The sequence below is a fragment of the Schistocerca piceifrons genome, chromosome 1 (assembly GCF_021461385.2).
Source record: "Schistocerca piceifrons isolate TAMUIC-IGC-003096 chromosome 1, iqSchPice1.1, whole genome shotgun sequence".
In the NCBI taxonomy this organism is placed as follows: domain Eukaryota; kingdom Metazoa; phylum Arthropoda; class Insecta; order Orthoptera; family Acrididae; genus Schistocerca; species Schistocerca piceifrons.
In genome coordinates, this window is record NC_060138.1 from 589,809,709 (window position 1) to 589,881,797 (window position 72,089).

At 42.5% G+C, this 72,089-nt stretch overlaps 1 protein-coding gene across 1 annotated transcript; it reads left to right on the plus strand.

Annotated features, from left to right (window-relative positions):
• The first annotated feature begins 37,290 nt into the window (after positions 1–37,290).
• On the plus strand, positions 37,291–44,135 carry LOC124804873 (acanthoscurrin-2-like). The gene is made up of 2 exons (XM_047265240.1): positions 37,291–37,395; positions 43,437–44,135. The coding sequence occupies exons 1-2, from the start codon at positions 37,384–37,386 to the stop codon at positions 43,866–43,868; spliced, it is 444 nt and encodes a 147-aa protein (XP_047121196.1). The 5' UTR covers positions 37,291–37,383; the 3' UTR covers positions 43,869–44,135.
• The last annotated feature ends 27,954 nt before the right edge of the window (positions 44,136–72,089 follow it).

Here is a 72,089-nt window from a genome sequence, read left to right on the forward strand (position 1 = left end):
ATCGACGTTAATGATAATGGGCCTGTAATTTAGTGGATTACTCCTACCACCTTCCTTGAATATTGGTGTGACTTGTGCAACTTTCTAGTCTTTGGGTACGGATCTTTCGTCGAGCGAACGGTTGAATATGATTTTTAAGTGTGGAGCTATTGCATCCACATACTCTGAAAGGAACTTAACTGTTATACAGTCTGGCCAGGAAGACGGTTTTATTAAGTGATTTAAATTGCTTCACTACTCCGAGGATACCTACCTCTACGTTACTCATGTTGGCAGCTGTTCTTGATTCGTATTCTGGAATATTTACTTCGTCTTCTTTGGTGAAGGAATTTCGGAAGGCTGTGTTCAGTAACTCTGCTTTGGCAGCACGTCGTCGGTAGTATTTCCTTTGCTATCGTGCAGGGACTGTATTGATAGTGTCTTGCCGCTATCATACTTCACATGCGGTCAGAATCTCTTTGTATACTTTATAAATATTAAGCACATTTAGTGTAGCATTGACTGAATAAAAAAAGAACAATTTATTGTACAGATAGATTCCTTCTATCTCATTGCAAATACCTCCATATTATTCTGGACTTCGTTTGACATTACACCTGCCGGCTTGCTAACATTTTCCGGCTTCAAAGACACTTTATCTGGCGATACTTAAACCTATAATCCGGTCTTTATAGTCTTGTGGACGAGTGGAACATGCATAACAGGCTTGTGCCAGGAAGGTTGACGTCAACTCTACTTAAAAGGCGGAGTAAGAAAATATATGACAAACGCTGGTATCTAACACCAGACAGTTCGACCTTTATGGAACTTAATATTCAGGTTAAGTGCAATTAGCGATTTCCCAAGAGAATCTATCAGCCTGACTTAACAAACGATCTCTGAACAATGCGCAGCTCTGATGTACGTGATATTCGTTTATAATAATGCCTACAAGCTAGAGCTCTTGATGAACGTAGCAAACAAGTGAGATGCTAACCTTGTTTAATTAGTTACCTGTTCACCGACGGACAAAGCGTTTTGTAATGCGAGACGACCTTCAACTGATGTTTTATCACGACTTCTTCGGAGCTATCCCGAACTTCGCCTACTTGAGTTACGATGTTACGTGCACGGCATTTTTAGCTGTCTAAACTACAGCAGATGACTAAGCTAACATCACAAGTGCAAATGTTCTTTATACGAAGCGTTTTTCGTCTGCCTTTGTACCGAAGGGGTTATTTAAATATCGTACACGTATTCAGGCAGAATATTTTTCGTGCTGATTTAGATTTGTAGTTGTTCTCGTAGACTAAATCATTTCAAGCAAATTTATTATGGTACCACTACTTACTTACCGATGGTTGTGGCGAATTGATTACATTTCGTCCCATTTTAACTGAGTGTATTTTATGTGTCAGTTTATTAGCAAGCCTGCCCTCAGTTTTAAGTAACGATACGATGAATGAAGCACGGGAACTGTTAGGCAGGGAATTATAGTTTGCAGAGGACGCATCCAGTTATTACGCAAGCGATACTTCAACAACCGCTTTCGGACCTGCTATTTCGAATCTTTTCTGGCCTGGTAGTCGTATTTTAATAGCAGGCCTTAAGACATCGATCGTACTAACAGTTTTGAGTTATATACAGTTGACAATGATTTTCTATGCTAATGCGATAAAGAGTGAAAGAGTGATCTTCTATTGCATTTTATATATTTGAGCCGCATTCATCTCACCGAGTATTTATGAGGGAACTGACAATCCCAATGTTGAATTCCCAAAATAAGCAAACAATAGCAAAATCCTTCAACGAGACGTTCACTTGTAACAGAAAGACCATAATTTCATGCATTGGTAGTTATAAACAGATTTTTTTTTTTTTTTTTTTATTTATTTATTTTTTTTTTTTACGAAGGTGTGCCATGGAATCAAAGTACGAATAATGCTGGAAGACGCAAGAATTTTAAGGATGGTCTGCAAATCACATTGAAGTGCTTGCCACAAGGTTCGAACCGCCTTCACAATTCTCTATTATTCCATTCTTGTATAGCGCGTGGAAAGAATGAACACCTATATCTTTCCGTACGAGCTCTGATTCCCTTACTTTATCGTGGTGATCGTTTCTCCCTATGTAGATCGGTGTCAACAAAATATTTTCGCATTCAGATGAGAAAGTTGGTGATTGGAATTTCGTGAGAAGATTCCGTCGCAACGGAAAACGCCTTTTCTTTAATGATGTCCAGCCCAAATCCTGTATCATTTCAGTGACACTCTCTCCCATATTTCACGATGATACAAAACATGCTGCCCTTCTTTAAACTTTTTCGGTGTACTCCGTCAGTCGTATCTCGTAAGGATCCCACACCGCGCAGCAGTATTCTGAAAGAGGACGGAAAAGCGTAGTGTAGGCAGTCTCCTTAGTAGATCTGTTACATTTTCTAAGTGTTCTGCCAATAAAACGCAGTCTTCGGTTAGCCTTCCCCACAACATTTTCTATGTGTTTCTTCCAATTTAAGTTGTTCGTAATTGTAATTCCTAGGTATTTAGTTGAATTTTGACTGATTTATCGTGTAACCGAAGTTTAACGGATTCCTTTTAGCACTCATATGAATGACCTCACACTTTTCGTTATTTAGGGTCAACTGCCACTTTTCGCACCATTCAGATATCTTTTCTAAATCGTTTTGCAGTTTGTTTTGATCTTCTGATGACTTTATTAGTCATCAGCGTCATCTGCAAACAACCGTAGACGGCTGCTCAGATTGTCTCCCAAATCGTTTATATAGATAAGGAACAGTAAAGGGCCTATGACACTATCTTGGGGAACACCAGAAATCACTTCTGTTTTAGTCGATGACTTTCCGTCAATTACAACGAACTGTGACCTCTCTGACTGGAAGTCGCAAATCCAGTCACATAACTGAGACGATATTCCATAAGCACACAATTCCACTATAAGCCGGTTGTGTGGCACAGCGTCAAAAGCCTTCCGGAAATCTAGAAATACGGAATGGAACTGAAATCCCTTGTCAATAGCACTCAACATTTCATGCGAATAAATAGCTAGTTTTCTGTGAAAAGAGCTTTGCATACGTGAGCGTCCGAAACGCACATGACCCATGATGAGAGTACACTCTAAATTTGAGAACAAAACTGTAATAAATAATCTGTATGATGAGAGATACATTCACGTCCTGAGAGAAAAAGCTGTATATATTTGACAACTATTCCCAAATTTTATTAGGTTGGTGCATTAGCTCGTAGCGTTTTTCTTTTACATGTTGGTGTTCCGGTTGCTGTGGGTTTATTTAACGATTATCATTTTTATTTATAGTTCATTGTTGCTATTTAAGTTCACATAACATCATTTTCTCATTTAGAGGTAGTGAGTGGAGCTGCGGACGCAAGAAAATGGAGTGCCAAGTAGAGAAATCGGAAAATTTCTGACATATTCTTATGTTTGAGTTCAGTAGAGGGGTAACAGCAGCGGAGACAGCCAGAAACATTTGCGCCGTGTGTGGGATAATGCCAGTGGACAGAGCACGGCAAGAAATGGGTTTCTTATTTTAAGGAGGGTGGGACGTGAAACGGGCCGACTTGGAGCAGGAGAGGCGCCACAGTACATTTTAATTTGCACTGTCTATACTTTTACAAATAAATTCATAAAACTTTGTCAGCATGACCAGGAAGGATTCATGATTTACACTCATAGCAGAGGAAGTTCAAAAACATAACAAAACAAATTTTTTTACATGCGAAATTTCGTCATTTTTTCACTTGGTATTGGCGGCATTTGTTGCTGTAGGTACACTTTTCTTCGTAAGTAAGAGAGATTCTTCGATGAATTTTGCACAGCATACAGACCATACTTACAGGTGTATGAAACTCTAGAATTTCCAAAATCTGTTAAAAACTGTGGTAAAAATTGAGACAATTAACTATAAAATTCGAGTTTTCTCTAAGCACGAAGTTTAAAACGTAACAGCCCATTCATTTTCCATAGATTAAATAAATTCTAGAGTTTCATACACCTGTAAGTATGGTTTGTATGCTGTGCAAAATTCATCGAAGAATCTCTCTTACTTATGAAAAAAAAAGTGTACCTATAGCAACAAATGCAGCCAACAGTAAGTGAAAAAAATCATGAAATTCCACATTTAAAAAATATTATTTTTTCGTGTTTTTGAACTTCCGCTGCTATGAGTGTGAATCCTGAATCCTTTCTGGTCATGCTGACAAAGTTTTATGAATTTATTTGTAGAAGTATAGACAGTGCAAATTAAAATGTCCTGTGGTGCCTCTCCTTCTCTAAGTCGGCCCGTTTGACGTCCTACCCCCCTTAAGGACGATCGTTGTGACATTAGTGATTCTCCACATTCAGGAAGGCCTTCGGGGTTTGATGAAGATCGTCTAAACGCATTAATCCACAACTATCCACGTCAGTGGACTCGAGAAATGGTAACTGTGATGAACTCTGATCGTTCCACCATCGTACGACATTTGCATTCAATGGGAAAACTTCTAAAATCGGTTGTATGGATACCACATCTCGAAGCCAATATCACAACAATTAGCCGGTAGGCATACGTGTATCTGTGCTTGCTCGTCATGAATCGGCTCACGAATAACATGGCCAATCCTATCCTGTTTCGTTACTGTGATGATAAATGATGTCTTTATGCTAAAATAAGGAAAATAAAAGAATGGTTGAACCCAAACAAAGCAGCAACTCTTCGTACAGGGACCTGCGCACATCCTCAAAATATTATGTTGCGCATTTAGTGGAACAGTGACGGTGTGGTGGACTACGAATTCCTTCCCCGAACTATAACCATCATTGCTGACATTTATTGTCAACAGATGATACGTCTTGCAGATGCAGTCCAAGAACAACGACCAGGAAGACTGCGTGAGTGATGTTGCTCCACGATAACGCCCATTCCCATTCTGTTAGACTGACAAAAAGCACTATACAGGAGTTAGGATGGGAAGCCATACCGCATCCACCATATTCACCTGTTCTTGCGCCCTCAGATTTTCACCTTTTCCGCTCTCTAACGAATAACCCTCAAGGAACTTCCTTTCTGGATGAAAAATTGCTCCGATGATGGCTCGACGAGTTCTTTATCTCAAAACGAAGTGATTTCTAGAGTCGTGGAATCGAAAAGTTACCCCAGCGTTGTCGAACTGTTGCAAATGGTGAAGGAGAATATATCACTGATGACTAAAGTGTTATAATACACACCTGGATTTTTAATCATACGTCACTTTCTTAAGGAAACTTTGAGATATTACGAGAAGATTAAATGTAGGAAAACCATACAAAATACGGAGTAGCGTACCACGCAGTTTGCATGAAGAGAAGAAGAGGAAGAAGAAGGAAAAGAGATATTGCCTAGACCGATTGTTGGAAGCCACAGGAGGAAAAACCGAAGATGGCCTGGCTGCGATTAGAACTAGACCCCTCCCGAGAACAAGTCCCGTGTTCTAACACAACGTCATCTCTCTCCTGCCGTGTTCAACCATTAGTGTGTCTACCCTGTTGTGCGTAATCAGCGGCCTTATGATACTTCACTGCTAACGTACTGCTGCTAACACTTGCCACCTTCTATTATAAAGTCTTCTCATTATACCTACCGTCTTACAGTTATTTAAAGCTACAACTGGATATGCGCGTCAGCATACTTTGGAGGGACCTCTTTCTGTGTGCTGTGGGTTATTTACTCAAGTGAAGACTATATATAAATTTATTTAAGCTGTCAGAGCGATAAATTTGACACAAAGTATTAATAACTTAAGATCTTTCTTCAGCTTTAGCGATCAGTTCGATGAACCTCGATACTTATTTTGACAACAGCCGAGCGGGATTTTTTTAAGTTATCGTTATATATTCTGATCCGAAAAAGTGTTCTCTATCTGATGCATTGTTTCCCAAGCAATCTCTATATACAGGGTGTTTCCGTAAGATCGTGCAAAAATGTAATAGCACATAGAAAATGGCCCACTGAACAATTTGAGTTAGGGAACCTGACGTTGGAGAAGCCAGCTTAAGGAGATGTGGAAATAAACTTGTCTAACGCTTTGTCTAGCATTACTGTTTTGCAGCGTATTTGTCGGCCGGAGTGGCCGTGCGGCTCTAGGCGCTACAATCTGGAGCCGAGCGACCGCTACGGTCGCAGGTTCGAATCCTGCCTCGGGCATGGATGTGTGTGATGTCCTTAGGTTAGTTAAGTTTAATTAGTTCTAAGTTCTAGGCGACTGCTGACCTCAGAAGTTAAGTCGCATAGTGCTCAGAGCCATTTGCAGCGTATTTACAACTAACACTAGTGAAAATCTATACGTACAGTGCTGTTTATTCACATCTACATTCTTTATTTTCTGCAAGGAAACGAGGAGGACAAGCCTGATTACCAGGAAGTCATGACGCAGGTTATGTTTACCTTGCTTGGCAATAAGTTGACTCTGTATATCGTAGTTACACTCTCTCATGACAGAACGTGTTATGAATCAACGACAGACGTATTCATTACTCAGTGCTATTCAGAGACGTAGAGTACAATGCGATGGAGCACTACCGACGCAGTATTTCTTGTTCGCTGGATTGGAAGCGGGGGTCCTATTTCATTGCCTGCGATATCACCTGACCTGAATCCCCTTGGTTCAAATGGTTCAAATGGCTCTGAGCACTATGGGACTTAACATATATGGTCATCAGTCCCCTAGAACTTATAACTACTTAAACCTAACTAACCTAAGGACATCGCACAACACCCAGTCATCACGAGGCAGAGAAAATCCGTGTCCCCGCCGGGAATCGAACCCGGGAACCCGGGCGCGGGAAGTGAGAACGCTACCGCACGACCACGAGCTGCGGACGAATCCCCTTGATTGTTTCCTATGAAGATATCTAAAGTTACTTGTGTGTGAGACGTCAGTGGATTCGGAGATGGAGTTAGTTTCCACATTTGTAGCTGCCTTTGATGGGATTCGAAACACACCACGGATATTTATCAGGGTGCGTCCAAATCTCGTTCGCCGATGTCACGCTTGCACTGATGTTGCTGGCCGTCAGTTTCAGCATATTTTGTAAGATACAGTATAAGTGGTACGTTCTTTGTGTCAGTGATGGTATTTGCTGTAAACTGTAACAGATGTAAATAAAAAAGTACACAGTAATGTGATTATATTCCTATTATCTCCTTAAGCTGGCTTCTGCTATCCCAGGCTCCCTACTTCAAATTGTTCAGTGGATCATCCTCTACGTCCTGTTAAATTCTTGCACGCTCTTAAGGAAACATGCTATATAAAAGGCAATGTCCTGACTGAGTCACTGACTGACTCATCAACGCACAGCCCAAACCACTAAGGATACAAACTTGAAATTTGGCAAAGGTGTGGATCTTAAACTGCAGATGTCGCTTAAGAAGGGATTTTTCGAAATTCCAACCCTAAGTGGGTCAAATATAAGATGGAGGTTTTTTTAATGTCACTATTATGGCAATTTTGAAGCTAAAACTAAGGAAATTGGTATTTGATTTCTCGGTCACAAATAAAGAAATATATGTTTCAGCATTTTTGGAAATTTGAACTTATGGGGGTGAAATGGTGGGTGAAAGTTTTTTTTTGAAATATATCATTATTAAAGAACTATTAAAGTATTTTTAAAGCTACATTTATGAAGATTTGTATTTGACTTCTCAGTTACAAATAAAAAATACGTGTTCCAGTGTTTTTGGAACTGAATCCCTAAGGGGGTGAAATAGGGGATGAGACTCTTTGTGAAATTATTTTATTATGAAGGCATTTTAAAGCAAAATCTATGAAAATTTAAATTTTGCTTCTCATTTAGAAATAAAAAAAATGTGTTTCACTATTTTTAGAAATTCAACCCCCTTGGGGGTGAAATGGTGGATGAATATTTTTATGGAAATATTTCACTGTGCAAGCATTTTTGAAGCTAAGTCTATGAAAACTATTGTTCGGGTTCTCTGTTAGAAATAAAACATACGCGTGTCACTGTTTTCGTAATTTTAACCCCTAAGGGGGTGAAATAGGAGGTGAAACGTTTTATGAGAGTATTTAATTGTGAAAGCATTTTTAAGGCTAAATCTTTGAAAACTGATGTTTGACTTCTCAGCTAGAGACCAAAAAGTACGTGTTTCACTGTTTTTGGAAATTCAACCCCTAAATGAGTGAAGTAGGGTCAGACTGTTTCACAGATTCATCATCCCCCAGCTCAAGCCGCTAAGGACAGAAACTTCGCGTTCGGGAAATATGTGAATCTTACACATAGTTTAAGAAGGGATTGTCCGAAATTCCACTCCTAAGGGGGGTGAAACAGGGAATGAAAGGCTTTTTGACAGTGTGTCTCTATTAAGGGAATTTTGAAGCCAGGACTACGAAATCTGGTATTTGGTTTCTCACTCATAGTAAAAACGAGGTGTTTCAGCATTTTTGGAAATTCAGCCACTTGGGGGAGGGGGGGGGGGGAGAGAGGGAGGAGGTGGAGGGAATAGTGTGTAATAGTCTCTTTGAAAAGAAGTAATTACGAAAGAACTACTAAAAGATTTTTAAGGCTATACCTACGACAATAGGCATTTGGCTTCTCGGTTAGAACCAAAAAAGTACGTATTTCAGTGTTTCTGGAAATGTAACTACTACGGGGGTCAATATGGGATGAACATTTTGAAGAAAATATTTCGTTAGATTAAAAAAGTTTTAAAGTTACATTTATGACAAATGGTATTTCACTTCTCGGTTAGATATAAAGAAATATTTGTTAGAAGTTGAAAGTTGCTATGGAAATGCCTCCACAAGTACACAAAATGTATAAGTAACAAAAACTAGATAACACATCGCAGTATGTCATTCTCAATGGAGAGAAGTCTTCCGAAGTAAGAATGATTTCAGGGGTGCCGCAGGGGAGTGTCGTATGAGCGTTGCTATTCACAATATACATAAATGACCTTGTGGATGACATCGGAAGTTCACTGAGGCTTTTTGCAGATGATGCTGTGGTGTATCGAGAGGTTGTAACAATGGAAAATTGTACTGAAATGCAGGATGATCTGCAGCGAATTGACGCATGGTGCAGGGAATGGCAATTGAATCTCAATGTAGACAAGTGTAATGTGCTGCGAATACATAGAAAGAAAGATCCTTTATCATTTAGCTACAATACATCAGGTCAGCAACTGGAAGCAGTTAATGCCATAAATTATCTGAGAGTAGGCATTAGGAGTGATTAAAATGGAATGACCATATAAAATTAATCGTCGGTAAAGCAGACGCCAGACTTAGATTCATTGGAAGAATCCTAAGGAAATGCAGTCCGAAAACAAACGAAGTAGGTTACAGTACACTTGTTCGCCCACTGCTTGAATACTGTTCACCAGTGTGGGATCCGTACCCGATAGCGTTGATAGAAGAGATAGAGAAGATCCAACGGAGAGCAGCGCGCTTCGTTACAGGATCATTTAGTAATCGCGAAAGCGTTACGGAGATGGTAGATAGACTCCAGCGGAAGACTCTGCAAGAGAGACGCTCAGTAACTCGGTACGGGCTTTTGTTGAAGTTTCGAGAACATACTTTCACCGAGGAGTCAAGCAATATATTGTTCCTTCCTACGTATATCTCGCGAAGAGACCATGAGGATAAAATCAGAGAGATTAGAGCCCACACAGAGGCATACCGACAATCTTTCTTCCCACGAACAATACGAGACTGGAACAGAAGGGAGAACCGATAGAGGTACTCAAGGTACCCTCCGCCACACACCGTCAGGTGGCTTGCATAGTATGGATGTAGATGTCGATGTAGAACTTTGGACTCCAGCTACCAGAATCGCTGTTCGGTATGAAGTACATTCGGAAAAGACCATGCTTATATGACCTTAATTAGGGTGAAAAGCTTAGAAAGTGTTGTAGTTTGTGAACAACATAAAAATTCGATGAAATAAAAACAAAAAAATCTCTGAAGGCCAACAGTCTATGCGAGTGAAGCAGCGCACGCTAAGCTAGTCTTATATAAGTCAGAACATGTTTGGATGTGGCTAAGCTGTTTCTCGGCTAGATCATTTCTACCTGGAGTGCTAGACCAGGACGTATGCAGAAAACGTTCCGTAGATACTGGAACGAAGAAGGGGCGTACTTGCAGAACTACAGCTGCTAAGAAGCGCTCTGAACCGTGCCCGTATAGGAAAACGTGCTCCTTCATCCGGAATATGGCCCGTTGACACGCGGGTTCGCGGCCCTTCGTAGTACACACAGTTTACACCTGTCAGGAAGTTCCAGTCTACATCTCTATGAAGGATTTTGGCTTTTTTTACATATCATAACGTTGATAATAATAATATTGTTGAATATTTTCAGGTACTTACGCCCATCTGCTTAACACCTGAATTGTTCAGAACAGAGGAAGATAAAGTTTAAATTCCCGGATATTTAGAGGTCATTGGAACACACACACTGCAATAGGACGACAAGGAAGGAGGACTATACTGTAGACCGTTTTATGTTTTTTTCTTTTTTTTAATGACTCATCCTAGCACTCGCTTCTAGTGATTTACAGAACACGGGAAAAAAACTCTGATTGTGAAAGGAACCCACAACCCCATTACTCTCAAATACAGGACCAGTGTTTTAGCCGCGCCACGCTGCCACCTCGTTCATACGTTTACGACTGCACGTCTCAGTGAGCAAATGTCTGTCGGAAAGCAGTGCGTACGTTTATATACAACTAAAACAAATTCAACAGGTCTCACGATTCATTCCTGGACGGATTACACATCAACAGTCTATCGAAGCGGTACACTTGTCTGGTAGTTAGTAGTTATCCTTCCATTTGAAAGCGAAAATCTTGTCACTGACGTTCCAAATAAAACTTTTCTGCCAATGGATGACAGTATCACAGCGTATGCCGTGATGCACCTGCATATAACGTTGATGTATCAATTAATATAATCAGCTTGTCATCAGCAATTACACCGCACTTTGATTTTTATATAATGGTTCCACAGCATCTTGCACGTCTTTGGCAAGGAGCCACTGTGAGTAACGCAAGTGAAGAGTGCTTAAAGAGCTGCGTGATGGAGTCTTTTGCGGTGTGCAGAGATTGTCATCGCATGAAGTTGCCTCCACTTACATAAATCTTTTGCTGTTATGAGAGTTATGAAGGATGCTTGCGGCTAACATTTTAGCCGCTCGATTGAGCCACAGTTGTGTCGCTTTACGTACTGCTTGATAAAAAATCTCAACATGTTGAAAATGTGAAAAAAATCAGTTCATTTGATTTATTCGTAAATAATTCTAAATATTGTTGAAACTACGGAAGCATTTTCCGTTTACAGCAGCTAGTTTATTCGCCAATTTCTCCATGATTGGTGTCGAAATATACGTAGTGAACATTAACAAAACCGACAAACTGCAGGGACGGATTCGTGACTGGAATGTGGAGGAAAATATTGTAAGTAGGCTGTTTAGGTTTTTATGTTGGTAACGCCACGTAGCGCTCTGTATGAAAATCACTGACTGTGCTGTGTGCAGTCTGTGGCTGGTTAGCATTGTTGGAATATTCGCTATTGTAGTGTTGGGCAGTTGGATGTGAACAGCGCGTAGCGTTGCGCAGTTGGAGGTGAGCCGCCAGCAGTGGTGGACGTGGGGAGAGAGATGGCAGAATTTTAAGAGCGGACGATCTGGACGTGTGTCCGCCAGAAAGAGTAAATTTGTAATACTGGATATCATGAACTGATATATACAGGGTGAGTCACCTAACGTTACCGCTTGATATATTTCGTAAACCACATCAAATACTGACGAACCGATGCCACAGACCGAACGTGAGGAGAGGTGCTAGTGTAATTGTTTAATACAAACCATACAAAACTGCACGGAAGTATGTTTTTTAACACAAACCTACGTTTTTTTAAATGGAACCACGTTAGTTTTGTTAGCACATCTGAACATATAAGCAAATACGTAACCAGTGCCGTTTGTTGCATTGTAAAATGTTAATTACATCCGGAGATATTGTAACCTAAAGTTGACGCTTGAAACCTCCGATGCCGGCCGAAGTGGCCGTGCGGTTAAAGGCGCTGCAGTCTGGAACCGCAAGACCGCTACGGTCGCAGGTTCGAATCCTGCCGCGGGCATGGATGTTTGTGATGTCCTTCGGTTAGTTAGGTTTAACTAGTTCTAAGTTCTAGGGGACTACTGACCTCAGCAGTTGAGTCCCATAGTGCTCAGAGCCATTTTTTTTGAAACCTCCGACGTTCAGTTGCGTGTTGTAACAAACACGGGCGGTCGGCGAGCAGCATCTGCAGGGACATGTTTACGATGACGACCGTGTTTACGAGTGTGGCTGTAGTGCACTGTTGTGGTTTGGTTTAGCTGTCGCAGTGTCCGCATGTAGCGCTTGCTGCTATTGTTATTCTGCATTCGTCTCCGCACGCAGACCAACTGTAGTACACCGTGTTACCAGACGTCTGTGGTAGTGTAGTGTTGTAGGAACTGTGACCATGGTGTATTCGAACTCTGAAAAGGCGGAAATGATACTCATCTATGGCGAGTGTCGACGAAATGCAGCTGAAGCCTGCAGGGTGTATGCAGAACGGTACCCGGACAGAGAGCATCCAACGTGCCGCACATTGCAAAACATCTACCGCCAACTGTATGAAACAGGTATGGTCGTAGCACGCAAACGGGTGCGTAACAGGCCCGTCACAGGAGAAGCGGGTGCAGTTGGTGTGTTAGCTGCTGTTGCCATGAACCCACACATGAGTACACGGGACATTGCGAGAGCCGGTGGACTGAGTCAAAGTAGTGTCATGCGCATACTGCATCGTTACCGCTTTCACCCGTTTCATGTGTCTCTACATCAGCAATTACATGGTGATGACTTTAATCATCGAGTGCAATTCTGTCAATGGGCATTAACAGAGAATGCGTTGCAGTTCTACCTGTTTACCGATGAAGCGGGTTTCACAAACCACGGGGCAGTGAATCTACGGAACATGCATTACTGGTCCGTGGACAATCCTCGCTGGCTCAGACAGGTAGGGCGACAGCGACCATGGACTGTAAATGTGTGGTGCGGAATCATTGGCGACCACCTCATTGGTCCTCATTTCATTGCAGGTGCCCAAACAGCTGCAACATACATCGCGTTTCTACAGAATGATCTGCCAACGTTGCTAGAAAATGTCCCACTGAAACGTGTCGACGTATATGGTATCAGCATGATGGTGCATCTGCACATTCCGCAGTTAACACTAGGCTGACCCTTGACAGGATGTTCGACGGGTGTTTCATAGGACGTGGAGGACGCATAAATTGGCCAGCCCGTTCTCCTGATCTTACACCTCTGGACTTCTTTCTGTGGGATACGTTAAAGGGGAATGTGTACCGTGATGTGCCTACAACCCCAGAGGATATGAAACAACGTATTGTGGCAGCCTGCGGCGGCATTACACCAGATGTACTGCGGCGTGTACGACATTCATTACGCCAGAGATTGCAATTGTGTGCAGCAAATGATGGCCACCACATTGAACAACTATTTGCCTGACATGTCGGGACACACTCTATTCCACTCCGTAATTGAAAACGGAAACCACGTGTGTACGTGTACCTCACCCCTCATGGTAATGTACATGTGCGTCAGTGAAAAAGACCAATAAAAAGGTGTTAGCATGTGGACGTAATGTGCTGTTCCAGTCTCTTCTGTACCTAAGGTCCATCACCGTTCCCTTTGGATCCCCACGTAATTCGGTGCTCTCCGATACACAAGATCGAACAGCGGAGGAGTGGTACTCAAGCGTCAACTTTAGGTTACAATATCTCCGGACATAATTAACATTTTACATTGCAACAAACGGCACTGATTACGTATTTCTTTATATGTTCAGATGTGCTAACAAAACTAACGGGATTCCATTTAAAAACTTAGGTTTGTGTTAAAAAACATACTTCTGTGCATTTTTTTATGGTTTGTATTAACCAATTACACTAGCCCCTCTCCTCACGTTCGGTCTGTGGAATCGATTCGTCAGTATTTGATGTGGTTTACGAAATACATCCAGCGCCTATCAGTAGTTAGTGCCTTCAGTAGTTAGAATCTTTTATTCAGCTGGCAGTAGTGGCGCTCGCTGTATTGCATTAGTTCGAGTAACGAAGATTTTCTTGAGGTAAGTGATTCATGAAAGGTATAGGTTATTGTTAGTCAGGGCCATTCTTTTGTAGGGATTTTTGAAAGTCAGATTGCGTTGCGCTAAAAATATTGTGTGTCAGTTTAGTGTTGATCAGAATAAATAAAGAGAGTAATGTCTGAGTACGTTGAGTTTTGCTCAGCTGCTTGAAAATCAAATAACGTAAGGGGTTTATCAGCACAGTAATTCATTAATTTTTCAAAGGGGATGTTTCAATATGTCTTATGTACAAGCGTCCCGAAATGCGTCATTGCCACGGTACACGGCACAACGAATGACTGTTCCTCTGACCACATGCTGTGTGTTTCTAGTGTGCTTCAGGCTGTGTGATTGACTCAGCGTACTGTAAGCAGCATAATGGTCCGGTATTCTAGTCGGGAACAAGCCGAGATGGTGCTACGGGTACGGCCAAACAGATGGAAACGGTCGAGAGTTAGCACGGCTATCCTAAAACAAGTTCCCTCACATGCACCAACCACATCACACAACATTTCATGGCCGTTTTGGGCGTTTGTGTGACCATGGGTCCTTTCAGAAAGACGAACGTCCAGGGAAGCGGCGGACTGTGCGTGCACCAAATTAGGAGGACCGGGTTCTACAAAGATACTGAAACGAACCCTATACAAGCTCCAGGCAAGTGGCCCGCCAACATGGTGAAAGCCAAAATACGATTACTTGTATCCGGCAATCCTGATTTAGGTTTTCCGTGATTTCCCTAAATCGTTTAAGGCAAATGCCGGGATGGTTCCTTTGAAAGGGCACGGCCGATTTCCTTCCCAATCCTTCCCCAATCCGAGCTTGCGCTCCGTCTCTAATGGCCTCGTTGTCGACGGGACGTTAAACACTAACCACCACCACCACCACTTGTATCCGGCATGACAACCGCTACTATCTCATGGGGCCACTTTGAATGAAATGTCCTTGTATTCAACAAGCAGCTGTTGTAAATACTGGCATTCCTTCGTATTAAATGTCACCGGACAGAGCATTATTCACCCTCTAGCAAGAGCACAATAGTCGCTCTGGACAGCTACAGATGGTGAATGATTTTGGTACCAGGTGGTCATGTGACCCCTCCGCCCCAATACTGATTTAAGTCAGGATGGTGGCGTGTATTTGGTTGTAGGTTGTATGGAATCAGCGCATTAATACATGCCGACGTAAAGACATTACAGAATCACAGAAAGGACATGCCCAGAACCTGAACATAATGTAAATGCCTCATTTGTTGGTGTCTCCACACAAACTGTTCAACGCACCTACAAGGAATAGTTTAGCACTTGTAGCCATGTTACGTGGCTTAAGAATAGGACTCGTAGAACGATCCCAACCGACGGGGACCGGAGATCACACAATGTGGCGATCCGATGGCAGGATGTGGGTATTGCGAATGCCCGGTGAACGTCATCCTCCAGCGTGTATAGTAGCATCAGTAAAATTCGGAGACGGTGGTGTTACGGTGTGGTCGTGTTTTTCATGGAGGAGGCTTGCACCTCTTGTTGTTTTTTCGTGGCACTATCACAGCACAGGCCTACATTGATGTTTTAAGCACCTTCTTACTTCCCACTGTTGAAGAACAATTAGGGGATGGCGATTGCATCTTTCAACACGATCGAGCATCTGTTCATAATGCTCGACCTGTGGCGGAGTGGTTACACGACAATAACATCCCTGTAATGGCCTGGCCTGCACAGAGTCCTGACCTGAATCCTGCTGAACACCTTTGGGATGTTTTGGAGCGCCGACTTCGTGCCTGGCCTCGCCGACCGTCATCGATACCTCTCAGTGGAGCACTCCGTGAAGAATGGGCTGCCATTGTAGGTACCTTGTAGGTACGTTGAACAGTTTGTGTGGAGACACCAACAAATGAGGCTATTACATTATGTTCAGGTTCTGGGCATGTCCTTTCTGTGATTCTGTAATGTCTTTACGTCGGCATGTATTAATGCGCTGATTCCATACAATCTACAACCAAATACACGCCACCATTTTTTGCACCATGATTTAGGTCCGGAAACTAACAATACATGACTTAGATTGTAGAAAGGTGGCACACACGCAATCCCAGATGCGGCTCCGAGGGAAGATTTCTATGTCTCGGATTCATTTCAGTAATAAGCTGCTAAACAAGGTGGAAACTTGAATACAAGTACTGGTATACATGATCGACGTCAGATTTCACTATTTAAGTTTGTTTTTGAACGAATAAACTTGTTTGTTTGTACAGTAATTCACTTTAGAGCATTACCGATTTCAAAATTATAAATTTGCATCTTCAGAGCTCCTTCTCGGATGATTCGTCACTCCGCACAACGTTTTTCCACCGCCACCGTTCAATCTACAATGTTTACGCTCCTTACACAAAGCGAGGCGTCGTTTGGCATTTAGCGGCGTGATGTGTGGCTTATGAGCAGCCGCTCGACCATGAAATCCAAGTTTTCTCACCTCCCGCCTCACTGTCATAGTACTTGCAGTGGATCCTGATGCAGTTTGGAATTCCTGTGTGATGGTGTGGGTAGATTACACATTACGACCCTCTTCAACTGTCGGCGGTCTCTGTCAGTCAACAGACGAGGTCGGTCTGTACGCTTTTGTGCTGTACGTGTCTCTTCACGTTTCCACTTCACTATCGCATCGGAAACAGTGGACCTAGGGATGTTTAAGAGTGTGGAAATCTCGCGCACAGACGTATGACACACGTGACACCTGACCACGTTCAAAGTCCGTGAGTTCCGCGGAGCGCCCCATTCTGCTCTCTCACGATGTCTTATAACTACTGAGGTCGCTGATATGGAGTACCTGGCAGTAGGTGGCAGCTCAATTCTCCTAATATGAAAAACGTATGTTCTTGGTGGTGTCCGGATATTCCTGATCACATAATATATATATATATATATATATATGGAGAGAGAGAGAGACAGAGAGAGAGAGAGATATGTGGACAGTAACTAACTAGAGGCGTGTAGTCAGGTCAGACGAGTAGTTATTTTGGCTTGTTCCAAATGGTTCAAGATGTCAAGTGCACCACCAGCCCAACGAACGGGTTAACCCGCAGTGTGTGGAGACTGCACTTTAACCAGACCTATTTATTTGATGTTTTGAGTAGTGTTTTTTTTTTTGCACCATGATTTAGGTCCGGAAACTAACAATACATGACTTAGATTGTAGAAAGGTGGCACACACGCAATCCCAGATGCGGCTCCGAGGGAAGATTTCTATGTCTCGGATTCATTTCAGTAATAAGCTGCTAAACAAGGTGGAAACTTGAATACAAGTACTGGTATACATGATCGACGTCAGATTTCACTATTTAAGTTTGTTTTTGAACGAATAAACTTGTTTGTCTGTACAGTAATTCACTTTGGAGCATTACCGATTTCAAAATTATAAATTTGCATCTTCAGAGCTCCTTCTCGGATCGTATCGATTATAATCTCATACACATCACTATAGAATCAGAAATAATGCCACGTATGCTAGTCTATAAAAGATTGAAGGAGTCATACAGTCTAATGCCGGACGAACACTATACGTCCACTGTAGATCGAAGAAAGACGAAAGGTATGAGAAGTAGCAAAAATAAGAACAGCGAGAAACTTAACATCAAAAATGGCGAACAATATGCAGACGAAGTTAAGGAATTCTGCTACCTAGGCAGCAAAATAAATCGAGATGAACGGAACAAGGACAACATAAAAAGCCGACTAGCTCTGGCAAAAAGGGCATTCCTGATCAAGAGAAGTCTACTAGTATCAAAAATAGACCTTAATTTGAGGAAAAAATTTCCGAGAATGTACATCTGGAGCACAGGATTGTTTTGTAGTGAGACATGGACTGCGAGAAAACCGGAACGTAAGAGAATAGAAGCATCTGAGATGTGGTGCTACAGACGAATGCTGAAAATTGGGGGGACTGATAAGGTTAGGAGTGAGGACGTTCTCCGCAATATCGGCTAGGGAAGGATCATATCGAAAACACTGACAAGATGAAGGAACAAAATGATAGAACATGTGTTAAAACATCAGGGAATATCTTCCATGGCACTAGAGAGAGCTGTAGAAGGTAAAAACTGTAGAGGAAGATAGAGATTGGAATACATCCAGCAAGTAATTGAGGACCCAGATTCCAGTTGCTGCTGTTAGGTGAAAAGGTTGCAACTGGAGGTCGTGATGGGCCGAAAAAAAAGTCAGACGAACGACGACCATAAAAAGAAGAAAAGAAAAAAAAGATTTCCTAGTGTTTCACTTGAAACATTACGAGCTGCACCTAAAGACGGACAATTAAAACTGCACGCATTTGTTGCTATTGAGGTCCCATTTGTTTTTCTGCTAGTTGCTTCTACATCTTTCATTTATTTGCGTTCATGACTTTATATGTGCCACTTCATCGGCAAATTTGAGCTTATAATGGGTGTGGAAGTTTAGTGACCCAACAAGTAGAATCAAAAATGTTCAAATGTGTGTGAAATCTTATGGGACTTAACTGCTAAGGTCATCAGTCCCTAAGCTTACGCACTACGTAATCTAAATTATCCTAAGGACAAACACACACACCCATGCCCGAAGGAGGACTCAAACCTCCGCCGGGACCAGCTGCACAGTCCATGACTGCAGCGCCCTAGACCGCTTATGGGACTTAACTGCTAAGGTCATCAGTCCCTAAGCTTACGCACTACGTAATCTAAATTATCCTAAGGACAAACACACACACCCATGCCCGAAGGAGGACTCAAACCTCCGCCGGGACCAGCTGCACAGTCCATGACTGCAGCGCCCTAGACCGCTCGGCTAATCCCGCGCGGCAACAAGTAGCATCTTAAGATGGAATTTGTAATTCCGCAATCGATAATATTCTAAATGAATTAATATGCAGCTGTCAGACAATTTTATTCCTGTAAATAGTTTGCGGCAGTGGACCTCACCTGCCCTTGAGTCTTATGATGCAGAATCCGAAGAAAGTCAGCAAGTGAGATGTTAGAACGAGGAAGAACGATCGACAATGAAGTACGAAGTTTTCCATAGTGTGACATTCTGGGTCATGGGGAGCATACAGTTGGAACGCATGAGTTGGAACGTGTGGAATTAGTGAAAAGAAGTTAGCCATACGCAGCGAAGCGTGGGTACTGGAGCACTCAGCGTGACCACAGTGCGAGATGACTGCCCTCTTGGTCAACTGTCCATGCCCAGCTTCGTCCACAATTTGCTCGATGCTGGAGCACTGTAACAAATGTGGATCTGGCTGCGCTGACTGTTCAATGCCACCTTTTTCGAACTGATCTACTAGCACTCTTTGCATTGCATCAGCTTCCACTTTCCAGAAACTACAGACAGGCAGCGTTTCTATCGTGCTATGTTGCACAATGTACTGTTTTTGGCCGAGCCTGTATTCAAGTTGTCCTACAGCGATTGTCACACACTCGTACAAATTAGACGCTGCCAGCGCTCTTGTAATCCTGTAGCCTCCAGTGTTGAGTGACATAGCAGACAAGTATCTGTTATGGTGATCTGGGCTAAGATTGGATAGTCCCTATAATCTCCGCTTCCACATATTGAGTTTAACAAGAATATTCGGAAGGTCTGAAGTCCGAGGAACAGTTCCTCCTTGATGCAGCTCCAAAGGGCGTATTTCAGCGGAACAAATAAAGTGGAGGACGAGCAAGACAAGAAAGATAGGCCTGCATGTTCACCTGACATGTTGCGTATCCACGTACTTGGAATAAACTTGGTCGACGATTTGTTGCTCAGTATTCTCCCGCAACCAACAAATGTGCTCGGACAAAATCTACATAGAGAGAGGTTTACCATGAACATATCAGTACATTCATTGCGGCAAGTTTAAAGGCTATGAGTATAGTGCGTGGGGCTTAATATTATACTAAGCCGTTAAAACAAGACTGCCCCCAAGGTAACTGTATCTTCACGCACCAACTTTGTGGTTTACTGTGTTCATCGTATGTAAGCTGAACTCAACAGTCAACACTGCACTACTCACTCAATCACGTCTGTCGTTACGTCACTGGATTCTCGTTCTTGCGGAACGTAAACCGCGCCAATGGAGAGAACAGTCGCGCACTTTTATAAAGTTACGTTTACGTGGCCGCTTGACGACTTGTGTATTACCTCGCTGGCTCATTTAACCGTCCAAATAGCTACAAGGCCTTGGTTTAAGCTGCAGCTGGGCTACCCTCTCCACAAGTCGCTGGAATCCTCGCCAGGCGAGGACTGACTGCATCTGAAGCGTGAATGTAACGTAACAGCTGAGCAATAAAAGGCCGAATTCCATGTATACCGATTAACTGCTGACATATAACAAAACTTCGGATAGCATGTAATACACTTCGTAAAGAATGTGAATTAAGCGTAAGCATTTCTCCACGCTTTCAACGGTTTTTCGGGCCCGCAAAACACTTAGCTACTTCACATAATTTTACAACACTTACGAGCAAGACCATTTGAGTAAGTCTATCGGGTCAGAGAAAGTGACGGTGCAATGACGTTGAAAACAAGACGTATCTTTGTTAAATATTTAACACACTAATTAGCATGAGCGTTGAAGACTTTCAATGATTTAGCGTGCCTCGTTGTATCATTTGTGCTAAAGTAACAATTGCAAAATGCCTTAGCAAGAGTGGCTACAGGACAAATGTAAGGATTTAGAAGCGTATTTCACTAGGGGGGTGACAGATACCGCCTACAGGAAAATTAAAGAGGCTTCTGGGAAAAAGAGAAGCAGTTGTATGAATATCAAGAGCTGAAGTGAAAACCAGTCCTCAGCAGAGAAGGGAAAGCTGAGAGATGGATGCGGTATGTATGGATTGTCTACAAGGGAGAAAAATATGAAGGCAATATTATAGATCTGGAAGAGTACCTGGATGAAGATGAGAGGGGAGATATGATATTATCAGAAGAATTTGATAGAAAAGTAAAACACCTAAGTTGAAACAAGACCCTGCGAGTAGAACACATTCCGTCAGAAGTACTGATAGCCTTTGGAAAGCCAGCCGTCGCGAAACAACTCCAACTGATGTGCGATAAGTATGAGACAAGCGAAAGACCCCAGACTTCAAGAAGAATGTAGCAGTTCCAATGCCTAAGAAAGCAGTCGCTGGCAGGTGTGAAAATTACCGAACTATCAGTTTAAAAAGTCATGGTTGCAAAATACTGACATGATTTCTTTACAGAAGAACGAAGAAACTGGTAGAAGCAGACCTCGGGGAACATCGGTTTGAATTCCGAAGAAATGTAGAAACATGCGAGGCAATACTAACCCTACGGCTTATCTTATAAGATAGGTTAAGGAAAGGCAAACCTACATTTATAACATTTGTAGGCTTAGAGAAAAATTTTGACAATGTTGACTGGAACACTCTTTTTAAAATTCTAAAGATAGCAGGGGAAAAATAGAGGGAGCGAAAGGTTATATACAAGTACAGAAGTCCGACGGCAGTTATAACAGTCGAAGGGCATAAAAGGCAGGCAATGGTTGAAAAGGGAGTGAGACAGGCATGTAGCTTATCCCCGATGTTATTTAACATGTACATTGAAATAGAGCAAAGGAAACCAAACTGGAGCAGAAATTAAGTTTAGGGAGAAGAAATAAAAACTCTGAGGTTTGCCGATGACATTGTAATTCTATCAAAGAAGGCAAAGGACTTGGAAGAGCAGTTGAAGGGAATGGACAGGGCCTTGAAAGGAGGATATGAGATGAACATCAGCAGAAGCAAAATAAGGGTAGTGGAATTTAGTCGAATTAAATCAGTTGATGCTAAGGGAATCAGATTAGGAAACGATACACTTAAAGTAGTAGACTAATTCTGCTATTTGGGCAGCAAAATAACTGATGATGACCGATGTAGAGGGGATATAGAATGTACACTAGCAATGCCAAGAAAAGCATTTCTGAAGAAGATAAATTTGTTATCATTGAATATAGATTTAAGTCTTAAGAAGTCTTTTCTGAAGGTATTGGCATGGAGTGTAGCCATGTATGGAAGTGATACATGCACAATATACAGTTAAGATAAAAAGAGAATAGAAACTTTTGAAATATGGTGTTACAGAAGAATGCTGAAGATTACATGGATCGATCACGTAACTAAAGATGAAGTACTGAATATAATTTGGGAGACAAGAAATTTGTGGCACAATTTGACCAAAGGAGGGCATCGGTTGACAGGATAGATTCTAAGACATCAAGGGATCACCAGTTTAGTATTGGAGGGAAGTGTGGGGCGTAAAAGTCATAGAGGGAGAGCAAGAGATGAATACAGTAAGCAGATTCAGAAAGATGTAGGTTGCAGTAGTTAATCGGAGATGGAGAGGCTCGCACAGGACACATTAGCATGGAGATCTGCATCAAACCAGTCTTTGGACTGAAAACTACAACAACAACAGGTAGGCTATAGTTCCATCGGTTTTACATACAGTGGATGTTTGATTCAGCCAACGACAAATCGTTGAGTCTGGGTAAGTTCGTATGATGAACAAACCATAAGAGAGTTCATTTGACGCACATGTAGCGAGGTTGATATTGTATTTTTACAAACAATATAATTTTCGATATTACTTCTGTTTTATGTCGCTGTCCTTAGGTATTTTTTCAACACTATCAAGTCTCCCGACGTAACACTAATACCTTCAACAACTATCGTAGCCTTCCTCTGTGTATGCGTGCTGTATTTCATTTATATTCTTTTCATATTCGACCAATCATTAGTTCAATTTCTCGGCAATCTGATCCATCAAAGTCGATTTCGTGTTACGTACCATATAACTATGTATCCGCCCTATCCTTAATTTAGTAATGTTTTTCGATTTCCACCTTACTCGCTAATTCTTGTTCGGCTGTACGGTTTTTTCTTTTCTTTCCTTCACTTGGACTTGGATGTTACTGCCGTTTATCCGTTGTACCGTTATCGGTAAAGTTTTATGAATAATCAACAATTTATACACAGTTTAAAGACATAGTTTTAGAAAATGTTGTTAATCGAGTATTTGGAAGCAGTCACCCATTTGCATCCGAAATCTTCAACAACTCAAATAAGATTTTAGTTCACGAACCGACTAATCGGAAAGATGTTGGATGCTAGGGAAACAAAATGCACAAAATGAAATATCTGTGTAAAGATAACGGAGCGTTTTGTCCACCTCGAAGATGATTATGTTGATGATAATGATGATGATGATGATGATGATGATGATGATGAATAGTTTGGCCTTTATTATTGCATCCCAGCGTTGAAACTGTTGTATATATAATTCACAGTAATCACTTCTTCACTTGCCTTCATCCATTTGCTCAACACTTACTTTACTTGGAGCACAGAAAGGCCAGTGTTTGACATCCCTCCGATTTTGAGGTCATATGAACTGGAGCACAGTTCGTGTAGGACGTGGGTGGGAGGTAAATCAGTCGTGACTTTGATGAAGAAAATATTCCAACAATTGTTTGAAGTGACACAGAGAAACAACGGGAAACTTAAATCACAATAGTCACATGTGATTGAAACCCCAGTATACCAGAAAACAAATTTTTGTACCACACGTTGCCCCTCACTTACTTCATTGGGAGTGGAAAGAGTTAACTTCGATCACTGACAACACATCACTAACGATGTTATATCTCATTTGATAAAGTATATAAAATACACGAAATAATTGTCTCAGGATAGAAAGAGATCAAGCTAGTCCAATAAGACGGTCAACTTAAATAAAATATTTCTTGCTGTGAGGCTCTAGAAATATCATCAGATGGTTTCCAACGTGTGCCTGTTTATCATTTTAATAGAATGACAATGACTCCATGTGGAAGCCTCCAGGAGGTTGCTAGTTTTCTTAGCGAAATGAAATGCTTAGTTGTGGAGCAATGATGTCTATTATGTCGCACAAAAGTGACAACTCTCTCAAATTCTACTGGAGCTTATGGATCATTTAGATCTGATTAGTAATGATTTTTAAAATATGATAAATATTCGCATGCAAAGCCATCAGATTGCTCTAGCATATTCGGATATTCCGATACTACTGGTGTAAGTCTCGACTCAGCTGTTTAGATTTGACAGCTTCATTTACAAATAAATATTGTTGTGGGAAAATAATAACCTTTCATTACTAGTTTAATGCGAATTAAAATGTATGTATCATCTATGCAGTATACATGAATTACAAGAGCAGCAGCAAAACTTACAAACCACGCTTTTGTATAATGAAAAAATCAAATAACGGCATCGTTAACCATATTACATACGTACCCCACTACCTTAGAAAAGTGGTACGAGTGCTGATTGAACTCGAGTTGGTTCATGCATACATGAGAAGGAAGAGTTTGTAATGATGCGCTGTAACAAAATAAATAACATAAAACTTACCTTGAGGCCTACATTTGGTTTGCAGTGCGAAATTTTGGCCTTACTTCTGTAATGCCACTTCCTCGGACGAGAAATGAAAATCAAAAATTAGCTCCAAAATTCCCAAAGATTTCCCCAAAACAAGTTCCAAATTCCATGAAAAATAAACAAGCAAACAAATTTCCAGTTAACACTATTATTTGGATATTAACCAGTAATTGTATCAGGAATCTAATACTTAGTAATTTATTAACATACGAAAGAAAGATAGGATTCCAGTAAAATCAAATTAAAAATTAAAAATTATAGTAAATCGCAAAATCATTATAATTAAAAATCGCAAAGTAGAACCAACGTTCCCAAATAACACTCCGTGTGAGTACTCTTTGAGATTCGTGAGTAATGGCTAAGGATAATTCAATCCATTGTCACTACGTTACGAGAGTTAGCCAAAGCTCGTATATGTAGGCGCAATTCGATTTTTTTTTTTTTTCAGAATTGATTATTGCTAACTACTATGACTTCAAATATTACGTTATTTAGAATTCAGATAGAGGTCTTGCATATATTAGACAGAAGTGACTTTTAATTAGATAACCTGAAGTTAACACTATTTAGGAAGTGAACACAGATAGACAATTTCATTCGTAATAACTAATGGACTATGGAACTTGGCGATAGTTACGAAGCATATAATTTAATATTCCCCCCAACACCTGGGAAAGCTTCTTCCTCACGGCTCTGTTAGGAAGTGACTAATATTGTGTAATAAACCAGCATATTGTGTCAATTCACGAATTTATCATTCAAGTTTTACAATATTATTTATAGAGATAACGTGCTGCGATATTATTTGACTGAAGCGCTCGGCGCTTATATAGAAACTTCTTGACGTTAGGAATTAATAACACTGTTACGACTGATTATAGATTTGAGATTACAACCAGTCTATAGGGAATTTGGTGTCGCTGGAACTAATTTGAACTTATCATTAATATTTAAATAGCAACCGATAAACCATCGATTATAAACGATTTAATTACGACAATTGGTGAAGTAAATATCTCATACAAGTCGCGAGTTCAGTTCATCAGTGTTCTGCTTGTAACGTCGATATCGATACATAAGAAATAACAATCTCATTGCTCTACCACTGAGTGTTAGCCAAGACCGAAGATCCGAAGGGACGTTACACTCCTTAAGTTGTATTTAATTTCATACTCTATATGGTTCTTAAAAACGTACCGAAATTTCTGTATTTCGCTTTGTATTCTAAATTACACTTTTGTATTAAATACCTCAAAATATAAAAGCAATAAATACCTTGCAACGCTAGCGGTGTTGATAATTTGGTTCTCACGTATCTATGTAGCAATACCATTTTAGGTATTGATATACTGTATCGAATCTGATATTGGAATTTCTGTTCCAGCAAGTACATTGCCTGATATAAAATGTCAAGCAACCAGAAGGGAAGCAGGAAATGACACGAAACTCACTAGGTTCTGGAAGTATGTGAAGTTATTTCAACGTTTGCAAAATCTAGTCAAATTTACAAAGAACTTGGTATGAGACTACTTAGCAGCACGACACTGCACCATTCTGGCCAGTACTCACGCACTGGTTCCGTTGAGAAGGGTGCGTAAGGCCGAGACTGTCGCCTGAGGAGATGCTGGTTGTCCACGATGTACCGTTGTGCCATCGAGTTCCTCCAGTCATTGCCACTCGTGACCTGAGGTCATGCCCGATAGCGCCTCACACTGTGAGCCCTGGAGCCTGGAGTGACACCGCTGCGCCTCTCCAACAGGAATGCCGGACTTTTGCCACGCCGGACATTTGCCACACTTGCCCCTTCTCCAGGTAGCGATCACTCAGGTAAGGGACGCCCTTCCCACTTCTGCCCGCCTTCACAACCTCTGTCTCCACATCTTACTCGACACCACCAGTACGTAAGGGACCTTCTTCTTCGACATCTTGCCTAAAAACAGAGATTCTTTTCCGAAATAGAAATATTTATAACTTTTGGGAAACGAATACAGTACCGATGATTAGTCAGTGTGTAATTAGTTCTGCCAAGTATAAATATAGATCTCTGTCTGTACGGTAGCTTCCTTTCACGCTTACTAATTGCGCTAGAAACAGTCCATCGCCGTGAGAGCAACAAGAAAGGAAAGATGTAAAGAGAATGCCAATGTACGCTAATCATATCTTTTTGATCACTGCATTTGTGCCTACTTTAATTACTACAACTGTATGCCCAAAAGACAGTAAGGAAAGAAGAAATGGGTATGTGAATGTTTGAAAAGAAGAACGACATACTCCATATTAATTTACTCTCTAAAATGCGATATCCCTTGCGGCGAAACATTAGTTAATAAAGTGTAGCGGGACAATGTTCATAACATGACTCAAATTACGTTAGATAAGATCATCTATGATTGACATGTCATCTCAAGTCGACATACAATTTTAAAATGTTAGAAATAAGGAAATGAAGTAATATAGAATGCTATGCTTGTAACGTACGTTGTTGTTCTACATTGTTTAGCTCTGGTATTTACAGGGTCACAGAGGAAGCATACTAGGTTTTGGAGGAAAAGCCGTAATTGCAATGATCTGCACTACAACAGAAACAGGAAGTACAACTTAAGGAAAAATAATGTAATATGTGTTCCAGGTCACAAGCGACAGTGAAGCAGATTGTTTCTGTGACTTAGTATGAGCAGAGGTTATATTCGACAACCGGAATAAATTAATAACTGTCTCCTTATACCGACTTCCGGTCTCAGATGAAACAGTTGCTGAACAGTTCAAAGAAAACTTGAGTCTTATCACAAATAGGTACCCCACTCACATAATTATAGTTGGCAGTGACTTCAATCTACCTTCCGTATGTTAACAAAAATTCATTTTCAGACCCTATTGTAGATAGAAAACAACTTCCGTAATTGTTATAAATGCTTTTTTAAAAATTATTTTGAACAATTAGTTGACGAGGCCATTCAAAATGTACATGGTTACGAAAACACACTTGACCTCTTAGCCACAAATAATCCTGAGCATCACGACGTATACAGGGACTAGTGAACACACAGTCGAGCGAGGCTCAGTTCCATAACAAAGAAATTCACCAAAACTAAACGCGAAATATATTTATTTATAAAAGCAACTAAAAATTCGGTTGACGTCTTTCTAAGAGACAGTCTCCAATCCTTCCAAACTAAGTAAAGACCATATGTGGCTTAAGCTCAAAGAAACAGTATCAACAGCACTCGAGAGATTCGTACCAAATAAATTAATAAGAGACGGAACTGATCCCCCATGGCACACAAAACACGACAGAAAACTGCTGCAGGAGCACCGAAAATGGCAAGTATAATTTAGACGAACGCAAAATCTCCATGATTGTCGAAGTTTTACTGAGTCTCGAAATTTGGTGCGGATTTCAATGCGAGATACATTTAATAGTTTCCACAACGAAACTCTCTCTAGAAATGTGCCGGAAAATCCAAAGAGATTCTGGTTCTATGTGAAGTAAACCAGCGGAAAGGCTCAGTAAGCGATGAGGAGGAGGAGGAGGAGGAGGAGGAGGAGGGGGAGACAAGGGACCCAACCCTTCGGAGCAGGTAAAGTCGTGGCAAATGTCCGGCGTGGCAAATGTCCGCAGACCCTCCAACACACTGGAAGCCCTAAGAAAACTCGCCACGTCACCACCTCACTCGCCGACGATTAGTCGCCCGGGGTAGTGCAGAGCACAGTGGGGCATCCTTAATCAGCAGTCCGTGCTTCCCGGTCACGACACCACTCAGCTGGCAGCCGTTTGTGTTGTGGTGTTATGGTGGCAGGCCTGGGCACATTAGTGTTCGATCAAGCTCGAGACATTCCAATACGTCGCACAACTCGATACAGTGTCGAGTGCTGCCCGAACAATCACGTGACTGTTCACTCACGTGACGCTGGCGATCGTAGGAAGCTGAGAAGTTGCCACAAAAACAAGCTACAGCTGTGCTTGAATTGTTTCGTGAAACAGGGTGAAAAAGGCAATGAATCCTACTATCGTATTAACTCCTGTTGTATTTGACCTAATTTAGGTAAGAATTCTCGTATAGAATTTGAGGATAGCGCATACAGTAGTGATTATTTTATGTAAGACTAGCTGTCAATGGTGAAAGTATTGTCGTTGAAAAATATTTCTTGACTCTGAATGTAATACAATGTTTCATTTGGTTATTAGAGGCAATAATAATTTACCAAGTGAGCTGTAAATCAGTACGTCAATACTCGTTCCAATATTAAAGTAACTTATAAAAATGCAAATATTTTTAATCAGTCTTAAGAGATGGCAACATTCAGATGAAATAAAGGAAAAAAATTAGCTGGGAATAGAATGTCTCACCAATAAAAAGTCATGTGAAATTGGATGTAATTGCGACCAACAGAATAACTAACCGTGGCTAACCTTCGTACAGATAGTAGTCTACTAAATAACTGGACGAGCTAAAGGTCAAGAATTAGATTGAATCGCGATTGTGTTCATTTATTTATTTATTAAAGGCTGTGTTTACACACAATCTCCATCTGTAAGACACTGCATTACATTTTTAACGTTTACTTTCATGATAAGATTCATAATACGAGGGTTATTCAATAATTAAAGAGAGACATTTGTCTGGAGGAAAAAGAGTTTATTTTTACAAAACAATACTTTTTCTACTTTTCAACATAGTCCCCTTGAACATTTACGCACTTGATCCAACGGGCTACAAGATTTTTTATTCGGACTGTAAAGAACTTTATTTGAACCAATTTCCCACAAACTTTTTCACGTTCTCCTTGTCTTCGAACCTCTTCCCACGTAATGCCTCCTTCAGTGCACCAAACAAATGGAAACCACTAGATGCTAAATCAGGACTGTAAGGGGGATGAGGCAGTACTTCCCAGCCCATTTTGTTGATGACTTCACGGGTTAGTTGAGCAATATGAGGATGTAACTTGTCTTGCTGGAGAATCACACCTCTCCTCTGAGATCCACGAAGTTAAAAGAAAATCCGAGCAGTACTGGTTATTCATTGTATCCTGCTCTTCGAGGTAATCACAAAAAACTGGACCTTCGGCATCCCAAAACACTGTCAACATGACTTTTCCTGCCGGTGCTTGGGTTTCAAATTTTTTTTTTGTTTTTTTTTTTTTTTGACAGGTGAGTTGATGTGCATCCACTCCATGATTCTGGCTCATAATAGTGAACCCAAGTTTCATCATAAGTTAAAATTTTGTATAGGAAGTACTCACTTTCTCTTTCGTAACTTTCCTTCATCTCTGTGCACACTCTCAACCTTGTTTCCTCTGTGTAGCCACGTCAACTATTTTGGGACCCATATTGCACATGTTTTGCGGTACTTCAGCTTGTTACAGATAATGTTATGAACTCTGCCAGTACTAACTTGAACCTTATCACCTATCATTTCCACTGCCACACGACAGTCAGCACGAATAATCTCATCAATTCGACTTTCAAATGAGGGAGTTGAACCTGCAACTGGTCGGCAAGAATGGTGTTCGTCAGTCACTGAGTCGCGACCATTTTTGAACTGCTCTACCCACTTGTAAAAATTTGCACGATTCATACAACCTTCACAATAAACTTCAAACATTCTACAGTATACAATCACTGGTTCTCGCTTCAGAGAGTAAAACGAATAACAGAACGTTGTTCAACTAATGTGAATGTTTCAAGCGGACTCGCCATCTTGAAATGTACTTTTGAGGTTATAAAGAAAACAATGTTGATACATCAGCTGATCAGGGTTTGTCCCAGTGATGCAAACTTAAAGCCATAAAAGTACCAAACTTCCCCTACCAACAGTTTTTTTCCCCCGGACCAGTTTGTCTCCCAAAATTTCTCGAACTGTGACGTCAACTGTTCGAACAGTCTACGGCAGCCCACGCACGGGACGGTATTTCCTCGGTCCGGCTGATGTTAGTCTACGACCGATGGTGCTGGATGACGCAGAATATTGCAAGGAGCCATTACTTGTTCTCAAATGGCAAGAACGCACGATGAACTCGGTCCACAATACGTCGATTGTCCCTTGTGGTAGTCAGAAGTGGTCGACTGGATCCTCGACGACGAGTGTTGCTGACCTCACGTTCGCATGTAGTCCAGCGTCGGCTCACTGTCACATACAGATGTCCCACAAATGTGCATATTGCTCGATTACATCATGCCCATAATGAGGCCTTTTTCAAACTCCGTCAGCTGCTGATAACGCTATCTCACGCGAGTGCACAGCATCTCCGTGACCACAGTAATCGCTCAACATCTGAAGCTGACCACGCCCTTTTTGTGTCCTCTATCAGGCCTAGTAACAACACTAAACACGAAAAATAGTATTTCGTTTTGGTGGTCGTTCTACCTGTCACAGAAAAAAATGCTACTCTTAATCTTTTACATACCTGCTCATTGTGTGTGCTTGCAAGGTGTTACACTGACATCCGACCACGTCTTCTGGATGCCTCACATTTTCGTCAGGCATTGTATTTGTGTAAGTGAATACTGACCGGCCGAAAACTAACCCTGTGGATGCCGCCCTTCCCCCAGCCCCGTAAAGCAGCATGAACCTCTCTGCATTTGTTTCGAACTTTAATTGAGAACAAAACGCTTTGATAATATTTTAATTGTATTCACTGAAAACATACGAATAAAAGTCACCACAGACTGTAGACGAGGCCATGGGAATACACAGCGAAGTGACAAAAGTTATTTGATATCTCCCAATATCGTGTCGGACCTCCTTTTGCATGGCGAATGGTTCAAATGGCTCTGAGCACTTTGGGACGTAACATCTGTGGTCATCAGTCCCCTAGCACTTAGAACTACTTAAACCTAACTAACCTAAGGACAGCACACAACACCCAGTCATCACGAGGCAGAGAAAATCCCTGACCCCGCCGGGAATCGAACCCGGGAACCCGGGCGTGGGAAGCGAGAACGCTACCGCACGACCACGAGCTGCGGACACTGACAATGTTGAGTGTTTATGGAAAAAGTTCAAGGCAATCGTAAAATGCGTTTTAGACAGGTACGTGCCGAGTAAAACTGTGAGGGACGGGAAAAACCCACCGTGGTACAACAACAAAGTTAGGAAACTACTGCGAAAGCAAAGAGAGCTCCACTCCAAGTTTAAACGCAGCCAAAACCTCTCAGACAAACAGAAGCTAAACGATGTCAAAGTTAGCGTAAGGAGGGCTATGCGTGAAGCGTTCAGTGAATTCGAAAGTAAAATTCTATGTACCGACTTGACAGAAAATCCTAGGAAGTTCTGGTCTTACGTTAAATCAGTAAGTGGCTCGAAACAGCATATCCAGACACTACGGGATGGTGATGGCATGGAAACAGAGGATGACACGCGTAAAGCTGAAATACTAAACACCTTTTTCCAAAGCTGTTTCACAGAGGAAGACCGCACTGCAGTTCCTTCTCTAAATCCTCGCACAAACGAAAAAATGGCTGACATCGAAATAAGTGTCCAAGGAATAGAAAAGCAACTGGAATCACTCAATAGAGGAAAGTCCACTGGACCTGACGGGATACCAATTCGATTCTACACAGAGTACGCGAAAGAACTTGTCCCCCTTCTAACAGCCGTGTACCGCAAGTCTCTAGAGGAACGGAGGGTTCCAAATGATTGGAAAAGAGCACAGATAGTCCCAGTCTTCAAGAAGGGTCGTCGAGCAGATGCGCAAAACTATAGACCTATATCTCTGACGTCGATCTGTTGTAGAATTTTAGAACATGTTTTTTGCTCGAGTATCATGTCGTTTTTGGAAACCCAGAATCTACTATGTAGGAATCAACATGGATTCCGGAAACAGCGATCGTGTGAGACCCAACTCGCTTTATTTGTTCATGAGACCCAGAAAATATTAGATACAGGCTCCCAGGTAGATGCTATTGTTCTTGTCTTCCGGAAGGCGTTCGATACAGTTCCGCACTGTCGCCTGATAAACAAAGTAAGAGCCTACGGAATATCAGACCAGCTGTGTGGCTGGATTGAAGAGTTTTTAGCAAACAGAACACAGCATGTTGTTATCAATGGAGAGACGTCTACAGACGTTAAAGTAACCTCTGGCGTGCCACAGGGGAGTGTTATGGGACCATTGCTTTTCACAATATATATAAATGACCTGGTAGATAGTGCCGGAAGTTCCATGCGGCTTTTCGCGGATGATGCTGTAGTATACAGAGAAGTTGCAGCATTAGAAAATTGTAGCGAAATGCAGGAAGATCTGCAGCGGATAGGCACTTGGTGCAGGGAGTGGCAACTGACCCTTAACATAGACAAATGTAATGTATTGCGAATACATAGAAAGAAGAATCCTTTATTGTATGATTATATGATAGCGGAACAAACACTGGTAGCAGTTACTTCAGTAAAATATCTGGGAGTATGCGTGCGGAACGATTTGAAGTGGAATGATCATATAAAATTAATTGTTGGTAAGGCGGGTACCAGGTTGAGATTCATTGGGAGAGTGCTTAGAAAATGTAGTCCATCAACAAAGGAGGTGGCTTACAAAACACTCGTTCGACCTATACTTGAGTATTGCTCATCAGTGTGGGATCCGTACCAGATCGGTTTGACAGAGGAGAAGATCCAAAGAAGAGCGGTGCGTTTCGTCACAGGGTTATTTGGTAACCGTGATAGCGTTACGGAGATGTTTAATAAACTCAAGTGGCAGACTCTGCAAGAGAGGCGCTCTGCATCGCGGTGTAGCTTGCTCGCCAGGTTTCGAGAGGGTGCGTTTCTGGATGAGGTATCGAATATAATGCTTCCCCCTACTTATACCTCCCGAGGAGATCACGAATGTAAAATTAGAGAGATTAGAGCGCGCACGGAGGCGTTCAGACAGTCGTTCTTCCCGCGAACCATACGCGACTGGAACAGGAAAGGGAGGTAATGACAGTGGCACGTAAAGTGCCCTCCGCCACACACCGTTGGGTGGCTTGCGGAGTATAAATGTAGATGTAGAATCAGTAAGTCGTTGAAAGTCCCCTGCAGAATTATTGAGCCATGCTGCCTCTATAGCCGTCCAAAATTGCTGAAGTGTTGCCCGTGAAGGATTTTGTGCACAAAACGATTCCTCGGTTATGTCCCATAAACTTTCGATGGGATTCATGTCGGGCAACCCAGATGGCCAAATCATTGGCTCGAATTATCCAGAATGTTCTTCAAACCAATCTTGAACTATTGTTTCCTGGTGACATGGCACATTGTCATCCTTAAAAATTCCAGCATTGTTTGCGAACACGACGTCCACGAATGGCTGCCGATGGTCCCCAAGTAACCGAACATAACCATTTCCAGGGGACTGATGACCTCCGAAGTTAAGTCCCATAGTGGTCAGAGGCATTTGAACCATAACCACTTCCAATCAATGATCAGTTCAGTTCGACCAGAGACCCAGTCCATTCCATGTAAACACAACTCATGTCTTTATGGAGCCACCATCAGTTTGCACAATGCCTTGCTGACAACTTGGGTCGATGGCTTCGCGAGGTCTGTGCTCCCACACGAACGCTACCATCGGATCTTACCAACTGAAATCGGGATTCATCTGACCAGGCCACTGTTTCCAGTGGCCGATATGGTCACGAGCCGAGGAGAGGCACTGCAGACAATGTAGTGCTTCCAGCAAAGGCTCTCAAGTCGGTCTTCTGCTGCCATAGCTTATTAACGCCGCTCTGTCCTAATGGATGCGTTCGTCGTACGTCCCACATTGATTTCTGCAGTTATTTCACGCAGTGTTGTTTGTCTGTCATCAGCGACAACTCTACGCAAGCGCCGCTTACTCGGTCGTTAAGTGAAGGCCGTCGGCCAGTGCGTTATCCGACGTGAGAGAGACAGTGCCTGAAATGTGGTATTCTCGGCACATTTTTCACACTGTGGATGTCGAAATAATGAATTCACTAACGACTTCCGAAATGGAATGTCCCATCCGTCTAGCTCCAACATCCATTCCGCGTTCAAAATCTCTTAATTCCGTACGACTATAATCACGTCGGGAACCTTCTGACATTAGTCATCTGAGCACAAACGGTAGCTCCACCAATGCAATGCCCTTTTATACCTTGTGTACGCGATACCACCGTCATCCGTATATGTGCATATTACTATCCCATGACTTTGTCACCTCAGTATACAGAGTGGTCCATTGATCGTGACCGGGCCAAATATCTCACGAAATAAGCATCAAACGAAAAAACTACAAAGAACGAAACTCGTCTAGCTTGAAGGGGGAAACCAGATGGCGCTCGCCGGCCGCGGTGGTCTAACGGTTCTAGGCGCTCAGTCCGGAACCGCGCGACTGCTACGGTCACAGGTTCGAATCCTGCCTCGGGCATGGATGTGTGTGATGTCCTTAGGTTAGTTAGGTTTAAGTAGTTCTAAGTTCTAGGGGACTGGTGACCACAGATGTTAAGTCCCATAGTGCTCAGAGCCATTTTTTTGATGGCGCTATGGTTGGCCCGCTAGATGGCGCTGCCATAGGCCAAACGGATATCAACTGCTTTTTTTTAAATAGGAACCCCCATTTTTTATTATATATTCATGTAGTACGTAAAGAAATATGAATGTTTTAGTTGGACCACTTTTTTCGCTTTGTGATAGATGACGCTGTAATAGTCATAAACATATGGCTCACAATTTTAGATGAACAATTGGTAACAGGTAGTTTTTTTAATTAAAATACAGAACGCAGATACGTTTGAACATTTTATTTCGGTTGTTCCAATGTGATACATGTACCTTTGTGAACTTATCATTTCTGAGAACGCATGCGTGATTACCTGTAAATACCACATTAATGCAATAAATGTTCAAAATGATGTCCGTCAACCTCAATGCATTTGGCAATACGTGTAACGACATTCCTCTCAACAGCGAGTAGTTCGCCTTCCGTAATGTTCGCACATGCATTGACAATGCGCTGACGCATGTTGTCGGGCGTTGTCGGTGGATCACGATAGCAAATATCCTTCAACTTTCCCCACAGAAAGAAATCCGAGGACGTCAGATACGGTGAATGTGCGGGCCATGGTATGGTGCTTCGACGACCAATCCACCCGTCATGAAATATGCTATTCAGTACCGCTTCAGTCACACGCGAGCTGTGTCGGACATCAATCATGTTTGAAGTATATCGCCATTCTGTCATGCAGTGAAATATCTTGTAGTAACATCGGTAGAACATTACGTAGGTTATCAGTATACATTGCACCATTTAGATTGTCATCGATAAAATGGGGGCCAATTATCCTTCCTCCCATAATGCCGCACCATACATTAACCCGCCAAGGTCGCTGATGTTCCACTTGTCGCAGCCATCGTGGATTTTCCGTTGCCCAGTAGTGCATATTATGCCGGTTTACGTTACCGCTGTTGGTGAATGACGCTTCGTCGCTAAATAGAACGCGTGCAAAAAATCTGTCATCGCCCCGTAATTTCTCTTGTGCCCAGTGGCAGAACCGTACACAACGTTCAAAGTCGTCGACATGCAATTCCTGGTGCATAAAATATGGAACGGATGCAATCGATATGGATGTAGCACTCTCAGCACCGACGTTTTCGAGATTCCCGATTCTCGCGCTATTTGTCTGCTACTGATGTGCGGATTAGCAGTGACAGCAGCTAAAACACCTACTTGGACATCATCATTTGTTGCAGGTCTTGGTTGACGTTTCACATGTGGCTGAACACTTCCTGTTTCCTTAAATAACGTAACTATCCGGCGAACGGTCCGGACACTTGGATGATGTCGTCCAGGATACAGAGCAGCATACATAGCACACGCCCGTTGGGCATTTTGGTCACAATAGCCATACATCAACACGATATCGACCTTTATAGCAATTGGTAAACCGTCCATTTTAACACGGGTAATGTATCACGAAGAAAATACCGTCCGCACTGGTGAAATGTTACGTTAAGTGATACCACGTACTTATACGTTTGTGACTATAACAGAGCCACCTATCACAAAGTGAAAAAAGTGGTCCAACTAAAACATTCATATTTCTTTACGTACTACACGAATATGTAATAAAAAATGGGGGTTCCTATTTTTAAAAAACGCAGCTGATATCCGTTTGACCTATGGCAGCGCCATCTAGTGGGCCAACCATAGCGCCATCTGGTTTCCCCCTTCAAGCTAGACGAGTTTCGTTCTTTGTAGTTTTTTCGTTTGACGCTTATTTCGTGAGATATTTGGCCCGGTCACGATCAATGGACCACCCTGTATAGTCCTATCGGTAATATTTCCATATCGCATATTTCTTAAGAGAATTAATATTATGAACCCAAGAACGAATTCTTGTGGGACTTCTCCAAAAAAAGATGGCATGTTCTTCTGCATTTGTTTTGGCTTGTAGCTGAGAACGAATTTAGTGGTGTGTCCTGCGAGCACACAGTGAGGAAATTTGTGGATGCGGCCGCATAGTCTAAGAGATACCGGTGACCTTTGGTAGCGGCCCGGGAGAACACGTGGTTCTTCTAGGAGCGTTCGTCGCGCCCCTGACCGGACGCTGTGCGAGGCCCCGGCCCGCCTTTGCGTAAGCGCTGCTCGATTTCCATGCCGCCACACACACACACACACACACACACACACACACACACACGGCTCGCTGAACGGAAGAGCGCGTGGAGCGGCACGCCTTTCACCGCCGCTAGAAGGGTGTCCCGGCGGCCGTTTTTTGCGGCGTGGGGTGGACAGCGCGCGCTATATAAAGCCTGCCGGCGCCGGTATGACCATCACAGCCTCCTCTGCTCTTGCACCGGCGACATCCACCGCACGCTCTCGCCATGAAGGCTCTGGTGAGTGCTCTGCTCTCCTACATCTACACTCATCTACATCTGCACTCATCTACATCTGCACCTACATCTACACTCACTTGTATCTACATTTACATTTGTACTCATCTACATCTATGCTCCATAAACCACTGAATATTTTCCAATCTATCATTGATTAACGTTTCTCTCAGTTCCACTTACGTATGAAAACTAATTTCCACACGTCTACGTCACTTGTTGTTTTTATCTAATGTTTTATCTACGAGATACATATGTAGATAGCAGAAGGATATTCGTAATTTCCATGGTACAAAGAGGTTCTTGGTATTTTCCACGCAGGTTTTCTCTATATACCAAGCGTCTCTCGTCGTGTACCTGTCAGTTTACATTTTACAGAATTTTTGTAAGAGTCTCCCTCGTGTCAAACATCCCTGTGACCATTCGTGCAGTCTTTCGTCGTTTGGCCAACCTAAAACAGACACCCAGAAATCCACTAAACATTGTACAAGCGTTTTATAAGCAATGTCTTTCGTGAACAAATTACAGTTTCCATATATTTCTACCACCAAATTGCATCATGTCATTCGGTGTTTATGCAGTAGAGTGTAACTGATTTTTCCTCTTAATATCTGCAAACTTTTTGGTTGACTTAATTTGTAAACTCTTAATCCCGTAGCTGAAGGCTATTTCACTACGTGTAATAGCACTGTGATTGAAATTCCTAGTCTCTGACGGTGAAAAATGAATCAATCAGATCGCAACAGCGAAGAAGATGTTTAAACTCCATTTTATATTGTTAGTAAAGGGCACTGTAGGATAATAGTGGTCTCTCAGATAATCTTTAGTATTGTGCACTATATACCCTATTCCGGTAATTTTTCATGCTCATATTCTTTCTGCTTGTTCGCCTACTTCAACAAAGTATAAATCTTCCCTTTAGATCCTATCAGTACTTAATGTTCTGCTCATCTTCTGAGCAACGTCTTACTCACAGCACAGTTTCAGTGAACTTTTGCGTGAGAGCCTATGCCTTTGCAGGTGACACTGAATTGCATACGAGCGGCGTTTTTGCAGTCTCTCGCAAGTGCAAGCACTCTTATTTACTTCTGGTTAGATCCACAGTGTAGTCCTGTCGAATTGCAAACAGAGTTTACTTTAAGATGCGATCATTTTAACGGCTTTAAATCATTAACAGCAACCAACGACATTTCCAATTAGAGTTCAGTGATACGTAACTCTGCAGAGTTACCGTGGCTCTAACTTCCGAGAGATACCGCCCTCTTGTCCAATTATTTCTGGACAGCCACGCAACCACTGACAACGACATACACTGAAGCACAAAAAACAGATCAGGCGACCTCACTGTGCACATTGCATTCAGTGTATCTGTACTCTTCGTAGTAAAGCTATTTTTAACTGCATAAAAACAGTTTCATGTTGATGCATGTCTTCTTATATGTACCATTCCTTTCGTCACAAATTCCAATCTTCCTGAACGTCTATAATGTAAAGTACAGATTTGTGTATCTTCTACAGGATTAATTTATTTAGTTAACCGATTTTCGGCTTACAATCCTGTCATCAGACTTTAATGTGTCTCAATGTTTGTAAAATTAATAACGTTACCGAAGTTTACTATCAGTGGTTCTAGTGATACACAAAAAACCTAGAAACTATCTGAAGACTGTGTTTTTCCGTCCGTTTCCATACTCATTGGACGTGTGATTTTAAAGCCGGCCGAAGTGGCCGTGCGGTTCTAGGCGCTGCAGTCTGGAACCGCGAGACCGTTACAGTCGAAGGTTCGAATCCTGCCTCGGGCATGGATGAGTGTGATGTCCTTAGGTTAGTTAGGTTTAAATAGTTCTAAGTTCTAGGGGACTAATGACCTCAGAAGTTGAGTCCCATTGTGCTCAGAGCCATTTGAACCATTTTTGTGATTTTAAATAGAGCCTCACTGTAGATAAAAATAAATTTCAGAGGTCATCACGCCGTATGTTCCATAGTAGACGAATTCATGCCTGAACTGTTTATTTATATGTGCATTTTAGTTGCAAGAACTATGAAGCAGGTCTGACCAAAGGAATTTACAAATTATGTTTACGTCAATGGCTTCATTAGAAACAGCGACTTTACATATATATCTACGCTCGGCACGCCTCACAACGGTAGAGCAAGCAAGAAAAGGGAGAACCACAACATACAGTATGTGATTTCTTTTGAGAATCTGTAGTTTTATGCATTTAGTTTTCGGATTAAAAATGCACACATATTTCCTAGCAAACGCCCGTCCCCTGTACATAACAGCGCTCCGCAATACCTACTGTAGTGCGCCTGCATAGTAGACATCCCGGCGTACGTGGCATACGCATTGTCTCGACGCTTGTTCCATAGTCTTCTTGGGCGCATATTACCGCCACCCAAAGACTAGGTCCAATGCACTCAGCTAGTTTTAAGTCAGAACTGTTCGTAAGCCCACAAACAACGATTTTCATGTATCAGTGGAGAACAGATCGAGAAATTAAGCTGTGATTACTTCCAGAGCTGCAGAAGCTTACAAAGAACTCTGTTCTCTCACCTTCTACTCTATACTGAACGCTAATATCAGTGTAAGTGTGCCTGTTGGGCATTTTACAGGTTTTGCCGGTCCTTAGTTGTCCTTGTTGTCCTTAATACTAAGGATTCACACTTTAACATTTTGCTTCTTACTCTGGTGATCGAGTAGCAAGTAAATAAATTGCTCTTCTAATGTGTGTCGTACTATTTTCTCCTCTTGTAGTTTGTCCGACATATTCTTTTATGTGCAGGAGCCTCGTAAATGTCATGTGACCACTAATACACTAAACTCCTGCCGACAATGAAACAATTGAAAGAATGTAATTGTGGAAAGGGAAGAAGATTCGAAATGCAACAGTCGGTTGTTTCTAATTACTAGTAAGAGTACTTTTCTTGCGGGAACAGACTAAGCTGATAAAGTGTGTAAGGGCAATACCTCAATACACGACTTACTCATTTACAAGAATCCAGTTTCTCTAAAACACATAACTGTAAAGGGCTGCTGTTCATATGGTTCTACTTGCAATGCGAATAGATCATCTTACAAGCAGACAGACACCAAAAATCTGCAGTTCGTTATACATTGCTAACAGCATTCTCGGTTTAATAACTGCAAGAGGATCTGTAGTCAGTTTACCCGACTTTCTTGGTGACTACTTCTGGAAGGAGCCATTAATTTGTAAATTTTTTGTGACAACCATAACAGCTTCACAGCCATGAGGCAGGGGGGTGGGGATGGAGGGGCAGCAGTGTACACTAGATACCCAAGCGCTCTCTTCTACTTCATTTGAGAGTGTTCTTTGTTCAATCTACTCTGTTTCAATTCTTCCTGGCGCACATGATACACGTCGCAACTTACACACCGATAAAACAGAAAGCAGATTAGAGTTTAGTGTCCCGTCGACGTAGATAACAATAGACACGCAGCACAAGCTCGGATGTGGTAGCATGGGAACGAAATCAACCTTGTTCGCTTCAAGGGACCATTCTGGAACTTTCCTAAAGCGATTTAGAAAAATCGTGGGAAACTAGACCGGATGGAGATTTGAACCACAGTCTGTCAGAATGCGAGTATAGTGTCTTACCACTCCAAGTCGCTCGTTCCCAATAGAACCACGCCTGAAGTTTCGCTATATTCTCTTTTCCGGATGTTCGTTCTCCTGGCAGATTTTGTTAGAAGCTCTTGAACGTACAGAACGCTTGCAGCAACATCAACATATCGAAACTGATTGGTAAGACACAATTCTAGTAGGTTCACAGATCCAACTTCTAGCTGTCGGTTCTTTTCTGTGTCTCCCAGTCGTCTCTCTGTCTCTCTGTCTCTCTCTCTCTCTCTCTCTCTCTGCTCCAGCTGGGTACGTTGGAATGTTGGCCTCGGCTCTTAAGTACTTGCAGAGGCAGTCCGCACTCTTCACGGCTGGGTCAGGTACGTTTGTAAACTTGGGCGTGTCATATTCTCTAGGATCGACTTTCACTTCCACAGTGCTCTCAGCTATCCCGCGTCTTAGTCATCTCTTCGGGAACGCACGCCAAAACCTGTTGTTCGAAATGGAAAGCGCTCACTCGGCGGAACCAGTTAATTCCTGCCTGCCGTCACTTCCCTCCACCGCACGCTCCACGACTGCCGCAGGACAAACGATAAATCAGCATACTCGTACCGCAATCGGAAACATCTGCAGTATCGGAACACAGAGATATAAATCAAGCTGCTTCACATCTTAACATCACATTCAGCAACTCATTTAAGATCTGTGTGTAAGTCTTACATTACTTTAAGAAGTGAATTCTAGCGGTGATAGGTGCTTCAATATTTGGTTTGCCCCACGTAAAATAAACAGAAACAGTTTTCACATCCTTTGTACATCAGCTGTACTGTCTTATAAGCCGCATTTTTGGTGGCGTCCTAAGTTTCTCCCTATATCCACCACCTGAGTCTCAATATTTGGACTGCGTTGCAATACTCCGTTACTTTACTGCAGAAAACGGTTTCCTGAGATTGGGGGGATATGTAGCATCTTGCTGTCAACTCTAACATTTCACATAGTAATGAGACTTAGCAGTTAGAACGAGTGAGCACCGACGGTCACCCAGATTTAGGTTTTCCGCGAGTCCCTTTAGCTCGTACTCCACCTCTAACGATCATTTCTTCAACAAGACATTCAACGCTAATCTTCGTTCTTGTTTGAATGTAATTTTCCCAACCTTACGATCACGCACGAAGATACTATTGATTACAATGATGATGTAGGATGTAGGGTGCCCAACAGCATGGTCTCCAGCGCTTCTACTTGATAGCAGCATACACATCGCGTGGTCCTCATAAGGGCAACTGCTACGACAATAGCCCAGCAACGCATACCAGCAGTTTTCTTCAGAATGTCGGACACTGTCGATACAAATATGTGGCTCGTCACTGATAAACTCAACCGATCAGTTACTTGTCGCGTACTAAAGTCCACCAATCTTTTGGCAAAACGTCCTCATGACAAAATAATCTTTGACACTTCGACGGTGAGTGATTAAATAATGGTGAGTTGAGTCTACCTAAAAGTACATGACAATGGTCTGCTAAAATTTTTCTTGCAAAGTAATTCAATAAAAATGGAGGGACTCTCAAAATTTTCATGCGAATGCTAGTGTATCCACTCACAATGGGGTTTTCGTAGTTGAAGAAAACTGTACTGATCCTGACTTGAGATGCTACTTAACGGAACGAGAATCAAAACTGCTTGTTATACGTGGATGGATGACTACTTAATGCCGACCCATACACTTAGAGCTCACTGAAATCCTCTCCCCAACACTGCAGTAAGATGCCCGACAATTCACAAAAAATTTCAATGCATGTTAACTGTTATCGTTGTCGACGAAGATATTGAATTTATTTGTGCCATCTGGACATCGGTAGAAAGCCTGAGTGCTGCTGATAACGTTCCGGCATTATCTGACGTCTTTTTTTTATTTATTTATTAGCTGGCATTGACTCTTGATATTCTGAGTAACGAGTATTCCATGAGACTCGAAATACCGTTTCGTTACTGCCTGAAACGCTTCGTCACTCACCTGTTTTCTTTCTCGCTTGCAGTTCGTGCCCGAGTCGGGCCGAGTCGATAGTTTTCGTATTCCTCCGCTTCGTTATCTCTCATCAGATTCTGAATTAGGGAAACGTTTCGTTACTCGCCTATCTTCTTTTTTGCGCGTTCGAGCCTACTCAGCAGTTTCCACATTCTTCCAGTTTCTTATTGTCATTGGGGCAGTTCGCCAGCGAGAGTATCGAATACATCTTGTCCCTCGCTATGATTTCTTGTATGTCTTCGTGTCTGACTTAAGGGAAGTCAGCGGTATTCGTAATCCTCCAATTCCTTCCACATGCAACAGTTTCTACTATACAAGAAATCGCTGGCTTTTCGATAGCCCACATAGCTTATTTCATAATTGTCTTACCTCTACCTTGGTGATGTGCACCCTACTTTTCTTCAGTGTTCTGATTGTAGTTCCTTCCTTCACAGACCACAGCCCTGTTGCTGACTGTGCTGGCAGCTTACTGCAGCGCTACTGAGGAGAAGACAGTGCAGAAGCGAGGCCTGCTGGGTGGCTACGGAGGCTACGGCGGAGGCTACGGTGGCTACGGAGGCTACGGTGGAGGCTACGGTGGCTACGGAGGCTACGGCCTGAGCCGCGGCTATGGCGGCTACGGAGGCTACGGTCTAGGCCACGGCATCGGCTACGGTGGCTACTCCCGCGGCATCAGCATCGGCTACGGTGGACTCGGAGGCGGCTACGGTGGCTACGGAGGCTACGGTGGTCTCGGCCACGGCATCGGCTACGGTGGCTACTCCCGAGGCATCAGCATCGGCTACGGTGGACTCGGAGGCGGCTACGGTGGCTACGGAGGCTACGGTGGTCTCGGCCACGGCATTGGCTACGGTCACCATGGCTGAGAGCCTCTTCTCGCTTCTTCACTGTCCCTTCTTCTCCATCTTCCACACACCATTGCACATATTCCAGCAACATTTACGAGACCCCTAATTTGAGCGAGTGCACATGTGTGCAGCGTTCAGTTGTAGCTTGCCCTACTAAGTCATCTAGGGACAGCATTTTTCTGGCTGTGTAACAAAACTCTTCTCCGTAAATCCAATTTTTTACATTAGTCTCCTGGTCTCTCTGTTCTGCAAAATAAGTTGAAATAAACCATATACTTTTCTAAATATATTGTGTGTTATTGTATCATCCTGAATATCTAGCCTACACTGTCCTGACTAGAGCCCCCATCTGCTAGCAGCCGTGGGCGGCGGTAGGCAGGGGTGAGTAAACAAATGACAGTGTGGCCTGTCAGGTAAACGAGCCACAGCTTGTGTGATGGTGCTGCCCTGGCCGAGCGCTCGCAGACAGGGGGGACTAAGTGGGTCACGGGAGCGTTAAACACTCGCAGTAGGGACGTCTGACGAGTTGGCCAGCCAGCGAGCTAACTGATGGGCAGCGAATTCTAGCCCTCCAGTATTTTATAAAAATAGGATATACTGAAAAGAGGTTCATGACGGGCTGTGACAAGCCAAGAAATACATAACTTTCTCCTGACTTCTGTAAAGTTTGTATTTGAGGAAGTAGCAAATCAACTGACAATTTTAAATAAAAGTTGTAGTTCTTTTCTCTCTTAAAAAGATTCATTTGTAGTTATACTGCTTGAAAATACTTACAGTGCAAATTTAACACAAAAATGTGTTACAAGCGACGATCAACATTAATGAAAGAAAGATCTGTAGCTCCGCTAATGTGTAAACATCACCCCAACAAGACTCTGACCGTATCAGTATTACTTCTATTCGTAGAATGTAGGCTTCCACTGAGTTTAAATTGGCGAGAAAGGTGCAAGAATATTTCAACATTGAAAACTACCTATGCCCTGCACTTGCCACAACAAGAATAAACAAAATACATTTACATGTCGTCAAGCGTACATAGGAACTACAAAAAGAAGTATACACACCTGGCTTCAAGAACACAAGAGTAATTGTCATCTGGGCAACACAGATTAATCGGCAGTAGTAGATGATGCACTGGAATCAGTGGACCACACAACTCAATTTTCTGATACTACAGATATATCAAGTTCCAATCATTTCTCTGCTAAGATGTACGGAAAGACACAAAAACAATTTCAACAGAAAAGAAGGAGGACTGAAATTAGACGACCTGTGGGCCTCAGTGCTAAACAACGGAAAGGGCGCCAACGACTCCTCTATACAAGCTCCGAAACAAACGACGGCGTGACGCGGCCATCCTAGGTAGCGATCGGACAAAGTTACGACCCGACTGTTGCACGTCGGCTTGGACGCCAAGTAGATGGAAAGCTTTAGTCTGATGTGTATGGCAATCGACTCTTCGCATAAAGACAACATATAACAAGAAATCGAAAAATTGCCTTACCCATAAGTTACTGGAGTATTAGAACGTGAAGGAGCAAACGGACTCCTATATACGTGAACAGATGGGTAATTTTGTGTCACGTAGATTTGACAATCGCATATCGCGTTGAAAGACAATCAACGATAAATAGATTTCAGAGAAGTGGAATCCGCTACAGCACGGACTTCTCCGTTTTCACAATAACCTTAATCATTAGCATCATTCGCCTTTTCTAACTAATGACTAGGACATCTGCAAATTAAACAGAGATTTGATGATTGGTTGTACATTACGTGCGCACCCTAATCTTCTCATAACACTATTTACACGAAATATATGAGGTGTGTGAGAAAAGTAATGAGATTGACAGCACTGCGATCGATCTTGCAACGCTGAGCTATTCTACTTGTGAAGACTGGTGTGTTCATCCCTACCAGATGCTCAGTCCGAATTTCAGCTCTGTGCAGCCACTGTGTGATTTTTGAGACCGCCATCGGTCAAGTTGTGCTTTTGCTGTGTTCTACGATAATGGAACAGCGGGAATTAGAGGAACGTTGTGCCATCAAGTTTTAGGTTAAACTCGGGGAATCTGCAGGTATGACCTTTGAAAAGTTGAAACAGACCTTACCAACAGCACAAGTTTTTCGAAGGCCGAGAACACGTTAAATATGAACCTCGCTCAGGGAGAGCTTCAATTTCAAAAACTGACGAAAACGTGCAACTTGTGCGTGCTTCCGGGAGACCGTTCCTTCAGGACAAGCTGTCAAACAAATGTTTTAAAAAGGTGTGCTTGAAAGGCTCAAGAAAAATGTGACTCGAGTGAAACTGAACATCGCAGACTTCATGACAGCGCTTCGTGTGACACGGCCACTTCCATCGGGGAAATTTTGATCTCAAAAGGCATTCCTGTTGTTTCACAGCCCTCTGATTCCCCTGAGTCCTTGTGACTCTTTTCTTTTCCCGGCACGTTCAAGAGAATGTAACCGACATGATAAAGGCTCTACGAGTTGAAGCCTTTCAGCGCTGCTGCCAAGGCTGAGAACAACAACTCCGCCGGTATTTTATAGCTGCTGAAGGGAACTACTTCGAAGAGGACAATGTTATTATTTGAAAACATAAAAACCTTCGTAGATAAAAAACAAGTCTCATTACTTTTCTTACACAATTCGTATGATGGAGGCATTACAGTCGTTAAAAAAGTCTACAGGTTGGTTACCATAAAAATTTCGCTACTTGAGAGGGACAACGGCCTTGGCGCAGTGGATACACCTTTCCCGTCAGATCACGAAGTTAAGCGCTGCCGGGCGTGGTCGGAACATGCATGGATGACCATCCCGGGGGCCATGCGCCGTTGCCATTTTTCTGGGTGCACTTAGCCTCGTGATGCCAATTGAGGAGGTGCTTAACCGAATAATAGCGGCTCCGGTCAAAGGAAACCATCATAACGACCGGAAGAGCGATGTGCTGGCTACACACCCCTCCTATCAACATCCTCAGCTGAGGATGACACGGTGGTCGGATGGTCCCGTTGTGCCACTTGTGGCCTGAAGACGGAATGATTACTTGAGAGGACCGCCATGCAAAACGCGTGATTGTGGGCCATGGGAATTTTGTGGAAACATTTGTAAGGAAATAACGAATAAGCCACTAAAAGAAATACATTTTAATTTCCACATGAGAAGGTAACATTTGTTAATTGAGTACAATGTTTACGTTCCAGGTAACAAACGTTTCTCATTGTGACAGCCGTCTGCATCCACAACAGACTGGAACCGCAATAAAGATCCCATTTTACGATTGTTCGCAGCACTTTTCGAAGGGTGGACCGCGGAGTTTTCAAAAAATGGTTCAAATGGCTCTGAGCACTATGGGACTCAACTGCTGTGGTCATAAGTCCCCTAGAACTTAGAACTACTTAAACCTAACTAACCTAAGGACAGCACACAACACCCAGCCATCACGAGGTAGAGAAAATCCCTGACCCCGCCGGGAATCGAACCCGGGAACCCGGGCGTGGGAAGCGAGAACGCTACCGCACGACCACGAGATGCGGGCGCGGAGTTTTCAGCTATCATTCTACAGCTCCTGTACTGCTTGAAGATTGCATGTTTGCCTCAGCATTCTCAGTCATGGCCACGGTAACTTCTTCGAAATTTATGGTGCAACTGACTGTCGGCCTCTCCTAGGAGCAATTCCCAAATCGTCAGTTAATTCCAACTTCCGAATCACGTTCTTCAACCTCCGTATTCCCGTAATGCGTCTATTCTCGCGAAGAGAAGCAGCACTATTGTTCTTGTTTAGATAAAAAAGCTTTGTGAGTGAAGCCCTACTCACCTTGTCCACACCCATGCTGACTGTCTGTAAGGTAATGCAGTCACATGTCTGTGTTCCAACACAGTAGCGGCACGTAATGGCAAGTCACGACACTAACACGTCTAACAGCGCAGATACTTGCAGCATACGGCCTGAACATAATTCCTATAAAGTTGGGTAGCCATATAATAAATAGTTTTCCGTCTACACTGGCTCAACAAGAGAAAGTTTAATTATAACCACGCTGCACATCAAATTCTGGAGCTCTTAATTCAGGTGATAGTGTTTACTGATAAGAGCCTCACTTTCCTCCCTACGCTTCCCGTTATCCTGGCCCCTTCTACTGGAAGCGCTTCGACTTCATGGCGTTGGTCGATTTGTTGAATACGGCAAACACTAGGCAAGTACTCAAGGACAAGTCGCACACAAGTTTTGTAGGCTATTTTATTTAGAAATGTCTCTGCTTCTATTAAAATTCGAAGTCTTCCCTTTGTGTATCCTGCAACTAGGCAGTGGCGGATGCAGAAAAACCTCATGGAGGGGGCGCTAAAGATACCTTGAGCTACCTTTACTTTTACCGTAATAAAAAATAATCAAGTCACATGCAAAGTTTAAGAAAGTTTTATGTAAACTGATTATACGCATACACAAAAAAATTGCTCTGAGCACTATGGGACTTAACTTCTGAGGTCATCAGTCCCCTAGAACTTAGAACTTCTTAAACCTAAATAACCTAAGGACAACATACACATCCATGCTCGAGGCAGAATTCGAACCTGCGATCGTAGCGGTCCCGCGGTTCCAGACTGAAGCGCCTAGAACCGCTCGGCCACCCCGGCCGCCATACGCATACACATGCACATACGCATATACTGATATAAACAAATTACAATTGTGGTTCTCTTTCTTAAATGATTAATTCTATGCGCCTATTCTTCCTGGCAAACTGGTTAATTACATCGTCAATAGGACAATCAATGTGAGAGTTAGTGTTCAACAGAACTACGCCAATAAGTCGATCCTCCTCCATTTTCGACCTCAGCCGTATCTTTGAACGCCGCAATGTTGAAAAACTTCTTTCTACTGTAACAGTAGATGCCATTAGACAAGCAAATATTTCGTACAGCGTGTGCAAAGTAGGATAGTCAGATGTAGGACAAACAGAGAAGCTTGCATAACAGAATCACGATCATTAAGGGCGTTTATGCTCTTTTGCTTGTATTGAAGAATCTCTCCCATTAGTCTCTTTTTAATCAGACGGAAACGAATAAAACACGATGACGCACACGCGTGCTACATAGGAAAGTACAACTACTCGATAACTCGATTCAGTGGAGTCGACTGACGAAAGAAACGAAGGAATATCGTGCGGGCTGACTGGCGGGGGCGCTGCGGGCGGCAATACGGGCGGCCCAGCAAGTTACATTCGAAAATTTACATTCAGATTTTAGTATGCGAACTACCGTACCTCGCGACCCATGAACACAACCAACGTTACTTGTCTTTGAGAATGTCTTGTGGTCTCCGGTACAGAACTGCGCTCTGCTCGAAATTTCGAGATTTTGTTATTCATATGTTAGTTGTTGATAGTGGAGTACAGCGTAGAATGGTTTCTAGAAACCTAGAAATTCACGGCCAAATTTACGCCTTCCCCTGTGATTTGGAAGAATGTGGAGCTGAGTTACGTATAAATTAGCCAGTTAAATGCGCGATGAATTTTGGAGAAAAGCTTTTATATTTTAAGCATCAACACTATCTTGCAAGTGAAAGTGTTTTCCAGAATCTTGGAAGACGCGCTCCTTAATGATACTTGGTTTGCTCATGTCTCCTCTTACGCTCCTAACGGGCGCTCTTATAAAATTCCGTACAACCTCTCTCTGTTCGAGAGATCCCTGGTGAGTGCGAGCTGAGAGCAGGCCTAAGTCAACTCAGTGTAAAACAGAATATGAAGAGTACTGGGGCCTAGTACCTTCCACGAGTCCACTAATTTCTACTTCTTTTTAACGCAACACCATCCCTCGGAGAGCTGTACAGGAAGTATATGATAGCACAAATTTCCTTTACAAAAGATATTTACAAGCAAGTATGAAGTCTGCTCCTTTCTTTGGCAATTGCTTTGTTTTAGATTGATAAAGAACAGGGATTATCTTAACGGCAGTCTTCCTTCCCCATCCTTCCGTAATCCGATGAGACCGATGGCCTCGCTGTTTGGTCTCTTCCCCAAAACAGCCCAACCCCAACCCAGTAGGGTCCTGTAGTACACATTACAACATGTGTTTTGAAAAGACGTATTTTTTAACACATTCACCTCTAAGCATTATCATACGCGTCTGCTTAAGAATTGACAATAAATATTTGAATGCCTCACCGTTCACTTCAACGCATTTGTTCTAACTTGGGATAACATATCGTGTTGCTTGTCTGAGTGCCTCCGAATATGCGTTAATGACGCCAGCATCGTCCATGATGCGACCAAGCAGTCCATCTCGCGTATTCACCTTTCGTTTGTAAATCTCAGGTCTCATTCAACGCCGTAAACAAAAATCTAATGGTGTAAGGCCTGGCGATCTTGGTGGTTAGTTAACTGTACTATCACGACCAATTCAGCGACTAAGGTAAACGCTGCTGAGATGTTGCCTCACACGTCTGGTATGCTGGGGGCTTTGTCATGCTGCAGGTACATTGCAGTCCACGCGGCCTAAGGAACATCCTTGAGGTTTTCAGCAAACGAATTTTCCTAAAAGTGCAAGTAATTCTGTCTCGTCGTTCACTCTTCTCAAATGACTGGACCTATCAACACGTTAAATGTCTTGTATCTCGGAAAACATTCGGGGTAGAGCATAAGTCCCCATAAAGTTTTTGATTCAAGTGAGCATTCCTATCATATTCCTGAATATTGAGCATTCGTCCGTGGACACCTTGTATACTCTCTCAGTTAAGTAAATTGATATCAGTAGTATGTTTTCAGATTAATAAACTGTTATTGTACAGTTTTGAGTTTTATTTCGTAATAAATTGTGCTCCTTTTCCTCTCCATTCCGCGAAACGATTACGAGTGCCACTTCACCCTTCGTTCAAATCTTGGTTACGTTCTTGTTGGCACTGTCTTATTTTTTCTACTAAGCCATGGTGGGTGTTTGTTATCTTGAATTATCTTACTTGGCGCATACACTAACATTCGTGAACATTGACGCATCCAGGAAGAACTGCTCTAATAATTCAGACTCTCAGTACACTATGTGATCAAAAGCGTCCGGACACCTGGCTCAAAATGTGTTCGTGGCGCCCTCCATCGGTAATGTTGGAATTCAGTATGGTGCTGGTCCACCCTTAGCCTTGATGACAGCTTCCACTCTCGGAGGCACACGTTGAATCATGTGCTGGAATGGCAGCCCATTCTTCACGGAGTGCTGCACTGAGGAGATGTACTGATGGCGGTCGGTGAGGCCTGGCACGAAGTTGGCATTCCAAAACATCCCAAAGACGTTCTATTGGAATTAGGTCAGGTTTTTGTGCAGGCCAGTCCATTACATGGAAGTTATTGTCGTGTAACCACTCCGCCACAGGCCGTGCATTATGAACTGATGCTCGATCGTGTTTTAAAGATGCACATTTATTTAATTCCTTGGAGGATGTATCCCCTGCTACTAACGATCATTTTATATAGGTCTCATGCATGCATCTGTGTTCGGATGTGAACAGTGGACAATATACATCACCGGAAAGCTATATTGTGCTCGTATCACGCAGAGCAAGTGTTTTACCGTTCAATAGCATAGATTTCCATAGAGAAACCGGGAAGGAGGACGTATGTCATGCGCTTGAAATATATTTCTCACAAAGAAATATTAACAACGCTACGTTCCATGCGTCTGATAGGTTGGAAACGCCGGTGATCTAACATTATAGGCCCGTTTTAAGTGCAGAACATTGTGACCTTAGAAGTGCGTGTGCTTACGTTCTCTCTTACCAATACCTTCCAGGTACCGATCCTAGACTCTAGAAAAGTACTTTATAGTTGATAGCTTGGTTGATTTAGGTAAAAATGCGTCGAACTCTATCCGTCTGGAGCTCTATAGCGTATACAAATTATTCCTTTTTTGTTCTTCTTAACTATCCGCTATTACATCACGACACTTTCAAATCTGTTACCATACATCGATAAGGAGTGCTAAGCTTCTCGACATGGATGCATCTCGAGATAGGTGAGGACTCGGAAAGCTCCATTCATTCACGAGAGGTGGAGTGTAGCGGTCTTCTTCTGGTCGGTTGCAGATTAATTCGCTAATGGTGTTACATTGCTGGTTGGTCAATGACAATGTGAGGTGGGTGTTTCACTCTCTAATGTTACCATAAGACAGCGAGAATGCCCTGTGACTCCCATACGCAGAAAGATAGATCGTAAAGTAAACACTACGCTTGAGGTGATAGAATTATGTGGAGCGCTGTCAGGTATACTTTCATTATTTATTTGCTTGAGAATTAAGACTGAATAGATGTCCTGCACAGTCATCTATCCATATAGCTATGATACTGAAATTGGGGAAACATGCCCTCACATCACCGGGCAGTGTTGAAGTTATTGAAAATTGTTCGCACTATCAACTGTGATGGTTATGATTAGAGTACATGGATGGTGTCTTTTTCATTCCATCCGTGCACTAGTTACCACATAATGATTGAATGATATGGGTTGTTTGAAGTGGGGAAAGTTTTGGTGGATGGATAGCAACTTCTGGGGTGGATAGCTTCGAAACACCGATCGCGGACATGAGTGCAATATCAGGAATCAGTCGAAAGGGAACGCTGAGTCATCAGCTATGCCACGAGTGTGAGAGACTAGTCAAAATGTGAAGCTTGTGAACCATCTTCGGATTGTAGTTTGGAGACCTACACCAACGCAGTAAAACTGTTCCAGTTTGCTTATCTTGTAAGTGTGTTTTATTTAAGATGAACAGGTGTATGGCTTGTTATGCTACCCATCGTAAGAATATTATTTACACGCTGCAACGTCTAGTTTCCTGCGAAAGGCCGTGAATCAGGACTTCTTAATGTCAGTTTAGAAGTTGACACTGGCCTCGAGGTCGTGGCAGAAAAACGAAATGTTTGGCGCTGTACAAAAGCGTGCTAGAAAACAGTGTTTAACCAGGGAGCGTCTCTTGCGGCTTAGTATAGTCTGTGGGATAGGATCATTCGCCTAGAGTATAGGTTATCGAACTTTAAAGTGGCCTCTGTTCTGTCTGTATATGTAATAGGCGAGAGTAGCACCAGGAGTTTGAGGTTTGAATTCGGTGAGGGAGTGGGTATACCGTTAGGAATGCTTTGAGGGCTGCACGCTTTGTTATTCTGGGGTGGGCATTGCGAAATCTCTTCTCCGCACTGGAGGCCCACTGCAGATACGCGTCATTGCGTCAGCATCGGTGCCTATGTGACTTCTATATCATATGAAGTTAGTGGAAGTTCTATAGTTCGTAATTTTTCTATGTTGCGGGGTAGAGAATAACAATGATAGCATGTTGGGCTGATTGATTTCAATGGACGCAGATCTGTAGTACTTGTATGTAGTTCGGGGACATACCACATTGTGCGCGTTTCCATCGAATGGTCAAAACCTGCTCCTGTTGCACTAACTCACGTCGTTCTGTTTCTACACGAGATGCAAAAGGTGGTGGATGTGTCTTTCTCCGAGTTCTGCTCACAAGGGAACCTCCCCATCGCACCCCCCTCAGATTTAGTTATAAGTTGGCACAATGGATAGGCCTTGAAAAACTGAACACAGATCAATCGAGAAAACAGGAAGAAGTTGTGTGAAACTAAGAAAAAAATAAGTAAAATATACAAACAGAGTAGTCTATGCGTAAGATAGGCAACATGAAGGATAACTTGAGCCTAGGAGCGCCGTGGTCCCGTGGTTAGCGTGAGCAGCTGCGGAATGAGAGGTCCTTGGTTCAAGTATTCCCTCGGGTGATAAGTTTAATTTTTTATTTTCAGACAATTATTATCTGTCCGTCCGTCCGTCCGTCCGTCCGTCCGTCCGATGCGAGGTAACTGCGCGGTAGTATGGGGACGCTACACCTAAACAAACATCGAAACACACGACGGTCTACACACGCAAAAATTTGAAAACGTTAAAAACATATGTTTTGACAGAGCACAGGGAAAACTGTGCGTCTGTGAAACTGTTGCATTCATTTGTTGCAGTTTATGTGACAAACTCTTATGTTTTAATCACTTTTTTGGGAGTGATTATCACATCCACAAGAAAACCTAAATCTCGCAAGGTAGAAGAATCTTTTTACCCATTCGCCAAGTGTACAAGTGAGGTGGGTCGACAACATATTCCTGTCATGGGACGCACATCCCGCCACCATTGTCGAATAGAATATATCAGACGTGTTTTCCTGTGGAGGAATCGGTTGACCTATGACCTTGCGATCAAATGTTTTCGGTTCCCATTGGAGAGGCACGTCCTTTCGTCTACTAATCGCACGGTTTTGCGGTGCGGTCGCAAAACACAGACACTAAACTTATTACAGTGAACAGAGACGTCAATGAACGAACGGACAGATCATAACTTTGCGAAAATAAAGAAAGTACACTTTTCATTCGAGGGAAGACTTGAATCAAGGACACCTAGTTCCGCAGCAGCTCACGCTAACCACGGAACCACGGCGCACCTGAGCTCACACTATCCTTGATGTTGCCTATCGTGCGCGTGGACTACTCAGTTTGTATATTTTGCTTATTTTTTTCATAGTTCCACACAACTTCTTCCTTTTTCTCTATTGATCTGTGTTCAGTTTCTCAAGGCCTATCCACTGTGCCAACTTCTAACTAAATCTGACGGGGGTGCGATGGGGAGGTTCCCTTGTCAGTTCCACTGAAATGGAACGATCACATGCGCGAAGCTGTAGATATGGGCGCGGCTGAACGATGTGTAGGGGATGACTAAAAGCAGGGTGTAATTTTAATGTAGCAGACATGGAAGGTGACTCCTTTCGAGATATGAGAGTGCCAGTAATATGATTCACTTGCGGGTGTGATCAGATGCAGGTATGAGGTTGAATGGAAAGACCTGATTAAATGATGGACACCATTTCTATTGTATAGCGTAACAATAGAAATCTGAGAAGCTAGAGTACATTTTCTTACGACCTCAATCGACACATCATCTACTACTGCTGTCTGTGCTCCTTCTCAATCAGTCGATATATCACCGAAGCTCTGATATGGTAGCGAGAGAGAATGCAATACAAATACTGTAGAATTATCTAGTCGTGGCGGTGTGAGGAAGCTGCAAATACCGCTTACACACCACGTTCCTTAGCTGAATCACTTTCAAAGTTCAGTGATTTTATCACGAAGTTACATCGTGGACGGATAATACGTATTGGTACGGTATTTGTCCGGAAAAGGAAACGTCATTCAGAGGTCATGTCGTACCTAGATTTCTAAAGCGGGTATAGCTTTTAACATGGAATCTTGTGTACACCTGTAAAACAAAGACTGCTTGTGACAGTAACATGCAGTGGATGGTGCGATCGATTTTTTCTTTAACATCTCGCCGATTACGTCTCTCTTTCTAAGACATAGTGGTAGGACTCGCAAGAAAAACATAACAGACATGCACGCCCATCGTTGATTTTAGTTCAGTTTTATTTCGTATCGCGAGCAACCAGTTATTGACGGAGTATTACACTTAGTAGTAAGGGATGCGTCATATGTTGGCGTTTCAGCATCAGGTTTTGTAAAGTATGTGTTTGTGGGAAGGAAGTGAATATGTACAGTCGTAAGGATGGTATGGATTTGACTTGAAGTACTGTGATAGCAAAGGGAAGAGTATGTCCAGTAGTAAGGAAGGTACAGATATTTCCGTTTCCAGAGCCACTGCCGACAGCAGGATGTATTTCCGATACTTCGCTCATTGTCGAATGCCGTTCAATTGTACCACGATCGTAACATTTAATTGTATGTATAATGATAAAAGATACATGTAACTGGCTTTGTAGAATGATTTCATGTATGCATGGCCTGTGGTGGTAATGATTCAGGTTTCACGTTAACGGCAGCACCGATCCGAATTCATAGCTGTTGGAGTGCAGGAATGTATCTGAGTTAACTTTGCAGTCCTCTAGACGACCGAATAGTGAACTAATAGTTAGTATCTGTTGGGTGGCTTTCGTCATAAAGTGGAAATTTGAGAAGATGGTGCGTTTGCGTTGGACTGTTATTCCCCCCCCCCCCCCCCCCCCCCCCATGTAAATTGTTCGGTTGACTGCTTCTGCACATTTCGCGCCTTTATTTAGTTGAGAGAAAATCGATTGTGGTATGTGGAAGACAAGTTTGCCTGTTCTCTAGACATGGAAAAGACCTGAGTTGGCTTGTAAATTATAGGGATGATTTGGGATCTGCTACATTACCGGCATCGGTATTTGAGAGTGGAAATCACAGTTTCCCCTATTTCTGTCTAGTTACTCAGTGGTTTACAGCACGTTGCACCTCGCTTAAGTTTGGGGTTGTAGAGAAATTATTTCCAGTCTCTACCTTGGGAATTATGTTGCGCTAGCAATCGGTAGGATGCTGTCTAGTGCTTGATATCTAGAAGTACCACGAAAATCGTATAATATTATGGCGACAATACGTGTGTTCTTGTAATTCCACAGTCTGGTGATTTGTATAGAAAAAAGGTAGCAAGCAGGGACGGAGGAGCAGTAACGCGTTTGTGCCGAGGATAAACGAGTGCACGTTAGTATGCGTTTATGCATGTTAATGAATGTGATACTCTCCCCTTGAAATATGCTAATTGGAGTTCATTTTATTGTGTAGCCGTTGTAGTTCAATATTCAAGCTCCTGTCCTCAGTGGGAGAACAGTGTAGTTGAATACGAGTGTTTCCGTATTTGACGATATGTATGACAATTTGCGAGGTTTAGTTGTCCGTGCAGACGATGCTTTCCTAGGACTGGGGAGCATGGTAACATATAGCCGGTCTGAGTGTATGCATAAGATAATTTTTCGTGTGCTGTACACATATAAATGATAACTGCACTATTTGTGTAAAATGTGTATATATTGTATTGTATAGTTACTGTGGTTTATGTTGTGTAACACGTGTATATATTGTGTTGTAAAGTTATTATGGTTTACGTTATAGCATGAGTAGAGAGGATGAGTGTGTCCTATGATACGAGTCTTTCCGTGTTTGACGATATGTATGGTAGTTTGTATGATGTGATTTTCAGTGCAATATGACGATGTGTGTAAAATAACTGCTGAAAGTCTCGTTTGCAGAAGGAAAAAATGAAGGTGGACAGTGCTTCGATAGTAGCGGTATAAGTAATTCGGCGGGTAAATTCGATAACAGCCAGTCAGAATACTCAATTCATTCACATCGTTTGTGCTGGGATATAGGAGCCCCTATATAGGGGAGGGAACGTTTGTGTATGTAGGAAGCATGAAGGGTACCAGGTTAGGCCAATGAGGAAGACTGCATTCGGATCTACTCGTATTTTAGTAAAGAGGTCCTCTTGGGATAAGAATTTTCGTGGATGCAAGCTGAGACATCTAGAAAGCGAGTGTTAACTGTTACCGAGACACTATACAATTCCCGAGAGGTCGACTAGGCTCTTACTTTTTTTACAAAGTCATGTGACGTAAGAATAACAATGGGAACTTTTCAGATGGCGAGTCGCCACCCGGACGTTTCACAGCGAAGTGTCATTGATGTATGGTGGGTACGCATCTCATATGTTCCATTAGGGGGAGAGAAGGCTGTGCTATTCTGTCATGAGTGGTAAAAACAAGTGCCACCCTGAGGTGTCTCGCGTATGGGATCTGTGCCTTGGAGTTCTGTGACGTCGGTAATAACAGTAAATATATACTCGAAAATAGAAGCAGCTTTCACCTGCGTCCGGCGGCGGTACGCATGTGTGCTCCCACCCATTCACGCTGGCCACGTTGACTATACACACATGTGGCTCAGCTTGGAGTATCTGCAGGCTGTAATTAAGTCCTCGCTCCCGTCCGATTACATCATCATCGGCGTCTGGGTGACCACGTATTGCGATAGGAATTTCTCTGGTGTCAAGTATGAAAAGGGATGTGGCCGCCTCATGCCTGAGGGCACCTGTGTGTGGTTTGACAGCTGAGGGTTGTGTCACTTGGCAGTGTTTGCCACTAACCTCCTATGTGCTCTAGTGGGCAGGGGGCAGCGTCTGCACACATCGTTTGCATTATTTTGCGAGCGGGCCTGTAGGCTGTGTCATGCACTATTTGGAGAGTTTACGCGTACTCAGTGTGTCTACACATAACTGTGCTGCATTATTTAGGATCATTTTGCAGGTCTGCACTGAAATTATTTCTGAAAATTAGGAGTTGTTTGCATGTCTGCAGACTGTGTATTGTGACCCTAAGCACAACATGGTGAGTGTTTTGTGTCAGTGTGATAAATATACTCCATCCCTAAATAAAATGTTCCAAACTAAATAGAGTGCACTCCTTCCTTACTCTCCCCAGCAGCCCAGCGTAGTCTAAGTCATTTTAGCGTCATTTTCCCCCTGCAGACCACCATCTGCGATTAGGTCACAGCAGGGATGACAGTACCCTCTGGTGGCAGTAATGTGTTCTAGGTCAGTTGGAGTCTAGATCTCGTGGTGGAGACACTGATTGCAAAATAAAAACTTATGTCCATAATAGAGAGAGTGGTTTTCCCGCCATTTCGCCCCACCATCTTGGATTACGTCATCCACTATGCATGTTAGTACACGTTAGTGCTCGTTAGCCTGACAACACGGGCTGGTAGGGGGATGTGGCGGTCGATTGAGGATCATGGTGGAGACTAATTCTTTCATTCCAATTCCAGGTGGGTGTGGCATTCGCGAAAATTGATTCCAAGTCCTTGGTTCTATGAATTCGAATCACATGACTAATGCAGTAGCCAATAGGAGAGCAGCATTCTAGGGGTAGAGGGTGCTACATCATGAGTGAAAACTGCGCCCATAGTGGGAAAACGTGGAACTTTTTATTTGATCATTGAATATGGAAATGGTACATTCAGTTATTGAATATCATTAAAACTGAAATGTGTGTCCTAGATCACATGACGAATACACTGGTTGCAGCCATGTTGAATAATGGTACTTGCATCATCATCCGACATCACGGTAGCGCCCTCTGGTGGTGGTGATATGTTGAAAGGGTACAGTACCGCCCGACATTGAAAATAGGTACAACATTCTTCGTTGTTCTTGTCAGTACAACATTTTTTTTCTAATAATAACTCAATTTCAATTAATACAGCGAAGCTGGACACCAGTATGGGAAAGAATGACAATTTATTTATTTAATTGATCACATGTGCACTCCCACAAAATAAATCCCTACATCCAGTTTGGTGAGATCTGTGAAATGAATGAATGTATGGTCGTCTGCTAACCGCAGATAGTGAATGTGAATATATGATCATCTTTAAGACGATCTTTTGGTCACCTTTGGTGGAAGCAAAGAGACGAAATTTACCGGAGCTTTGAGCGCCTGAAATGTGGCTGACCAATGGGTAGCATGGTCTTCCCCCACCTCGACGGAGGTGCGAGATCACCTAAGGAACGGCCATGTTTCAGCACTCTGCCGCTGGATCTAGTGTTGGTAAGACCTGTGTTAGGTGTGCTCCATAAAGACAAAATAGTGGAGACATGGTATACATGTGAAATACTTAAGAGTAGTTTGGAATAATAATTTCTCTATTTCAGGAACTTTTGTGGGGAGAATTAAATGTCAGGCAGGTAATATTAAGGGGATCGTAGTAATCTTCGGAAGTGACCAGCGGTCACAATGAAACCACGTGTAGCAATAAGTTGAAATACTTCCGAGTGCTTAAGTTAAGCTGAATTCCTAGTGTGTGTACTATAAGTTGGAAATATTTAAGAAATGGCGTGTGCAAGACTTGAAATTAGAGACGAGTACTTCCACGTGGTGTGTACTGTGTGAGTCTCAATCTGTGTATGAGACAAAGGATAAAGAGAAGTACTCGTCCATGGTATCAGTTGAGGACTCGCGTGTGTGATGAATATGTTCTTAATATTACTTTCCGTGTTATGTTTCCGTGTGACGCTTGATTCAAACTATAATACTCTGAGAGAGAAGCAAGGTAAGTCAGCCGTCTATCCAGCAACGCCACTTGGCTTGCATTGCACAGGAAGACGTGCATATATCCTCCAGAGTTCATAGTAGGAAAGAAAAATTACGAAGTGGGGCAGTCTCGTGTGAAACTGGGATAAATACTAATTGAAGTGGGAAAGCTGAAAGTGATGTGATTATAATGTGGTGACTATTCCTTGTGTTGTATTCCATGTTGCAGTGTGATGTATTTCATGAAATTTAAGTATGTGTGGTTGGCATGGGAGAGTAACAAGATAGTTTCGGAGGCAGTGGCTTATGCATGTTCCTTTTAGTACCGCTCGGTCTGGAGGAAATTTTCGAAATGATGGGTGTGAGAGTCTAAGTGTGGGACATAGAAAAAGATCCTCCATCCTATCCAGAAAGTGCACTGTAGCGTTAAATAATTACGAGACCATAAGATAGAGAATCACCAATGTAAAGCCATGCCCACTGGGCGGAATTTCTCATGTGTTATTGTTGTAGGTGATAGAATTTGTGTGTTTAGGTTATAGAATTTATCGGAATAAATAAGATAGTGAAAAGAAAAAGATTGGTGGCCTTTTCCTTCGAATAGTATGTTGTCATGATACCCAGGATTTATAATGTGTGCGCCATTCATATTCAATGCGATGGCCACATGTTGATCAAAGCCGTTAAATAAGAAAGAAAATGTGGTATTGCCAGTGCGTAGTGAACAGTCAGAGTTGTATAAATTATTAATAGTCAGATGTGCGTTATCCGTTTCCGTTGGTTAATATTCAAACAGGAGAATCATTTGTAACTTAATTGTGAGTACTAGAGCTCATGTTACTTGATAAATAAATAATGAATCCACTCGCTTGGCAGACCACTCATCTTGCAGGCCTGACTGCTTGATGCCACAGTATGAGCAAGGCATGTGGGTGCCTCTCAATGTACTAAGTCAGTTGGGCTCTGGACCTTGCGGTGAACACACCTGCATGAAATTGTTTAAATAATATAGACAAGTGCTTTTTTCCCATGAATCCTTAGAGGGAGGAGGTGGCAGTAGGACGACTGAGGTTAGTAAAAGTGACCTATCTTCCCGCAATTTTTATAGGTTGGTAGCGAAACACCAAGTGAGGTATCTTCCCACCAAAATTCAAACTTAGTGCCAGTTCATAGGAGGAAGTGGCGGTCGGGTGACTTAGGTTAGTATAGGTAGGCCAGATGAGCTATCTTCCTGAGATTTTCTTTGCTTAGTAGAGATAAGAAGGGTGTGATGCATTATCCTGATGGAATTCAAACATGATGCCAGTTTGTAGGAGAAAGTGGCGGTCGGGTGAGTTAGGTTAGTCGAGGTAGCCCAAGTGAGATATCTTCCCGCCATTTTCTTTGCATAGTAGAGATAACAGAGGTGTGGTGCATTATCCTGTTGAAATTTGAACTTCATGCTATTTTTCTGGCAGAGGGGGGACATGGCTCTTTCCCGCCAAAATTCAAACTTCCCGCCATCTTGAATGATGTCATGGTCGCCATCTTGGATGACGTCATGCAGTTTTGCTTAGTCTACATGACGCCATCTTGGATGACGTCATTGCCGCGATCTTGGATACATCTGGCATAATGCAGAGTGGACTCGTACTGGCTTTGGCCCAATTCTCTCCTTTGGTATTTACCTGTGTCATGTGTGGCTTATGAGCAGCCGATCGACCATGAAATCAAAGTATTCTCTCCTCCCGCCTATGTGTCATAGTACTTGCAGTGGATCCTGACGCAGGTTTGAATTCCTTGGCATGGTCTGTATAGATGTCTGCCTACTACACATTACGACCTTCTTCAGCTGTCGGTGGTCTCTGTCAGTCAACAGACGAGGCTGACCTGTACGCTTTTTAGCTGTACGTCTCCCTTCACTTTTCCACTTCACTAGGTCACCGGAAACCTTGGGATGTTTAGGAGCGTGGAGGTTTCACGTACAGATGTATGACATATGACGTATGACACACAATCACCTGACCACGTTCGAAGTCCGTGAGTTTCACGGAGCGACCCATTGTGCTCTCTCACGATGTCTAATGACTGCTGAGGTCGCTGATATGGAGTACCTGACACTAGGTTGCAGCACAGTGCACGTAATATGAAATTCATCAAATGGCTCCAAGGACTACAGGACTTAACATCTGAGGTCTTAAGTCCCCTAGACTTAGAACTACTTAAACGTAACTAACCTAAGTACATCACACACATCCATGCCCGAGACAGGATTCGCACCTGCGGCCGTAGCAGCAGCGCGGCTCTGGACTGAAGCGCCTAGAACCGTTCGGCCACAGCTGCCTGCTTTGGGGGTGTCCGGAGACTTTTGATCACATAGTATATGTGTAGCATAATGCATAAACAAAAAGAGTTCAAGACTGTAAGTACTCTGTACACGGCGTACATAAAGATCCAGCAGCGCTGTCTCTCTTGTATGTCCAGAAAAGTGAGTTCATGCGAGGTTCGTACACTGAACAGTCTTTCACTAAAAAAAATGTGAGTAAATACATTCCAGGGGGCTTCGTCGACACCATAAAGCGCGCTATCAACTTTCGAGATACTTCCGTTGAGGCAAAATAACCGGACTCCCTGATAATTGTCTGTCATACCGTGACGTTGTTTCCTGAATATGAAACGCTGAATCGACAGTGATGCTCGTATGGCGTGAGCGAGAAAAGACGGTTGTTGACAGCGATGACCGCACGCAGTGCATGTAGTGATGTCTCTCTTTTTCACATGGCCATACCGAAGTTTACAATGACGTCAAGAATGTGGGCTCAGGGGCACAATTGTGGTTGTGGATCTGTCTGCTTCAACAGCTCAGCAACTCCAGCTGCAGTTGATTTGCTTTACGCACGCCATTGCATCAGCATTCATTTTCCAGGGACCAGAAACTCCTCAGGGTCGAATAGGCACGTTATGCTGTCCCTAGCGTCCTCAGTGGCAGAACTTGTTGGTTTCGGTCGAACTGTAATTCATTCAGCCCTGTAATGCTGGTCGTATAGGTAACGGACGTTATCGCTAACTTGCCTAGTCAGTCACAGTTTGTACTGAAAAAGGGCTGCTCTGCTGAAATACTTTGGCTGAAAAATAACAATTTTTTTTTTAATTATGCAGTGTCACCGCCAGGGATCTCCCTGCGACGTATCGAAGGCTTTTGCCTACAAGCATCGTAATATCCTATTAGAGAAATTAAATATTTATGGGGTTCAGCACATTTCTGGTTTAATTCCTATCGAGTAAACGTTAATACAAATCGGGGGGAATCCTCAGGAAAGCGTTCGTCTGGGCCAGTCATGAGCCCACTATTGTTCCTGCTCTGTTAATGATATTTCAGTTTTAGGCTCCCAGAAATCAAGGTAGTCGTCCGCAGCTCGTGGTCGTGCGGTAGCGTTCTCTCTTCCCGCGCCCGGGTTCCCGGGTTCGATTCCCGGCGGGGTCAGGGATTTTCTCTGCCTCGTGATGACTGGGTGTTGTGTGATGTCCTTAGGTTAGTTAGGTTTAAGTAGTTCTAAGTTCTAGGGGACTGATGACCATAGAAGTTAAGTCCCATAGTGCTCAGAGCCATTTGAACCACTTGAACCAAGGTGGTCGAATGCAATCAACCGCGTAGCGAGAAAATAAAGCTCAAAACTTAGAGCATGACGCTCTCTCTGTTTCGTTTAATGTGATATGTAACGTGGTTTCCGATTTACCTGTACACTGATTATTTACACTAAACGTCTGGAATTCACTGAAAATGTCCTAGCTGGTTCATGGTCAGAGTCTGCTTAATCGAGTACTGGCCTTTGCTCCTGTCGCTTTTGTGTTCTTTGTCACAACTGGGAAATACAAAGTAAAGCAAGTACAGATTTCTTTTATATTTTCACACAAATTAGTGTAAAAAAATGAAACTCACAGCTGTTCTCCTTGCTGGTACTGCTATTGTCTTTGATGAACGCATCGTCTCTTCTGTTCGTGAGGCAGAATTATGTAAAATGAATGACAGATCCATGAGATGAAACACAGGAAGTCCATAAGGTTCTTAGACTTTATGTCCTTTATCTTCGGCTGAAGGTGGCTTCGAGGGAGTTCTTTCCAAAGCACAATTTGTCTATGCTTCCCCATCGACTGTGGCTTTGGATCTAGTTCTTCAATTTCAGTATCGTCTTCATTGCCTGTAAGCTTTCTTGGTTGTTCCTCTTCTCGTAAAGTATCCACTTCCTATTGTGTATGTCTTTCAGTATGTTTTAAATGTATAGTTTTAAGGGTACATCTATTTTGACGTCTTCCTTGTCCATCTTTACTACAGCAAACATCTTCAAAGCTTTAGCAACTGCCCTTTGCCTTTTCGCTGACAGTGACATTTGGTTTTCTTGGGAAGGTCCATTCAGCAAGCACTTACTGTTAGCTAGTTCAGTGCCTGCATTATTTGCGAGCGAGTGTATGATATTGACTCAATGACTAGCTTTACTTGGCTTCATATTTAACGAACACGTCTATTAAAGCCGTGCTTTGGTTTCAGTCACATTTTGCTTGTCAGCAAGACCCCGGGAGCTTGTAAATCTTGGATGAAACTCTTTTTTTCTTTTGTAACAGCTTCTGAACTTAGCTGTCAAGCCACAACAAATCCATCCCATCTTACGGTATCTTACTCAGTAGACACTTATCTTGGTGTCACATTACAAACCGCATATTATATTTCACTGACAGCAACATCAGCACTTCCTTATTTCCAAGGTCATTTTTTTAAAAATATCCATGCACAGCACTCTCTCGCTGCACTTGCATCTCGACATTGACAATGCCTGATGAAGATGTCGTAATACAATGATAATAATAATAATAATAATAATAATAATAATAATAATAATAATCGTAGCAGATATCGCGAAAATATATCTACAGCGGTCGGTAAATAGTTCACCCACTTGCAAAAGAAACGTCAAACGGTGAGGTCAAGACATGAACCAACAGTCCCAGCTGCGAGGCAGTGTAAGTATTAACGGCGATAGTGACGAAGAGGGAAAAGAAGCAAAGCTTAACTAATAATGCGTGTTTCCCTTGGAAGAGAGGTGAAGTAGTTACAGCAGCAGGCATCTGACGTGAACATAATACTGTTCAAGCAAACCTACTATTTGAACATCAGTGCATGTAAGTATGTCAGTATCGGTATGATATCGAATAGGGAGATGTACCTGGAGATGGTATTTGAAAACCCTCGATTTAGTGACGTGAAAGTAATATTATCCACGGATGAATGGCGTCCATTATGCAACGTATCAATGCAGAATTCGTTCCTGTTCCCCAGAAAGATTTCCTCTCCATAGTTAATACAGGGCGAACATACAATCTCTGTGAGGTACCTCTCGACGACAGTTAAATGTTTTACAACAGAGACTGCATACATCTACAGAGCGGATTTGTAAGAGATTAGTAAATGCCAGCCAGCTATGCAACAGAGCATGAGCTAGAGTGTTGACAAAGGTGGCAGTCATATGTACTGTACTGAAAGTTCCCTAAATAAATAAAAACAGTGAAAATCATCTTGATGTTGAAGTTCTTTTGTCTGTGTTTGCTTTAACAATTCCGTATGCTTTTGAGTGGTGTTCTGGGGTCCGCCTTTACCAAAACACAATTTTGTTTTTTGTCCCAGACATGTTTCACTGCAGTTGCAGTATCATCAGTGGGTTTTCTATTATTATGGCTGTTAAACATAAGCAATATTCTTTACTGTTTAAATACATATAAATATCAGTTTCTAAATTGTTATTACGGGTTTTTGAAGAGCAAATAAAATTTTGTATTCATACCTTCTTACCACATGCTGTGGTTTTCCTGCTGAATTACGTTTTTACAGTGACTGTTTTTCTTTACAGTTTACCTGCAACTATATACAACTTAATGTAGCCAAAAAAATTACGATTTCTAAACTGTTATGGTTATGTCTGAAATTAATAATTCATGTGAAAGGTCGTGTGTTCTCTACAGCTATTTGTCTGATTGTCTGTAATTCATTGTTATATTTGCTTTCAGTGAGTGGCGTTTTGTTCAGTCTATGTAGCATATATTGGAAAACAGCTAGTTTGTCTGTAGTCAGATGATTGTAATGTTTGTGAATGGCTGTGCTGGTGGTGGTTACTTTTCTGAATATGGAGAACTGGTGTTGGTTGTTGTGTCTGTGTATTGTGAGGTCAAGGAAATTGAACATTTTGTTGTTTTCTGTTTCTAAGGTGAATTTTATTTTTGGGTGTACTTTGTTTATATCTCTATGGAGTTGTTGGATGCGACTGGGTGTTTCATCTAGAAGGCTCATGACGTCACCTACATAACGATACCAATACATTATCCGGTATTATTTGCGTCCTTCTATTGTTTCAAGTATTTTATTTTCAGTGTGATTAAGAAAAATGTTGGCTAGACGTCCACTGATTGGTGACCCCATTGGAAGTCCATCTTCTTGTGAGTAGAACTGATTGTCAAATAAAAAATAGTTTTGCTCTGTGATTAGTTTTAGAATGCTAGCTATTTCTTTTTATGTGGGGTTTGGGAACTTCTGCCTGTTCTTTTAATTGTTGTTTGATGATGTTTATGGTTTCTGTGGTGGGGATATTAGTGTACATGGATGTAATGTCAAATGATGAGTGTGGCTGTTGTGGGTACTTTGATTTTTTGTATCAGCTTTTCGATGTTGTGTATAGTTCTGTTATTTGTGAATATGTAATGAGGAAGCTGTCGTCCAATGGCGGTCTGGGGAAAAATGGCGCTAAAAGCACCCAGTCTGTGTCCAGCTGCTGGAGAGAGGAAGGAGTGTACTTTTATTTATATTTTCAGTGGGAAGTTAGAACAATTTCTTTAGGAATGGACTTCACATAGTACATTTACTACGCTGATACAAAACACTCGCCCTGACGTGCTTGGGTCACAGCAAATAGCCTACAGGTCTGCAAATTACTCGTAAATCACCGAAATGATGCAGTACACTGATGTACAGACAAGCAGGCAACTCGAAAATTGTCAGAATAATGCATGTATAACACTCTGTAAACAAACTCACTAGTTATAAACTGTCGGAATAATGCATTGCACAGCCTACAGACACGTTCACTATGCATAACATTGGCAGTACACAAACACTCATTGCATGTAAAAACGCTTTGAGACTGTTGTTAAGAAATTCGATCACGACATGTCAGTGGACTATTGCCTACAGAGTTCCAAGGCGGAACGATTACCGGATACATTCTTCCTAGTAATCCTAATGGCACAGCCTGTCCCACATGGGAGACGATTCCGGGCGCGCATATGTGTACCTAGCCACCACAGCTGACGTGGCTTCCATAGCTACGAGTCCAGTGCTGAGTGAGATGTTTGCATAGCGGCTTACCCTCGCAGGCGCAGCTAAAAGGTTGTCAGTGAATATTGATGCCTCATAACTATGTAAATAAGAGCCAAGTCTCCCTCTCGGAAATCATAAAATGTCACAGAAATAGTTAATGGTCGTTTTTGTTGTTGTAGGAGCTTTCATGATGTCTCAGCTTGTCTGCATGGAAATTCTTGTCCTAATAGGAACTGTTCACGAAAATAGCCCAGAATAACGCCGAATGCATTCTTCCCGATGGTCCTAATGAAGCATCCCATGTTACCCTTCCTGGAAATCATGACGTCTGGTTTTCAACATACGTCTCAGAAACGGTAAACGTTCTCACTGCTAAAAGCCTTCATCATGTATGTGCACGCTTGCGAAAATACTGTTAATCATAAAAGCATTCTTATTGTTTGGGAAGAGAGCACTGTCTAAGCACAGACGGGAAAATCAGTAGGATTACACAAAAGAGAATTCGAAGCACTGTGGTACAGAAGAGGAATATGGTTGGATTTTTCGGTGTCCTACAGCTGCTGGTCTGGAGAAGTCCTAATACTACAATGGCGGATGAGGGGCAGCATGCCACCAGAAATGGATGGTCTGCTTGAACTTGTCTTTGAACTCTTGAACAAAGAAGACATAAGAACTTTCCATAAATACCTTGCCCCCAGATTGTATGGACCAGTCTGCAGAGGCTCATATGTCCCAGCACAAAGGGCATCTTGTGAAGAATGGAGCATTCTGACTGGCTTTTACTGAATTCATCCGCCAAATTACTCTCTCTCTCTAGAATGCATCATCAGTCTACCATTAAATAGCACTTGTTGCAACTCCATCTCAACCAATCACTCCATCCACTTTGTGTCATACTTTAATGCAGATGCAAGTAAGGTTAGAGGCAGATAGTCCTCTGTTTTTAGGATGCAGACTGGGCAAGCAGCATTCATGCACAAGATGAGGAATGTAGCAGTTTACTCCTGGTCAGCTGCAGATTAAATCGGTAACGGTGCTGCAGCTCGCGTTGGTCAAAGACAGTGCGAGGGATCTTTCAGTCTCTAACTTAATCCTAAGAATGCGAGAATGCCCCATGACTCCCATCCGCATAGAGAAAGATCGCTAATTATGCACAATGCTTGAGGTGCTAGAAATACGTAGATCGCCATCTGGTATACTTTGGTGATGTATATGTTCGAGAATTAACTACGAATAGACATACTGCACAGTCGTCTATCTACTTTCACAATGGTAGTTGCAAAGTAGAGGAGGGGCGGTTTAGCAATGATCCTGATATTGGGAAGCATGCTGTCGCATCATTGGTCAATGTTGAAATTACTGTAAAATTGCTAAAATTGTTCGCACTATCAACTGTGATGCTTATTATTACAGTACATCGATGGTGTCATTTCCATCCCACCCATCCACTGGTACACTGTTGACTACCACATAATGATTGACTGACATTGCTTGTTTGACATGGGAAAACAGTCTTGGTGGAGGGGCAACACCTTCTGGGGATGGCTAGCACTGAAACAGTCATCACGTACATTACTGCAATGTGAGGAATCAATCGAAACGGAACACAGAGTCATCAGCTATCCCGTCACTATGACAAATGAGTTTAAATGCAGAGGTCGTCAATCACCTTCAGACAGCAGTTTGGAAACGATCCACAACACCGCCAAACTCTTCCTGTTTCCTCATGTTGTGACGGTCTTTTATCTAAAATCATTCTGTGTGTGTGTGTGTGTATGTGTGTGCGTGTGTGTGTATGTGTGGTGGCAGCGCAACAACATGATACACACTGTGCAACGTCTAGCTTTCTGTGATAGGCAATGGATCAGAATGTGTTAATGTCAGTTTAGAACCTGACACAGACCTCGAAGTCGTGGCGGTAAAAACAAAATGTATGGCAGTGTACAAAGCGTGTTACAGCAGAAAAAAGTTGCAGACAATTGAACAGCGAGCTTCTCTTGCGGGGGAAAATATAGTCTGTGGGAAACAGTCATCCCCTCCCTCCTACAGTACGGGTGCAAGTGACTCCAATCACTGGCCACCTGCTACAATGGATCAATACCTGTATGTTTAATAGGATCACACATGTGCTCAATGCTGGCACACGGACTGTATTTGTTTCCGATATATCGAAAAAGAGAGAGAGATGCAGTAAAAATCTTAACAAGTTCTCTATTGGATGAAGTTACCGGAGATTTTATAGTTCGCAATTTTTCTCTGTTGGATTGAATAGGATAACGATGATATAATGTTGGGGCGATAGACGTGAATGGACCCTGAAGGATGCAGATCTGCTTTGGATTGCAGCACCTGTATGATGTTGAGGCTTCCAAATTTTCCCAATAGGAAACAGCACCATAGCTGTTAGTACTGTCTTTATACTACCCCGTGTTGCAGGACGGGGCTTCATTTGATGCTGACCTTATACATCATACACGCTTGGTGGAGCTACGACAACATGTTCCCATTTCCATCGAAAGGTCAAAACACGATCCTGTCGCACTAACTCAGCTTAGCCTGCTTCTACATGGACGGAAGAATGTGGTACATATAGCTTTCTCCGACTTCTACCCAGTTTACTTAAATTGGAACGGTCACATGCACAAAACTGCAGGGATGACAGCACAGAGTCTGAGGGGTAGTTGCAAGATGCATAGGGATTATCTAAAATTTTACTGTAGCAGACAGCTTCCAAAAAGGCGCCTCGTTTCAAGATATGAGAGTGCCAGAGATGATTTACTAGTGGCTGTAATCATCAAAAGACTTCTCCAGTATATCCAATGACCGCACGTGGTAGCCGCGTGGTCTGGGGCGTCTTGTCACGGTCTGTGCGGTTCCCCCCATTGGCGGTTCGAGTCCACCCTTGGGCACAGGTGTCTGTATGTCGTCCATAGCGTAAGTTAGTTTAAGTTAGATTAAGTAGTGTGTAAGCTTAGGGACCTATGACCTAAGCAGGTTGGTCCCATAAGACCTTACCACAAATTTTTTCAAGATCCAACACAGGTATGTGGTTGAATGGAAAGACCTGATTCCAAATTGCAGACAGCATTTCTACCAGAAATTGTAGCACTAGAGATCTGGAAAGCCTGTGTACATTTCTTACGACCTCAATCAGCACACTATCTACTGTTTGTGATCCTTGTCAATCAACCATCGCCTATAACCCAGTGGATATATTGCAGAACCTCTGACATTGCATCGAGACAGAATGTTTAACAAGTACTGGAGAAATATCTAGCAGCAGCATGAGGGAGTTCCTTAGCCAGAGCACTCTGGCGATAACCGTCTATATTCAGTGTCACGGTTTTTGCCTGAAAAAACTACTTCATTCGGAGGTAAACCATACCTCCATTTATAAGGCTTGTATCTTTTTCAACACGGATAACGTTAGCGATACTAGTAATCACCTGTAAAATCAAGACCGATTGTGATAGTAGCATGGTCGTTGCGATCGTATTTTTCCATCTGGCGGTTTGCAGGACAATTACGCCTGTCTTTCTAAAACACAGTGATACTACTCGTAGGAAAAACGTATGAGGCATATCCACCCATCGCTGATTTTCGCTCAGTATTGTTTCGTATCGCCAGGGATCAGTTACTGGAGAAGTATTATACTTAGTAGTAGGGGGTGCTTAATAGGTTCGCCTTGAGCATCAGGATTATAAAATGTGTGTATGTTGTGGTGTTTTTCTTTTTTTAAAAAAGATATTTATATTTTGATCAAATTATTATTCTCTTGTGAAGATTCAGAAATCTGTTGTGAGTTTTGGACCACTTATTGGCGGGAAGAGCAAAGACTTTTCAAAAAACGTAAGTACTGTAAGTGAAACTATTTCACCTGAAATCGTCTGCAAAAGGTGTAGCGTTCTCAAGATCAAGAACAGAGTTCGCATTGCCACTTAATTTATTTGTGTCGTGATCATGTTCGATCGCGGCCGGATATGAGACATAGCAACTACAAACAGAGAAACCTAAGGGACCAGACAGAGCTGGAAATTTTTTGCTATACTACACCACACATTAAAAGAAGTTGGATTTAAATCACAAATAAGGTAAATAGCAATGCGCCTTCTGCCTTAACTACGACGTTTGCCGACATGCAGTCGGTCCCTGATAGCTGTATAAAAACTATAAAAACACCGTTATTTCTGTTGCTATTAATAGGAGATGGAAAGCATAGAAATACTTTAAGTAATAAGCAGGCACTATTGAATTTGAGAGCACAACAACTTATTTAATTACCTTAGTCAGTATTGCTAACAATAGGCTCCGTACAATTTCAATTTTCTATCTTTCTGATTGTTTCCTTAAATAAAGTCCTTTAACATCTTCGATATTTCATCTTACATAGCACTGAACAATAGTAATATTTTATAATAACTAATTAGTGATTGCGGACCACGCCATATACGCGTCGGTCGTCTTTAAAAAATATCACGACTGTGGAAACAGAAGAGGATTACAATTCTTCAGCTGTCAAAAAATAAGAAACACAAATTATCTCTATCGATACAATTTATGAACAATTCGTATTCCGCGCCGTGGCGCTTAAGGTATTCTTTGAAATATCAGGTGGTCGCTGCTCAGCGACGATCTGAGACATTTTTACACAAATTGTATGGCTTTTATGAGCCTGCATGGTTAGATTATCGAATGTAAGTTTGTTCTCCAATTGAGACCACAAACGTAATATTTAATTGTAAGAATAGCGATCAAATATCTATGTAGCCAGTTTCCTAGGATGACTCTGTCTGGTGTATGAGGAGTACGCATCGGCTGTGGCCTGTGGGAGGAATGATTCACGTTTCCAGTTAACGGTAGGAGCTGTTCGAATGGAAAGACCAGTTGTAGTACAGGAATGTAGCTGAATTTACCGTGGCGCCCTGTAGACGGCTGAATAGCGAACTAATACTCAGTATGTGTTGGACAGCCTTCGTGAT